The sequence below is a fragment of the Eptatretus burgeri genome, chromosome 15 (genome assembly GCF_056783735.1).
Source record: "Eptatretus burgeri isolate ZD-2024b chromosome 15, Ebu_testis_v1, whole genome shotgun sequence".
Taxonomy (NCBI): domain Eukaryota; kingdom Metazoa; phylum Chordata; class Myxini; order Myxiniformes; family Myxinidae; genus Eptatretus; species Eptatretus burgeri.
The window spans coordinates 6,100,771-6,172,837 of NC_140975.1; the positions used below are offsets into that span (position 1 = coordinate 6,100,771).

Consider the following 72,067-nt stretch of genomic DNA (forward strand, 5'->3'; position numbering starts at 1 on the left):
TAAGAGACAGACCAATAAATAAGTATGCAGCACGTGACTTGATTCTGCTTGGCTCATCAGTTAAGATCTGTCATGAAAATAATAAGAAAAAAATTACCCCCGTGTGGGGGTGACGGTCATCTCTATAATACCACAAGTTCTCAATGTTCAGTTATGACCGAAGACTACTGCGCAGCTCGAACTGCGCAGTTTGGTTAAAGATGACTCGGCATTTTGGCGCACGCGCACGGAATAATATTTTGAAAATAAATGCTGACGTTTACATTTCGGGTTTTGAAACTTTTGCACCTTTGGTGGAAAATGTATAAATATAAAAGGCTAAAAATGTGTTTTATATTTATATTTCATTTCTCCTTCCTTCCTTCTTTGCGAATCGCATCGGCGTTTTTGGCCATCTTCCAGATCACGCGACGATCAAACGGGAAGGAAATTCAAAAATCTGTCCGGTTAGATACAAGATAATATTTTTTACTATCATAATCAATAAACAGTTGCCGAATATCTTGTAGAATAGCAGACTAGATAGATTTTGAAAATGGCGATTTTTATAACTTACGTGACCTCGTGACCTTGACCTTGAACCCGGAAAAAAGTTATATCGTTGTGCAAAACTCATCGACCTCTACCCACATACTAAGTTTCATCAAGATCGGAAAGAAAAATTGTTGACGGACGTACGGACATTTGGTCCGGCTTTATTACGTCATCTCGGAAGAGATGACCTAAAAAGAGATAGGATGGGAAGACAAAGAAAGGGAGGAATGGGGGAAGAGGTGGTAAAGAAATGAAGGGGAAGATAGGGGTGCAGAGGGGAGGAGGGGAGTAGGCAAGTATATCGAAGGGAGTGGGGGAGTGTATAAAAGGGAAGAGGGGAGTGTTTAGAAGGGAGTAACTCTGGGAAGTGGAGGAACTCTGGGAAGTGTTTGAAACATCAAAGCACTTTCCTTCTGTAGGCCTTCTTGGGTTTCTTTTTGCAGTTTCTTTGGCGACAGATGTGTAGGAGGTGTCAATTATTTGTAAAATCCGAGCCACCTGCGTTTAGTTGATTAGGTGAGAGATGATTGGCTATTCCCACCATTCACAGGTGAGAGATGCTGGTGGATCTTTCTTTATTATTTATATATTGACTTCTTTTGACGTTTGCACATGGTACATGCTTGGGAGCCTCATTGGTATGAATTGCTGTCTGCACTGTCGCTGTTCATTCGCGATAACTGATGAAACCAGTCCGGCTGCTGAGGGTGTGTGTAGTATTGGGATTCTCACGTGTGTACTATTTGTGAATGTCTTTATAGCTGTGGAAGAACTCTGTTAGGGTTTGAAACAGCAAAGCACTTTCCTTATGTCGGCCTTCTTGGATTGCTTTATGCAGCTTCTTTTGCTCGAGGAGTGCGGGAGGTGTCAATGATATATATATATATATATATGTAAAAATTTACATATTCCTTTATTGCCCAAATAATTGTCCCTGTACATGGTCAATTTATCTTGTCCTTGTACACGGCAAATTAAAATTCTGCATCATAAATTTCAAGTTCATCTTTTGCATAAGCAGTCCTCATAATTCCTTGCCTGTTTCAATCCTGCAACAATTGTGGAGGTCATCACTCTCCAGGGCTTAACCATGTGACGACATCACACTTAATTGCTTTTGAAAGTTCCACTCTGTTATTGTGGAGACAGGGTGGAGAGTGGGTCTGGTCATTTACACCAGGTCTGTGATGTGTTAACACATAAAATGGAATGAAATTAAAAAATAAATAACTTCCTTCATTTTGGAGTCGTGTGTATAATATCAAGAGAACTTGGATTTTCATCCCCACGCGTTTTGCAAAAAAACTGGGGAGATTGTAAGGGGCTCCGTCCGTCCATCCATCACCCGAACTCTGAAATGGTTGTACAGAAATTTACCAAACTGTGTAGCTATGATCAACACATGGCGAGAAGTTGTGAGAGCAGTGCCATTTTAGCCCTTCCCACTGGGCTCTGTGGAATTACAGGCACATTTTACAAAAAAATTAAATCAAACTTTGAATATGCAATGAAAATTGTGGGATGTATGAAATACGTAATGATCTTTTTGGATTTGACCCCCTGTTCATGCCCCCAGAAGGTGGGGATTTAGGGTCACAGGTGTCAAAACAGAAGACTTTTTCACTGAAAATTTGATATTGGGTAATTCCTGGTGGAAACACTTGCCATCTTTCAACTCTGCTTGAGATGGGAAGTATGGGAGATTGTGATGGCACACCATCGACTTCGCTCTAGTTTGCTTTGAAAGACAACATTCCTTTGAGGGACATCTGTCGTCTTTTCAAAGCAGTCACTTGTTTTTATCAATGTCTGGACAGGAAAGACCCTCATGTCTCCTGTGGAGTTGGGCCAACCTTTTAAAAAGAAGACGAATCGTTGTGCCAATTCTCACACAAGCTGTACTTTACGCCCATTTCCTTTTAGTAGTTTAATTTCAGCAGAGGCTACTTGAAGGGATCCTGTGCTCGGTTCTATCTGCCTCAGGGTAACTTTGTACTTGTTTTTAATTGCTGGGTGAAACACTTGTGCTACAAACACAATCTCGGGAATGCTCTGTCGCTATGGAAATATGTCCTTGCTCTGTTGCTTTCTCTTGTTTGTATAATTATTTTGAGTGAACAACAGATTTAGGATTGTGCCAAAATTAACCAGCTTCGTTGAGCTGTATGGTTTAATGCATTCACTGCTTGACGTCGCACCCTGCCCCCGAGAGGGACTGGTTTTCCATAGCATCGGCCAGATCTGTGTATATATTTTCAGAGGTTTCATGAGGTGCTCTACAGGGAATCAATGCAAATCTGGTGACAAACAGACGTTTTAAAATAAAGTTATAACGTTTGCGTGGACCACAGACTGATGTACCATGTGATGCATGCACAGACGAACAGGCAATGTGGTGGATTATCTGAAATGTTTATTTCATGGGCAATTAAACTTTGCAATATCTTCAGGCTTGTTCTATGTTAAACAGTAACTCTTTTGTGGATAAAGTCATTATTTGAATGAATTCAGTTCATTTCTTTTACTGCTGCGGGAACAGTGAAGACTGGCTTTAAAGTCATAGGAATCCAATATTGCTCTCTGTTCCATCCTTGCTCCACCCTCACCTAATTCAGAGTAGCACCCTCCCACACATCTATCTCTCCCTCTCTCCGGACATGCCCAGGCAGTGATTATATCCGGACATGTCTGGACAGAACATTCATTGTCTCTGGGTGTTATTTCGAGTATGACTGGTAGAAAATGGATTTCAGATGTTATTTTGTTTCCATCTTCACTGTTATTCCATGCAGATGAATTTTGACAAGACAGTATTAATCGTAATTCAGGCACCATTGCACCTCTTTCTGCCTTCCCTTCCCCCATTCCTACTCACTCCCCCACCCCACTCAGTCTTCCCAGCAGTAAAGCGAAGGGTGGTATTTACTAGTTGAACATAAGGATTATCCACAGGTTGCAAAGGTGCTGCTCCATGGTCCGCAATCTTTGCTCCATTGGAGCTAAAAGCTTATGGATCGAGATTCACTCGATAATGTAAAACACACCTTTGTCTCATGGAGCCTCTAACAATAAATAAGGTGCAGTCAAAGAATCCTATAAAAGAACCTTTACCGTCCTACGTGAGCTGCAGCCAAGTTTAACATTGTTCGGGTTGAGCAACAGAATATGAAGGTAAGACATAACACCTCCACCAATGAGGATGGACAGTGGTGCTTCTTCACAGGTCCATTGGTCATGAAGATCTACTTGCTGGCTCAGGAGTGAAGGAGTGCTTGAGACTTAGAAAGTCTCATCCTTGACATGTGACAATGTCGTGATTGAACTGCATGGATGGACACGATTAATAAGTGTATGCATCAACAGAAACTTCGAAATGCTTTGCCTGTGGTGTTTGGTCACGTCAAACGATTTTGTCTTCAAACTGCATCCCCCTTCAGTTGAGGAATGCACCCCTCCAGCTAATACGGTTCCACCCATTAGCATCGATCAACCTGCTACAGTTACTGTCTCTGGTAATGTAATGTCAATCCCAAAGTTCATACATGACAGTACCTCAAGTGGTTGGGATGGGTTTACGCTTGTTTCCTAATCGAGGAAGAGCAAAACGGCTCAGGAGGAACCTGCCCCTCATAAAGGGAAGAATGGGGTTTTGGTTGCTGGTAAAATATTAACATTGAACACAACTCCAGGTTTATTTGATACTGCATCCATGATTAATCGGCATGAGTCACTCTCAAGTGAATATGTCGGACCCCCGTGCCGGTACATAAGGTAAATGCGACTTGCTCTTAGAGATTATTAAAGAAAGCACAGTCTTGATTCCTTCTGGCGGTATTAAGAATAAGAATGAGCCACGTAAGGACCCCACTGTAAAAGAGCCAAAAACTGTCCCCATCCTACCCCAACAGTAGCGTGATTTAACCATCAATGAATCTTAAATTGCGGAAATACCCGCACCGACTTCGACTGAAGATGTGCCCGGGTGTAGTGACAAGGTGGAACAACAAGAACCTCATGTTCACAAACCTGTAGTGGACTCTGATCCCCCTGCCCCTCTTCCTTCCACATTACCTGAGGTCGTATCAGAGCCTCACCCCCTCTCTACTTCGTCCAAAAAAAAAAAAAAAAAAAATCAAGCAGGCTGAAACCTGCACCTCACAGAACACAAACATAGCTTGTGAACCACAAATTGAAAATTTTCCATATCGCGCTTCTGGTATGTCAGAGGAGGAATCGTATGACATTGAAGAAATTCCCCACAAAATGTTTCAACCGTCTTGCCATCTCAAATCCTCAATTCCTGAACCAAACTCTGTTTTCCGATTTGCACAAGTTCAGTGAAACGGCAAGAAGTATTATTCGCCAACCTACTGACCACCATTTTACTGAACCACAATGCTGTTGGCTTAAAAAAACAAAAAAAAACATATTGTTAAAGCCAAAGAGGAACTAAAAGGTTGATCTGCCTCTTTTTATTTGCTTGCCACCTTCACATCACCATGATGACCTCTGGGAGCCTCAATATAAATGGCAGCAGGAATCAGTCGAGGATGCTTCAAGTCGTCAACCTTGAAAGGCAGATATCGTTTTCTTGCAGAAAACCTATTGTACTCCAGTGTCACACGAGGTGGAACCGTATGACAGAGAACTGGACTGGCTATTTTAGCGATTTAAACTCTCGCACAGAAGGAGTTGCCTCTCGTTAATCCACATTTTACGGCCACTCAAACTTTCAATATAGTAAATAATCCCAGGTCACTTAGCTTCTGTCTTTCCTTTTGGAGACCCTAAAACACTTTCGCCCCCTGAGATCTGTTAGACCTTTAAAGACACTTCAGACCTTTTAAAAACGAATAAAAAAATCCTCCTAAAAACGACCCTTTCTGTACGTACACCATTCACGTTCCATCAAAACCGATGGCACTGAATCAATGGATCATCAAATTAAAAACCAGAATTAAATGCTCTGTTCTCTTCTGTTTCTTGTGTATGGCAGCCTGGCTGCCAGGAAGCTATCATTTCTTGGAACACAGCTGTGCCACTGATGCTGTGCCCCTCTACCAGTACACTACAACTCATTTCACTAACCTCAGAAGGATGACAGGCTGAGTCAATCCCACCCGGTGCTAATTCAGTATATATATATATATATATATATATATATATATATATATATATATATATATATATATATATATATATATATATATATATATATATATATATATATATATATATATATTTCATCTTTCGGCTGCTCCCGTTCGGGGTTGCCACAGCGGATCATCCGTTATGATCCGCATAGGTTTTACGCCGGATGCCCTTCCTGACGAGACCCTGGTCACCTCTTACGACACAGGGATAAGGATTGGGCTTCGCCATATTCCAGGCTGCCCTACACCCTCTCATAGCGCGGCCAGTGCAGAGTCCCGTCCTCAAGCGATCCTCCAACCCAAGCCTCTGAGTAGCCGGATTACAGGCGCACGCCACTATATACATATATACATATATACATATATATACATATATACATACACATATATATATATATATACATATACATATACATACACATACACACACACAAAGTTGTCAAAGTTTTCATACAAAGGGAAAATTAACACTTTGTTAGCAAAATATAACTTTAGTTACAAAACGTTCTCCACATAATTGCCATTTCTTTGTAAACACAAACGAAGTCGTATCTCCCACTCATGGTGAACTCGTGTCAACACATCTGGTGTTGTGCAAGTAATTCCACTTCGAAGGTGTTCCTTTAAATGATCATGTTCTGAATCTTGTCGTGTGTGATGTGCTTACCAAGTTCCTGTTAAAGTCGATATCAACCTTGCCACAGCTTCCCGAACCAGCCATGAGAATGGTTTCAATACGTTCTTCTTTTGACAAAGGCATTATTGAAGGGAATCTGAAAAAAAATAAGATAGAAGCAATAAATGAAGAATTTCGGGAGACATTTTGCTGAAAGTGTTAAGTTTCCCCTTTGTATGGAGACTTTTGGGGCACCTTGTATATATTAGAAACATATTGTTACGAATTCTGGCCCGCCTGGCGTGCGATGGGCCGCGTACCTCTAATGGCAGCCGCGTCACCCACCGGACGGACAATTCAGTCGTGACCCTCCTGGAACTACCAGTCACGGGTGGGGGTTTAACCTCACCACAACCCAGTCCGCATTCCACCCGCACGAAGTAGGGTGAATCGCCGAATGTCAATATACCTAAATACCCGCGCGGGTAACCTACCGAGGGGTTGCACCACGCCGCAGGTCAGCTTAGACCACGAACCGCTTAAGCGGTTCGTTCCGTGCTGCAGGGATAACCAAGCGGTTTATCGCCGACCTCGACGGTTCCGATTCTTCCTTACCGGGTGTTTGAAACACTACTAATTTATTCCGAGATTCAAGATGGCACTTTCAAAAGGGAAAAAGACGACGAACGGGATACATTTCACACAAGGACATTTATTATAAAGCACATATTGCACACACAACACAAGGAATCATGCACGTATTTACAAGCAAGGCAAATAAAAACAATACAACCGACTACAATGAGAATGTACATGCACTTCACAGGACACGGCGCCACAGCATGCGTACAAAAACAGGAAACCCTCCCCATAGGCAGGGAGGTAGATGGGGTTCGTAAACCTTTATGGTAGTGGGCCGTGGATGACCGAAAAGGCCCGCGAGACCGTGCTGGTTACCTGTCCCCTCGAGGTGTGATGGTGGGCAGGTCGCGACGCCTTGTTCCCACGGCAGCTAGCGTAGCTGCGCCCGCTCTCGGGCCTTTGCGATGACGTGGTCGGTGAGTTCTCTCCGGCGTCCCTCGCCAGACGCGCAGATTCGCACCTCACAACCGGCAGGGCTGCTCCTCCCGTCTGCGTCTCCGAGGCGTCGCCCGGAATTGCCACCAGCCCGCGCCTTCAACGACAGGTCACCCAACGCCAAGACGAGAGAGCCCGACCTCGACCACCAAGAGAGAGCTCGAAGATGAAGCGAGAGGATGACGTCCACAAAGAGAGCGAGTAGAATCCAACACGACCCTGACAGAGAGAGAGGGCGAGCCCTGCGTGCGGTCCGCCTTATATAACGCGGGGCTCCGCCCTTCGCTCCTCCCCGTTTTCGGCTCCACCTTCCTTCGAGAAGGTTCCCGAAAAGGGCCGTTCCCTCACCCCGACCGCGTCACGCCGTTCATCCACCAATCGGCGGCGAGCTGCCCTCCCCCTTTCCTTCACACCAAGCGTGGGGAAAAATGGTGGGAAAAAACCCCACAGGCTTCACAAGTGCTTTTGTTCCGCCAATCCTTCTCGGACGGTTTCTGTGTTGCAGAAACCGTCCTACCGTGGTCCGCGGAGGATGGCGTTCGTTCGCGGGCGTAGTGGTGAAGATGGTGGTGATTGTTGTGGGGGTGGTGTGAGCGTGGAGGTTTGTTGCAATGGTGGCTCAAAATAACGATAGATAAAGAAAAACGGCTATCTCAAAGGGTCGCAGCCCTTTAAACAACGGTGGGGACCTATCTGCACATAAACTTAGCGTCATTACTGATCTAAGGACCCTTTATGGTGTATTGCGAATTTCCACAGCCGTAACAATATATTTTTTATACATACATCTATATATATATATATATATATATATATATATATATATATATATATATATATATATATATATATATATATATATATATATATATTACATATAAATATATACTTACATATAAATATATACTTATATACAAATATATATGTATCAGTTTATCCCTCTCTCTCTCAATGGTGAAGAATCACTTTAAGAAATATCGGATCTGGATTCGGATCTTCAGCAAAATTGAATCAATTCTTCCTTGTCACATGCCCAGCATGCCCACCAAGTTTCGTCCAATTCCATCCATAACTTTTTGAGATATCCTGCACACAAACAGACAAAAAGACATGAAAACATGACCTCCTTCCACCTTCGGTGGAGGAGGTAAAATGTAGCCGTTCAATGCTGTTACTTCCAGTGTAATCATTACACTATAAGTAACTGCATGCATTGAAGCATCATTACACTGTAATGCTTTTACACCAAACCTATCATGATACGTTTTGTCTGCACACAATACAATCATTTGTCTCAAGTTACTTCAAGAGGTTCAACAATACATTGAGTTTCAGCTTACCTATATCCTTGGGTCGGGTGGATTTGGCATGAAGAAAGAACAGAATTGGAAGAATGTGATAACAACGCCCCCAAGTGGCACACGAAGTCATACCTTGCACAAATAACTGTTGCATTTCTTCCCTAATATGACATCTCAAATTATCCTTAATCAATAAACCCAAATCTACATGTTAACATGATAGAGCAAATTAAATATACCACAACTAGGGTAATCAAAGATTGATTATTATCATCGTCTGAAAACAAGAAAACAGAGAAACGCTGAAATCATAAATCAAGAAAACCCAACATGAGTCCACATTGTTCAACAAGAAGTCCATAAGTGGGTTGGCTCCTCGTCGTGGGATCCTTGGTCCAACAACAACACAATATTGTGGATGTGTCTCTCGAAGACAGATTTTCCAAGTTGGAGCTTGATCTTTCGGTTTAATGTCCATCGAGTACAGGTTGAGCCTCGATTTCACAGCCAGTGGCCATTGGCATCTTGGCAGTGAATCACGCAGCATCATGACATCATCATCATCTCGAATGAGGCTCTCGTTTTTGTTGTTTTTTTTGCCCACTTTTTCAGTTTTTCTTTACTGGTACCACAGTAAGTGATGCAGTTCTGCTGATTGTACTTTATAAAAGTTCTTTGGCTTGCAGCATCGGTGAATCTCAAGTGAAGACAAGTGCAGAATGCCACATGTCCATTTCTCCCACTTAGCTTTGGTGCTTTCAGAGAATGGAGTATCCCAGTCACATCTATCATGACATGACTCTTGGAGAATGCATTTTCCCACCAGCAGGAAAGGGGCAATAAGACCAAGGGGATCAAATATAGCGCTGACTGAAGACAGAATTCCAGGGAGAATGAGTGCTTTTTTCTGGAGTTCAACTTGATACTTGAAAGTGTCGGATTGAACAAACCACTGTTCTCCGAGAGTACACTCCAAAAGGAAATCTTCTCAAAACATGTCAATATTCTGAATGTCCTTGGCATGCTCAGAAAAGGGGACTGCATTGAGAATGATTTGTCATTTGAGACGTACTTGTGGTGGATGGAATCATCCATTCTCACATAGCCGCCTACTGTCCTCAGCCAGTTGTTGGGTCTCAATACGAGTTGTGACTGACTTCAACGAGTCATCAACACAGAAGTCCTTCCTGCCAAAAATCTACAGCTTTATTGCCACAACTCTCCTCATATGCATCGGCAGCAGGCGTGAGTGCAAATTTTGCACATCCTGGCAAGGTGGTTGCAACAAAGAGGTGCACAGTCAGACAATACTCCACTGGTAGATTGTCCAGTTGGCTATCCTCTCACCACAAGAACCTCAGGAAATTGTGGTCCTTCTCATCAACACCAACTTGATGAAACGTGTATTAATATCACAAGTGAAAGCCAAATTTTCCTTGCAGAAGCGCCAAAAAACAGCAACGAGATTGTTGGTCATTTCAGGGTCTTGCAGTAGGTGGCTGTTGAGCACTTCTCCTTCATACTCTGCACTGCAATCAAAGACGAATCTTATCCATCCAGGTTTCTTCTGGTGATTATATACCATGGAGGAGTATGTACCACACAAATTCGTTGCCAAGAGAAAGTTCAATCTCTGGGACCCTCTCACCATAGCCCTTGTTAACTATGTCCTCCACAAAGACAATGTAGTCATCCCAGTAAACAGGGCAGCTGATAATTTTAGCCTGCAACTTGAATCATCTCACAGGTCAGGTCAGGTCAGGTATGGGAGTACACGCCAGAGCAGCACGTCGCTGCGTCCACTTTTCGCAGATACTCCAGGGGCCACGGTCTGGCCATCTGCCAGGCAGATTCCTGGCCCATCCCCTTCTCCTTCAGATGCTGATCAACCTGTTGCAACCACGAGGCAAGTGGTCGGCCCATTTGTTTCCTCCACTCACGAGTCTCCCTCACCAAGGGAATCTGGCGAGCAGGATTAGCATCAGGAAAACGAGCACCATGTCCATACAGCCACATCTGACGCTAACAGATTATGCAGGTAACAAATCTCATTTGAGTCTCTCTCTCAGCAGCCGCTCATTGGACACAAAATCCGACCAGCAATACCCAAGGATTCTCCGAAGAGACCTGGTCCCAAAGGAATTAAGTCTCAGTCTCAGATCCCTGGTCAGAGTCCAAGTCTCGCATCCACAGAGCAAGACTGGAAGCACCAAGGACCTGAAGACTCGGACTTTCGTCCTCCTGCACAGGTACTGGCAGCACCACACCCCATGATCCAGTGAATCCATAACTCCCCAGGCCCGACCCAGATGTCTGTTGACCTCTGACTCACAGCCAGCAGAGACATGAATATCACACAGGTCAGGTCAGGTATGGGAGCATGTGCCAGGACACAGTTTCAGCTGTTTCTACAAGATTTGTTTGTACCATCTGTTAGGGTAAGCCATAAGCCACAGGACTAATAATATATTACAGTAATACATAATACCAGGAGTAGTAATGAAATATTACAGTAATGCCACAATGATAATACCTCCTTTGATATCGAGTACATATGATTGTTTTTTTCAGAGATCTGAGAATGGATGTTTAAATGTTTTGAATTCCCAAATCACTACTTTTTAGTTGTTTGCTGTGCTTGCTGTTGTGTGCACTTCCAGTTTAAAAGCCTTTTTCCCCAAAGATGAAGATTTGATTTTCACCGTGCTGGCTTTCCACAATGCTCCTCGAAGTCTTCTTGCACCTGTTTCATCGTCTTGGTTGTGTTTCTCCTCTCGTGGTACCACACCACTGCCACCAGCCTCTCTTCTACTGTAAATGAACTGGTGTCTGCCATCTTTGGTTTAATGTCTTATGAGCTCCCATTGGACTTATTCCAAAATGGGGGCTTACGGATTGGGTCTCCTTCGTCCATCCGTCTGCACATCCGTCTGCAGCCATATCTCGGATATGGATGGACCAATTTTGTTCAAACTTGGCGCAATGACAATGCATGAGGGTATACATTTGGTTGTCATTGTGTTTTGCGATTCGATCAAACATTGCCGACTGGTGGCCATTTTAGTTGAAAAACCCGATGTTAAACACATCCTCAACCATTTCTCAGACATGCATTTACCAATTTTGTTCAAAATGGGCACACAGAAAAGGAATGATGGCTTACATATGCACGTCATTTTTTTCTGGATAAGATCCACAATGGCCAACTGGCAGCCATTTTGTTACTTAAAAGTTTCCCCAACTATTTATCCGACATGCATGGTCCGATATTGTTCAAACTTGGCACAAGCACAGTACATGAAGGCATACATGTGCACCTCACTTTATTTGGCGATCTGATCAAAGATGGCTGATCAAAGATGGCTGACAGGTCGACTGGCGGCCATTTCAGTTGTAAAATCACCTGGGATTGAACACGTCCTCAACAATTTATCGGACATGCATTTACCGATCTTGTTCAACCTTGGCACGCAGGTAACGAATTATGGTTTACATGTGCACGCCATTTTTGTTTGAGATCAGATGCAACATGGCCGACTGGCGGCCATTTTGTTACTTTGACGTGGCCCCAACCATTTATTGAACATGCCTTGTCCGATTTTGTTCAAACTTGGCACAAGCATTCCCAATCGAAAGCGTCATACATGTCACATGACCAACTATCTTACACAATATAACTACGTGACCCACATCATTAATATTCATGACCGAATAACCCAATCATCCTGTCGTGTCCATGCCGGTTAAGACCGACCGAGATGGATTGCCAAACGGTTCTACCTTGGAGGCGAATACGTGATCCTTGGAGATTATAGCGCGCACAGTATGGGAGGGCGGCAAGGGCATGCACCAGAGGCGTTCACCAGGACGGAGGACTTGGGTTTATACTCAAACCCACAATGAATGGACAGACACAAGCAATCTTAGTAAATAGGGATTTAATGAACATAAATCAAGTATTCATCAGAGGAATAAAAGAAAGTGTAATAATGAAAATAAATCAAAGCATGAGGGAATGAAACGTAAGGTAATTTACAGCCTAAAGTGGAGGCGCCTCCACACACAGTTACAAAAATGGACAAGGGGGAAAGATAAAACAAAAGAAAAATCCCTCCTTTATTCTGCCACTTAGCTTCATCCAGAGATGATCCTTTTTTGCACCCGGCATCATTGAAACTGCGTAGTTACTGCATGGGAAACCGCACCTGAAAATGGTGCCAAGCTGCTCTCTGGGTGGAAACGTACGTGAGGGATCCGTGTGGCAGTATACAAAGCCAGGGCTCATAACCCGCCATGCAGCTTCTTTTCACAAGCGAATATGCCGACCGTTCCACTCTTGCACCAGGTTCGTTCACCACGATCGCCCACCTTCCTCCTTGATCATACGATGGGACGATTTCTGAGGCCCCGTGATAAGGCCACAAGGCACGCTCTTCTTCCCTCCTCAAAAACGTGCATGCTTCATGACTCAGCCAAACAGTCAATGGCCGGCGTTTTGCTCCAGCGCGTGAACACATTCGCCCCAGCATGAACACGAGAATCGTGCAGCCTTCTTCACCATGTCAAGGGGAAGCCAGCGAGCTCGATCCTCTGCCTCCAATCGCATAGCTCACACAACCCTCGTCTCCTCCGAACCTCCTGACATCAAGCCCATCCATCATCCACGGCTGGAGTGTGGTTCGCTTGTTGTCATTCCTGGAGCCAGGGTTTTTAGGTGCTTGGAACATTCGGCTCGGTTGTTGTTGTTGTTGTTGTTGTTGTTGTTGTTGTTGTTGTTATTGTGGTTTTAAGGACGTCATTCCTTTTTATCACCGGTCTTGTAAATGCAAAAACATAGGAAAAGGTCACAGGGGGCAATCACATACTGGGAGAAATTATCCTTAAACCCTGCTTAATTAACACAGCACTGCCCCCTGTGCATTGACAAGTAACAATCTTAAGCTGACAGTTTTCCCCCACTTAAATTACATCGAGACGTCTCCTGCTCATCCACGGACCATGCCACTCTATTCCATCCGACCTTTACTATGAAGTTCCTACATCTACCCCACAAACATAACAATACACAATCTTCCATGTCACATGACCACCCAAGTCAGTTGTGCATACACCTAAATCTTATAAATATGAGCCAGCCCTTTAACTTCGTACAACAAAATGATTGAAACCACAGGGGCTATGACATTTTATGTCTTTTTCTCCTTGTTTGTGTTAGCTGGAAAAAAAAAACCAGCATAAATACATTGTATAAACAAACGTTGTATAATCAGCTAAAACAGTGTACTACTTATGACTTACCCTGTAGATGAAAAGACTTCTGCAATTAAAACAATGTTTTATTTGTATAAGAAGCAAAACATTCAAGGCTATCCTGTTCCACCTTATGCTCTCATCATTTTGTTTCCTCTTCGAAGTGCAGGAAGATTGGGATCGTGGTGCAGTGTGTACGTGTTGGGCCAAATGACCATAACATGTGTGCTTTTTTTTTGTTTCTCCCTGTGGTTGGTATACAAGACTCAGTATATGCATGCTGAATACCAAGCTGTCGAAGACTGATTCAACAGATACATGAAAAAAAAAACTAGCCGTTGCCAATGTACAAAAGTTCTTCAACAAGAAATGGTAAACAGAGTTTGTTATGAAACTTCACCGAGCTTTGAGGCAGTTTATATAAAGTGTAACAAAATCTGAGCACTCTTTCCAGGCTGTAAGAAAGCTTGGAAATGAAATGTTTGCTCTCAGGATCAGGAGAATTCCTGAAATCATTTTTGTTCCTCCTTCAGAGGCTTCCCAGATATCAACACATGGAGAGTTGTTACATCACAAAACACTTTTACAATTATAATTGTAAAATTATTATAAAAGATTGATAATTATCAATCAGGAATCACTGTGGTCCCCTTCCAAGGCATGAAAACACGTCAAAACATTTAAATGAAGTCTTCACAACATGGCTCCCAACTCTCAGCGGATGTTTGTAGTTCATGAGAAAAACACTTCAAAACTTCCACTATCCACAGAACTATCCACAGAAATTCTCAAATCCAAATTTCCATTTTTTATGTGAACGTGGTTACTTATTTTAAACACTTGAGAAAAATTCTTGTTTGAGTTATTTTTATGATGATAAGGCATCTACAATGAAAAAAACTTTCATTACCAAGACAGTTCAAGGAAGAGAGAAGTACAAAAGCAGATTTGAGCTCGATTATTCCACAAAATAAAGAGAAAAAATGTGATTTCTCTCCCGCTTCACGTTCCTTTGGGTATGAAGATAGCGTTGAAGAGGTTCTGTAAAAGTGTTTAACCTCATTCTGTAATATCATTATCAACCCCATGATCCTTATGCTGATATTTATTATTACAAGGTGTTGTAAAGATGAAGTATTTGAAGATATATAGAACAAAGGTAGCTCTTCTATTACTCGATGGTTTTAATAGATTTTTTTTAGTGTGTTGTCTTATCCCATGATGGTTAATCTGATAACATGTTTCCCTTTTCTTTTAGTGCTCGGGATGCAAATATGAGTAATGAAGATTAGAAGACGAAGGTAAACCTTTACCAGTGTGATTACGAATTCCTCAGTGTTCTCCAACTGTTATCTGAACACCTGAATGGAGAGGATGAACAGACAGGGTTTACAAACCACGGTGATAGAGGGGAGCAAGTGCTTATGAACCATGGTGAAAGAGGGCAACAAGAGCTTACACACCACGATGATAGAGAGGGAGACGTATGGAAGTAGTACAAGTAGGATGGTGCAAGGTCGACTGCTTTGCACTCCCATTAATATCCTGTGTAGTTCTGTGGTTGTCCAGTCAGTAATGATTCTTCCATTAGACTTCTCAAGGTTTCATGTCAAGATAATGATGTTTTTTTTTCCAAGATTGATTTGTATTTCTAAAATATTTACAACCTGCTTTTGTTTTGTAATGTTGGTCTTTGAATTCTCTCCATCAGGCTGAGACAATACAACACTTTGAGATGTTTTTTTTATATTTGCTGTCTTCATCGGTGGTCTTTCATCATGTACTGATTGTCCCATTTGAGGCCACTTGTGTTTCTCTCCAAAACATGGTATTTTTAAGATAAATCAGAATTTACCATTGTATCCTTCACCACCGGCCCTCCTCACCCTCAATGCAGATATACCTTTATCGGGTCTGCCAAAAGTCATGCCTGTATTTCAAACAGCAATGTAAGAAATAAGATGTTATACTGAAAATATAACATGGAAATGAAAGAACACACTGGAGATTTTCACAATTTATTTCCTGAAAATCACATCCAGTAAGTGACCACCATGGGTATCCACACAAAATTGTACCCGCTGCACAACACACTCCAGCACTGATTACAGTATTTCCAATTGAATGTTAAGGAATTGTCCTTTAGTTCCTGTAAAGTCCTGGATTTTGTACAGTATACCCTGTCCTTCAGGTATCCCCAAAGAAAAAAGCCTTGCGCTATTAAATATGGAGATAGTGGAGGAAACGGAAAGTCTCCAAACTGAAAAATCAGCCAGCTGTGGAATAGTTGTCTGAAGTTTTCCTCCAAGACCTCCAGATTTAACAGCCCCAGACTTTTTTCTCTAGGGCTACGTAAAGGACAGGGTATACTATACAAACCCACAACCTTACAGGAACTAATGGACAATATTCGTCGAGAAATCCTTAACATTCAATTGGAAACACTGACATCGGTGATGGAGTGTGTTGTGCAGCGGGCACAATTTTGTGTGGGTGCCTGTGGCGGTCACTTAATGGATGTGATTTCACAAAATAAATTGTGAACATTCTCCAAAGTGTATTCTTTCATTTCCATCTTATATATTCAGTCCAGCATACTTCTTATTTCTTACATTAGTTTTTGAAATACATGCATGACTTTTGGTGGACACTGTAGAACAACACTCGGAAGATAGCATATCCCCGCCAGCCTAAACAGTTTATGTTTTGTTTAAAAATGAAAAACCATGTTGGGATGGAATCCCCAAAAAACAACCAAACAAGTTAGGAAGGAATATCAAGAAAGGAATGACACCAGACTACAACACCACAATCTTTTTACGAATTGCCATCACAACATCTTTTGACATTTTCGTTATCGGTAGAAATAGTAACAAATGTATGAAAATGTCTGTAACAGTAGTTGTAGATTTGTAGTTTTTTTGTATTGTTTTTTTACTAGCAGGGTGCCTGTCGCTGACTGGTTCTTAGACATCTCACCTTAAATGATTGGCAGAAATGGGAATTCAGTGTAAATATTCAGTGTGCAGATATCACAGTAGGTGGATCTGGTAACCTTGGCAACATCTATCCATTCCACCTGCGGAGATTTCCAATCCGTGCTTGTTGTACCTCCGAAGTACTGCTTATTTACTGACCTCATCCCTTTTTTGCTAACCGATTGCTCTGAAACCCGATACAGCCCTTCTACTCGATGGTCCGCAGAGTTGCTCGGTCTTACGTTTTTCTATTTTGGATCAGGGAAGTTCCCAGCGGGGTTCCCACAAATCTCGCTGAATCCCACAAATCTCGTTGAACTACAACCTCAAGAGATGACCGTCAGCCCACTTGGAGCTATTTATTTTTCTTTACTTTAGAGGCTGAATTGGAGGATTATGGGAATTTTGAAATTGGAAATCGTTTTGCTGTCATGACTTGACTGAACCTGAAAATATGCAAAACTGAAAAGTTCAAACACTTAGAGTGTTCACTTGTGGTTTTCTTCTCAATAAACACAAATTTAGACTATACCCGCCTGCTTTTTGGATATTGGTTTTGTGATAGGTGGGTTCGTCGGCTCTCCGTCGAAGCTGGCGAGGCCTGATGCAAAACATTCTGATACTTGTGTCGGACTGCGATACCAGACCCATGTGGTTCCGGAAAGTTCTTCCATATTGACTTCAATGGCAAAAGCCGCAGTCCTGGGTGGGTTATATCTTAAGTCCCGAGCTTTGTGATGTACTGTCTATCATTCCATATTTTCTTCTACAATCTTCATTTCAGCTTTCACGTTGCTTTTCTCCCTTGATTGGTCTTGAATAATCTCTTCCCAATTTTTTTCCCAAATTGGTGATAGAAAGCATCAGAAAGGATCAGGGAAAGGAAAGGATTAAATGGGAGTAAAAGGATTATGGATATGTCCTTGATATTGCTTCCTTTGCTCTCTCTCAGTCCTCCAACACTCCCTATCCAGGCTGTCTGCACACCTCAACTCGACTCCTTCTTTATCCCATTTGTGGATCACTATTATGTTTCACTCTTCTTTCCAGGGTTTCAAGCAAGTCGTGCACTGCCATCTCTTGGGTTCCCCAAATCTCACCCATGATCTTTATTACTTCCATGAACCTTTCCTAAACCAACCATATTCCCTGATAGTTCCAGTGTTCCCTCTCCACCTCCCTTTACTCTTATCTTTTTCATTCATTCCCTTGATATTTGTTCCAATGTAAAATGTACTTAACTGTTATATAAGCCTCACTCCTGTGAAGAAAACGGTTTGGGAGGAAGAGTGGTGTATATCTCAGAAGGTGGTTCCACAGGCATGAAAAGGGAGGAACAAAAAAATTGAAGTGTTCATTCAGCCTGGATTTTTGGAGTTTAGCAAGGAGGAGGTTGCTGGCAGAGGTTGTGGAGGAGCTTGGTAGAGTCACAGGAATGAGAGACAGAGGGAGAGAGTGAGAGAGTGAGAGAGAGAGAGAGAGAGAGAGAGAGAGAGAGAGAGAGAGAGAGAGAGAGAGAGACAGAGACAGAGACAGAGACAGAGACAGAGAGAGAGAGAGAGAGAGACAGAGACAGAGACAGAGAGAGAGAGAGAGAGAGAGAGAGAGAGAGAGAGAGAGAGAGAGAGAGAGAGAGAGAGAGAGAGAGAGAGAGAGAGAGAGAGAGACCCAATGAGAGACATTTAAAAGCAAAGATGTGTTTATGATGTGAGATCAACAAATCTTGTACATGGGATGTTTTGGGGAGGATTGCTAAATTGGTCACCAAGTCTAGTCACTGTCAACTGATCAACGAGAAGTAGCCCTGTTGGAAATCTGGCACAGCCTCCAACAAGCAGTGTTACCACTCCTAAAAAAATTCCAAGATGAACACCTGAAATTTTCCAGGATTTTTAAAGCTGATGTAGATCATTAAACATCCATTCTTAACTCAATCATTCGCATCATATTATCAAGAAATCTAGCCGTCTTGTTAAATGGTCTCAATTTTCCAAGATCTTGGTAAATTTCTCAAACCATGGTAACACTGGCGCCAAGTCATTGATCGGGCGTTTTCAAGATCTTGGTAAATTTCTCAAACCATGGTAACACTGTCGACAAGTCATGGATCGGGCGTTTTCAAGATCTTGGTAAACTTCTCAAACCATGATAACACTACCGACAAGTCATAGATCGGGCGTTTTCAAGATCTTGGTAAATTTCTCAAACCATGATAACACTGCCGACAAGTCATGGATCGGGCGTTTTCAAGATCTTGGTAAATTTCTCAAACCATGGTAACACTGCCGACAAGTCAGGGATCGGGCGTTTTCAAGATCTTGGTAAATTTCTCAAACCATGGTAACACTGCCGACAAGTCAGGGATCGGGCGTTTTCAAGATCTTGGTAAACTTCTCAAACCATGATAACACTGCCGACAAGTCATGGATCGGGCGTTTTCAAGATCTTGGTAAATTTCTCAAACCATGGTAACACTGCCGACAAGTCATGGATCGGGCGTTTTCAAGATCTTGGTAAATTTCTCAAACCATGGTAACACTGCCGACAAGTCATGGATCGGGTGTTTTCAAGATCTTGGTGAATTTCTCAAACCATGGTAACACTGCCGACAAGTCATGGATCGGGCGTTTTCAAGATCTTGGTGAATTTCTCAAACCATGGTAACACTGCCGACAAGTCATAGATCGGGCGTTTTCAAGATCTTGGTAAATTTCTCAAACCATGGTAACACTGCCGACAAGTCATGGATCGGGAGTTTTCAAGATCTTGGTAAACTTCTCAAACCATGATAACACTGCCGACAAGTCATGGATCGGGCGTTTTCAAGATCTTGGTAAACTTCTCAAACCATGATAACACTGCCGACAAGTCATGGATCGGGCGTTTTCAAGATCTTGGTAAATTTCTCAAACCATGGTAACACTGCCGACAAGTCATGGATCGGGCGTTTTCAAGATCTTGGTAAATTTCTCAAACCATGGTAACACTGCCGACAAGTCATGGATCGGGTGTTTTCAAGATCTTGGTGAATTTCTCAAACCATGGTAACACTGCCGACAAGTCATAGATCGGGCGTTTTCAAGATCTTGGTAAATTTCTCAAACCATGGTAACACTGCCGACAAGTCATAGATCGGGCGTTTTCAAGATCTTGGTAAATTTCTCAAACCATGGTAACACTGCCGACAAGTCATGGATCGTGCCTCGCACATTCTAAAACAACAATTTCTGCCTATTTGTAAACTCGTCAGTGATCATTTGTCGACTGAGATCGTTAATCTGCATGCTTATTTCAAGCATCCATTTTTTAAATTTCCACACAACTAAACTTTGGCTTCCACTGACATCATGTTTGTTCATCGATTGTCCAGATCAATGTGCTGGTCCTCTTGTCATCATTCACAGGGGTGCTACGACTGGTTTCAGAATTTTTATTGCTTCCTCTTTCATGAAGAGTATACAACCATTTAATGTAAAACAAGTATTCCGGTAACTGACACCCTTGATTAATTGAGTCAATATATAATTTCCTCTAAAGCACAGCTTTGAGAATTAAAAGTCCTGCTGTTAGAATGTAGAGGAATAAAGTGCATGCAATAAGTTTATGACCAATTCCATCTCGGGGTCCACAAGAGGGACCTTCTTACTCCGACGAAGTTCCCTCGTTGTCACTTTCCCTTCCCACGGTGGTTAACAAGTCTTTTTTTAAACTCTTAATTGATTAAGAAGTTTTCTTTGAATTGTCCACTAATGCAGACTGTCACAGGCCTTGACAAAGATTCATATTCCTCTCCTGGGTGTGAGTAGAAACATTGGCGAAGGGGCGAGGATGTGCCACCGATGCACTGCCAACTGTAGATTTGAGCATGAATTTGTAATTTGTTCAGGGTGCCGGCAATATCTCGCCTACTCTTTGTGAAGGACTCCGTGGGATCTTTAACGTCCACCAACTATTGCTGACAGATGGGACGCCCAGTTTAAGGTTCATCGGAGGGACGGCACACACATTCATGCCTCATCCTGCCTGTGAAACAACACGATGAGAGTTTATAGCTGGGTCGGGATTCAAACACAGACTCGACAGCTCAGAGGCATGTGTGTATACCTCTCAACAATCTTGTCATCCCTGGTATTCTGCTGTCCATTAAAGGGTCATCCAAGTGAACCCAGTCTTTTAATTCCACCAAATTGCCGAAACAGAATTCCAATTCATTGTGTAGATTATCACAAAACAATAAAACAATTCCCTTGCACTATAATTATAATTAATGGAGTGATTTACAGCCCTGCATTTGAGTTTCAGAATTCAGAACCATGTCATATTTTATACACCGATTTTACGAATCCTCGAAGAGCTCCAACGACCAAGCCTTTTGCTGGGGAGAACACACTGAAGGCAGCACAAGCACCATCCAGGATTTGTGAGAATATGGAGCTTGTTTCTGCATTTTCTCTCTCCAGCTTCTGCTGCAATTGCTGTTCCATTGTCTGGATTTTCATTTCAAATAACTCATTTGACGCCTTTAACAACACAGAGAAAAAACAAACAAACAGTCAGTATCTGATGGCTTTATCACTAGTATGATACAGATGACACGACTGAGGACATCTCTGTCATTACTCCAGTGGTTTCTCATTTTCCGACAAACGTTTCCCGATAGTAACATGACCGAAAATGTCACCATTGCAATTAATTCCTCATAGTAAGGCCCGATTGGTAGAAAGGAAATGCGTGCAAGTTCCAATTCCTTATTCCCAATCTCTAAATTCCCATTTATCCAAGTGATGTTTCAGGTAGTTTACAGCTACATGTTTACAAACCTTGAACGTTGGAATAAAAGACGATTGTCAATTGATGTTTTTTTTTTTTTTCCAAACAAACCTTAAACTGACTTTTCATGGCCTCCATCAAGATGTGATTCTGATTAACTTGTGTCTGGAATGCATTTTCAGTCTGTTTCTTCAGCCTCTCCTCTTCTTGCATTGCTTCAATAACAGGAAAATAGCTTCAATCAGAATCCACATCATTATTACTCATTAACTGTTACAATTATCATAGTTTTCCAAACAAAATTCCAAAGTGTAAAAGCGAAGTTACATCCGCGTAGTACTGCAGTCGAGTTCCACATCTTGGCATTTGAACATCTTCTTGTAAATAGTTGCAAATAACAAGTACCCTCCCAGGATGTAAAAATAAAAATAAAAAACAGAGAACCAATGGTCCTGCAGCTCACCTGACTGGTCGCCAAAGAGTGGAGTAACAGATGGATCAGGGTAAAAATAAGAGCTGGATTTAGAATATACATTTTCGGTCAGGTACTATTGAGATAATGTTCATAGTAGTGCAACTCCCTGTTGTCTATGTTCCTTTTACGGATATACCACACAGTAGATGAACTGTTTCAGGTGAACAAAAAATAACAATAATTCTGTAACAAACTCACCAAACTTTTTTCTTTCTGTTTCTTTCAACAAAGTGTCCAGGCTGGAAATATTTCGAGTTTCTGAAGATATATTCTCCATAAAACATTTCATTTCCTCGTGTTGCTGAAAAATATATGATGTGTAATTAATCACAAACTCACACAGTGTAACGTGCATCTCATAATTAATTAACATAATTCATCCACCAAGAAGACCTGGAAGTGGATAATCACAAACAAAAGTGAAATTTCAAAAACTGAAAATCACTAGATCTGATCGTTGGACAATTATTTGTAATCTTACAACTTTTGGATGAAAATATGAATAATAAAGCAGAAAATGCAACTCCAGTGAATATTTGTGGAGGCCATCATGTTTTTGCCTTTGTCGACTGCTGATTGGCTGTGAATTACATTCGGTGTTTCGTAATGAAAACCGTGCTGTGATCGTTTGGTACTTACCCACGGACCCAGATTTGTGATATTGTTGTATTTCAAAATGACCTCATCAATTCTCTCCCTGTACTGGGCGTATCCACCAGGACATTTGAATTTTCCTGCTTTCACATCTTGTTGTATCGGGTCGTACAAATTCTGCAAACACTTCTTGCTTTCCTCCTTGGACCGCAGGTAGTTTTGTTCCATCCAGAACTCCTCTTGATCGACAAAAAATAGCTGGATAAAACGTCAAAAAGAAAGAAAGAAAGAATGAAAGGGGATTAAAACATAGGAGAATGAAGGAAGACGTGGTGAAAGGTACTTTAGAAACTTTGCCTCACAGATTGATATCTTTTTCAACATCTCCCACCGTTTCAGCTTTGTTGCCCTTTATTCACATTATTCCCTCTTGTACAAAATCAATTCATCAGCCACATATATTTATCCACATCTTTCCTCCTCTTTAAGAGATTAAATCATCTTAAATGCCCCCAATGCTGCCCAGCAGGTAGAAGCAAAGCCCATCACTCTCACATGGAGATCTTTTTCATGCTCGTGATCTTGATCCAACACACAATAATTCATGAACAACTTCAAGGCATCGTTCACAGCCTTCTTATGATGTTCCATGAGATCTTTCACGCTCGTGGGAAACTGTCCTTCTGCACCGGCCATTGATGTGTTGTACAGGTCCATGCTGTCTTGTTTGGCCTTCGCGTTGGCCTGTTTCACGGCCAGATGAGTGATGCTCTCAATGCAAGGGATTGCGCCGCTGCTGAATGCCTTCACGTACTCAGTCGCCATTATTGCAAAACCTGTCGTTTACATTGCACAAGTTAATACATTTAATGCTGCAAAAAACGTGCCACTGTATCTGACGCTGCTTCCTGTTTTACCCTCCATTACCCTCCATTTTACCCTCCATTTTACTGATGGAGGAGGGTTTTACCCTCCTCCATCAGTCAGTTTATGGACCCATTTCCAACAATGTACTAAAAAGGGCCCATGTGTACCATGCATGACAAGTATTTAGCAGTAGAATGGAGAGGCCTATTCTCTTTGGAGCTCATGCTGTCAACATTAAGGCTGCACATGCTATTCCATTAACCTGCTATTTGTCCGTTCACCAAGTCCTTCCCTTTCACTATCTGTAACTGCTTCACATGTCCAGTCTTGGCAATCCTTTTATTCATATAAGGAACAGCTCGTCGACGTTCTAACATGTAATCATGATATTGTAATCTCTCACTAATCTTGTCTGATTCCCCCACTATGCCAACCTGTCCTCTTTCATACCTTCTCCTGTTTATCTCACGTTCACCTGTTCAAATCTATCCTTTGTCCATGCGTTTACCTTTCACCCTCTGTTGCACACCCTCAATGAGCCTAATCATTTTATGAACAAAATCACATTTTCCCCCACAAACGTCATTATGTGTACTCACAGTCTCCATTGAGAACAAGGTTCCCTGATGATTTCACTTTCCCCTTTTCGTAAATCATTCTCTGGAAATCTTCCACAGTCTTCAGAAACTCTTCATTCAACTTTCCATCACTCAGTTTGTCGAGCTGGACCATTTCCTCTTGGCTTGTGGGCATGGGGAAAGCGAAACACTTCCTGTCCTGGGACGAGGAAAACGTTTCGTTTGAGATTTCAAAAAATAAAAAATAAAACACAAAAGGAATATAGTTATTGGGGTATTTATAGTTGTTCGGTGACATCATGTCATTCATACAGTTTCTGCCATGGAATGATGCAGAAATTATTCAAACTTAGAATTCTATAGGTCAAGGTAAGTAAATAGGATAGGACAAGCTTTCTTTCAAAAACTGCAGGATGGGTACTACTGGGGAGTTCATCTGGGGGAACTGGAGATAATAATAAGGTGTATTAATTAATTATTTAATCAGTAATCATGAATAAAGCGAGATATCTGTGATTACAGAGTGATCGCCAAGGTGAGTCTCCTCCAGCTTCCCCTTGGTGATCACCTGCAGCTTACCCTTGGTCCACGATCCAATGATAGCCACATGTTTGTTTGTTTTTCGGACCGCCATATGACTGATCATCAACATTTAGGGAAAGAGGGTAAATTAAGAAAATGTGTCGCCATCTGCAAACCATTGATAAAACTCAACATCATGAAAATTGGAGGAACGTTATTCAAGTCATGATCAAAAAAGGTGTTTTTATAGTGAACTAGGTCACGATCCCCAAAAAAGTAGGTCAAGGCCACCAATGACATATGAGGTGCACAACTTCAGAGCAGATCCACTATTATGATGCAAAAACATCTTGAAAACCAAGCAGTCTTTGAGATTCTGCAGTGGAAAAACTATCAAGTTGTCTGTGCCCGCACAGGATTCTAAACGTGGTCGGGATGAAGGGGGGGGGGAATGAAAATGGCGTCTTCTGTCATCGAGCCGGCAAGTTGGGAGCAACAATTCACATTTATTGCCACATCTGATACATTTGAAATGCTCTCATGGTGGTGAGGTGCTCCGTTTGAAACTTTGTTCAATGTATGGAGCTTTTTGATGCCTCGGGTCCATAATTAAAATTTGTGTTGGTGTCAAAGCCAGTAAAACAGTTGCAAAATATTAATAGGATTGAGCAATGACAAAAAAGATGAGTCTTGGTTTTTTCAGACCACCATTTGACCTTGACCTTTAACTTGGAGTATGATTTAATTAAGTCATGACCTTAAAATTAGGTTAAGGTCAAAAATTATGTCATCCCCACATATTTTATATTCGAATTATTGATGCAAAATTTCATTCTGGAAGTCCCAGTTGGCTCCGAGATTTACTGTAGTTCGAAAATTGGGAGTGCAGGAAAAAATAGAAACCTAAACGATGCTTTAGTACTCATAGGATGGGCTAAGATGACCTAGAGGTATGCACAACCACCTCTAACTAAGCTATCCAGCCGAAAGACGAGTGTGTTGACCCAGCTCTAAACTGTCATCCCGGTGTTCCACAGGCAGGGTGATTAATCACTGTGTGTGCCATCCATCGGATGGACGTTAAACGTGTCTCCTACCTGCCAGCATTCGTTGGTGGATTTTAAAGACCCAACGGTACCTTCGCGAAAAGTAGGTGAGCTATCCCAGACACCATGAACAAATTCCAAATTCTTTCCCTGACCATCAGAGGGCATCAGCTACACAGCCGTGCACTCAGCCAATGATGTTACCCTGCGGCCTTGTGCTGCGTAAAAACGAAGAAAACAACCTCAAGTTGAAGTGTGGGAGATGTACCACGAATTGAGCAAGATCACTGCAGGGAAAGCCATTGGCCCTGATGATGTTCCAAACAGACTTCTCAAGGATTTTGCACGTGAACTCAGTATTCCCATCACTGATTTCTTCAATTCATCGTTGAGAGAAGGCGAACTTCCACAAATCTGGAGAGACGCTGATGTGGTTCCTGTACCGAAGGAAAAGCCGGCTGTTCTCAAAGAGTTGAGATCAGTATCCATAACTTCCCAGTGTGCGAAGGTTTGCGAGGGATTTGTTGCCAGATGGATGCAGGAAGACATGATACCCAATATTGATAGACATCAGTATGGGAGTCTTAAAGAGTCTTCAAGCACACACTGTTTGGTTGAAATGCTGCCTGAATTCACCAAACTATTAGGAGTATGGCTCCAGGATGATCTAAAATGGGACAAGCAAGTGAAGGAAATGGTAACCAAGAGCAAGAAGAGAGTGTATTTGCTGCGTAGACTGAAAAATTTCAATATCCCACCACACGATCTTATCGACATCTACAAGTCATACGTCTGACCATCACTCGAATATGCTGTATCCTGGACGAATAGAAGGGCAAACTAAAAACCTAGTCAAAATCCAAAAAAGAGCAATGAGGATTGTTCTCGGTAACCAATGTGACTCCTACTTGGATGCACTGAGTGACTGGGATGGGTTGAAATTTTTCTCTAACCCTAACAAATTGAACATGGACTCATTTTTCATGCGATGCAGCTTCGTGGTACCCGCTAGTACAAAATCGACCAGTGCCGAACAGCAAGATATCAAAATAGCACGGTTCCATTTCTTGTAAAATATCTCAATGAAGAAGGGGGGTAATGGGATCGATTAAGTTAAATAGGTTCAATGTTAGATGGCCCAGTGGAATTAAAAAAAAAAAAATTTCGATACTTTTCACCGACATGACTTTTGTGTACTATTTATCTTTGAATTATAACTTGCTGTATTAATTTTGTTAAAATTATCCATTGTAAAAGTTACCTCAATTTGGCCCTTGGCCACGATGGAAGTTGAATTGAAATAAAGAAAGATAAATAAATAAAAATAAAGAAGAAGTGGTACCCCAAAGGCTCAAGGAAACTCTGGGGTACATTTAAAATTGGGGGCACTAATTGTCTAAACAATCCCGACAACAGCTTTAAGCTTACCCCGATCCCACAGGGGGGGGGGGCTTAACTATTGGACAGACACTTTTAACACCTTCGTTTGGTTCATTCTGATGTTCCACAAGGAATCCGAATGGAACCCAAACACCTCCTAATCTATATGTTATGACTATTGTCTCAAATTCCAGTTTCCATTTCCTAAATTCAACACTCTGTCACAGTCTACAACAACCTCAACTAGAACGGCACTCTGTAGAGTACATATGTCCACCGAGAGGAACAGTTCACGTGGTTTTTTTATCCCATTGATAGGCCGGATCTGCATCTGGACCTGAACCGAAATGAAATTGGCTTGTTCTCGTCACCTATCCAACTCATCCACCGAGTTTTTTGTCATAATCCACCAACAACTTTTTGAGATATTATGCAATATTCTGTTTTTGGACCTATCTCTCATTTATGAAGAATCACTTGTAAATGAAATAATTCTCGTATACAGATCCGGATTCGGATCTTCACCAAAATCGAATCAATTTGTCCTTGTTAGATACCCAACCTGTCCACCGGGTTTCGTTTGAATCTGCCCATAACTTTTTGAGTTATACTGCTTACGGACGGACAGAGAGACAAGGACAGGAACAAGGATAAGAACAACAATGACAGGAAGATCAAGGATACAAACTACAGGAAAAAGGACAAGACAAGAACTATCCTTGGAGAGGGTTAACTCAAGCTTTTCTCCTTCTGGTTTGGCTTTCATCCAACCCCACTCTTCCTGGTCTTGCTTTTCTTTGCTCATTATCAAACCTCTCAACCATTCTCATCCCAAATTCCAACTGAACCAACCATCTCCACTTCATCATATCCATATTATCTCACTTGTGCAACTTAATTACATCTTTCATTGTCTTCCCCACCCTTTTCTCCTTTAAAATTCATCTAATTACCTCTTCTTATTCATTCTTCCTGTCTACCCTCAATAACATCTCCTCCACGATGCTACTTCCTCCTAGTCTTCTCTATTCCTCAATCTCCTTTCTCATGAGCATCGTCTTCCTGTTTAGAAAAAGAAAAGATCATTCTGAGAACTCACCTGGAAATACAGAGACAAACATTCCCTCTGGTCATTGAAGTCCCTGCAGGATCTCGATTTTCCTTTTTTCCGAATGCTCAAACAGTGTTCCAAGTACTCATCAGGAGTGCACGTATTTCCATCGATCTCCAGCACCAGGGTGAAGTCCCTCAAGCACACCACAAAGGTGGGAAAGTACTGGTGGAAGTCCATGCCTCTCTCATCATCCCTTTGGTGTATCTTGGTATTTACATGGTCCGCAAGATTGAGCACCATGCTGGAGCGTGGAGTTAAGAACAAAAGGAATCTCAAGACGACAATGAAATTGAAGTCTGTATTTTTGGCCAAAGGGGAACTGCAAATCAAACCATACAAGGTGAAATATAGAATATTTTATTACTTTATTATCTTTGGATGATTAACACCTTTTACTTTTTTGGAGGGAATGGGAGGGAGACTCTCAGACCAATCTACAAAGCAGTTACTCCCGAGCCTCAAAAGCAGGAACAGGTACCAATTATATCTATGTTTTAAAGAGACTACTTTACTTGCACTGACAACATTGTTGTGTGTGCAAGCACAGTATTCAGCAAGGCAAGAGAGTAAATTTAAGACCTTCGTTTACGGAGTTTGTCATGTTTTCACGAGAGACAGTCGTGCAAAGTACTTACAAACCAGGTGGTTCGTTGATTACAATGCAGGTTAACAGTAAATCCACATTCGTGCAGAAAAGTGTACAAATCTGAAGCATTTGTTTTTAAAAAGCTAAAACTAAATTAACCATTTGAAATATGATATATCTGAGGATTGTAGATACTTTTGTCTTTCCTTAAAAAAAGTCAGCAGAACATCAAAACTGGATGTCATTGTCCTCAATGAAAGGATACTTCAATTGGTCAAATCCATCACTGCTGAGGACGTTCGACGTGTTGTAAATGAGGACAGAACTCAGGAGAAGAGTGAGCGTAAACAGGTGGATGTCATGTGACTCGCTGTCCTGTAGGAGTACACACAATGCCGAAGCACAGGGTCATCACAATCAGAATGGGAAAACCTGTTAATCTCACTGTAACCCCAAACAGGTAAAAATCTATCAAGTAATCTCCCAGAGAGTCATTGACTAAAGATTCCTGGCACTGCTCCAGATGCAACCGAAAAGTTTCTACCAGAATGTATATATTTCTATGAGAGGGCAGAATCACCTCAAATCATCATATAGACTTTAGTTGATTGCTGACTTTTGACTTTTGAGCTCAGGACTTTGTGCTCCGTAAATATGAGGGAGTGGCATTTCCCTTGGAGGGTATGGGGCATGACCTTCCATGGAAACTATCGCTTCCTGACAGTTACCTATCGCTCCCCACAGGCCCTCCAGTTTGGATCGAATAATGTATGTAGGCTATTCCGACTGGGGTGGAGTTTCACATTCACCTCCGATGTCCATGTAAATTTTAACCACTTTCCCAATCAAAGACTACGGCCAGTCTTCGGTGAGACATGCAGGAGAAGCGACTCATGATTGTATTTGAGTGCAGCCAATCAGCATATTCCACAACACTGATTGATACACCTTACTCATCAGTCTTCCCAAACCCCTTTGGGGTTTGGTTTTTTTTTCCACTACAATAGCAAGGCTCGTGGAAGAGCGAGGTTGGATTGATATTGGGGGTAGTGTGGAAACAAGTGAGGTAAGCAAGGGTTAATGGGCGGAATGAAAGATAGTGGGTCGGGATTGGGGATGACACGAGGTGGTGATGCAGTGCCTGCTTGAAGCCTTGGAGGGAAGAGTGGTAAAGAAAAGACTCTGTAAGGTTGTTCCATGGAATGGAGAAGTGAGAAATAAAAGTTGACGTGTGCAGTCAGCCTGGATTATCGAAGCTTAACCAGGAAGAGGGTGCATCCTGATGAGAAATGAGAGAGCAGAGGGAGGTGTACCGGATAAGAGGCAGCAAAAAACAGACATCACCTACTTTCCAGATTCATAAGAGAAACAGACCTCACCGATTATTGTTGGCCTCACTTATCAAGAAGTCTTTATTAACGGCCATAGATCAGCACCAAAAAATACAGCAGAAACACAGAAACCACAAGAATGAGAGCTAGGAATATGCAATTCCTCAAAAAGGTTCAGCTCTTCCATTAAATTCAAACTCCATCACACGCAGAGCATTCAGGGTCGCAACTACAAAAAGATTGGACAAGAGAGAGATAAGAGAAAAAGAAGAGACTCGTATGTGTGTATCCTGCGTGTTCATCAGCAAAACCCGATCGAGACAATGAGTCCAGAAATGGGTTGAAAAGTACATGCCGCCCGTATCATGCACAACGTGGCGTGGTTGTCGTTTTACTGTTATCGGCCTCGATTGAGGGATCGCTTGAGGACAGGAGCTCTGTGCTGTCGATGCTCATGTGGTGTTTGAGCGCCATTTCTAAGGGCCCTGTCACACCTTGACGTTTTAGCCAGCGTATGGCAACATATCAAAATGTATGTAAAACGCTGGCGTACGCTGAACTATTGATGTTTTTTTCAGTTTTGGACGTATTCATACCGAGTTGGATGTATGCATAACGTATTAGTAACGTACACAGAACGTTTCAATAACTTATAGATAACTTATACCAACGAATGCTTAGCGTGTTGTCGGCGTTCACAACCTATGCCCAACGATAGTCTAACTTATGCAAAGCGCGCGGCAGCGTATCGCCGACGATCACGTGGCGTAGCCTATTAATAGGCTGCCACTCAACGATTTTAATCATAACCAAGCTAGACATCGAAGTGTCAACATCACCGTCATGCCGAAGAAAACTTCGAAGAATGCTGCCAAGAAGTCTCCTAGCCGTGGCCGTGGACGAGGACGCAAGGAGGATCCATCATCACCCACACCATCCCCATCACGCTCACCTACTACTACTGACATGGACCTACTACTACTACTACAACTGACACGCTCACCTACTACTACTACTGATACTACTGACATGGACATCTACTCACCATGGAGTCTGAAACACTGACGGGTTCCCCTTGTGAACCCCATTTTTATATACCAATTCCCCTAAACGCTGCCAATACACCATTATACGGTAGCTGTAAGTTATAAACACGTTCAGTAAGTTCTGTGGTCGTCCAGAAGACGTCAAATACGTCCACATACGTCAATATGCGTTGGAGATACATTACACATAGGTTCAAAGCACGTTACTCATAGGTTAGAAATAACGTTCGGGTACGCTAGACATTACCTCGACGTATTTCGACTTATGAGTAACTTACAAGTAACGTGTGTCGACGTGTGTCAACGATCGCATAACGTGCCTACAACTTATGGCTAGCGCATGTGGAACGTGTGAGTCATACGCAGAGCACGTCGGAAAATTTTGAGCATGCTTAAAATTTGTCGACGAGCTCGGCATACTACTACATATGCCAGCGTGCTTCAGCGTGCTCTTAACGTATACAAAACTTACCCATAACGTATTCGACATGTGCCAGCATTTTAGAACAATTTTTCATACGTCGGCATACGCTGGCTAAAACGTCAAGGTGTGACGGGGCCTTAAGGTGCTGTTTCTTCCGTCGCACGTTAGCAGACTCTCGGATAAGTGCGAAAGGTCACGGGTCCCTTAGCGGACCATGGTCGCCAATATTTAGATGGCGTGGGGTAGGGTTAATTGCCTAATTTTAATATACTGAAGTACCCACATCGTCTAACTACCTGGGAAAACCACACCCTCGACGGACCTGCACGTGTTCCGTGCAGCGTGGGCATCGTGTTGGGTGTGTTTCCGGTCCATTGGGTGGAAATTACCACTGCGAGTGCGTTTGGCAGGTTGTGTTTTCTACGGAGAGGTGTCCAGCGTAATGCCTGCTTGACCTTTTCTGAGGACCCATCTCACAGCGAAGGGCTTACGTGGCTCAGATTTACCTCAGGAATAATCAGAAAAGAAGAGAAGGAATGAAGTCAGAATGAATGATGTAAGCAAAGCGAGCTATGAGATCCTCGCAACGCATGCCCCTGTTGTCCCGCTAGACAAAAGGGAGGGGACTATCTACACATATATTAATGGAATAATTGTCTTGGGACCAAGATATGTTGGATGCATGCGGTTCCTAGAACCGCAACAATATGTTTTAAATGTCAACCTGATCCGACACATGGTCTGACAGCCATAATTATTTAATTTTTTTGAATCTGGGTTCTTCTTTAATTTATAGGTTTTTTTTGAATGCGGCTCACTTGGCGGCACCTGGATGGGTTTGAGTGTAGAGCAGTGGCAGTTGAAACCCGAGGCCCAGTGGCATAAAGCATTCTAAAGGAAATATTTCCTCACGTTTCCCTTAAGGATATCCTTAATTTGAGGATTATTGTGATGTGTACTGGAATATTCAGGATTGACGTCACCAAGGGATGAAGCATGCACATGCACAATAAAGCACTTCGGTTATGGCTTTCCCACGTCTGAGTCGTGTGCATATTTCCTCAACTTCGAAGACTGGAATACTCGGCATATTTGCTTATCCGGGATACAAAACGTTGCATATTCAAATATTTCTCCCCATTACTTCGTGCTCAGGTTACTTGGATATCACTTCAATTGATACTGACGATGACCCCAGAAAAAAGGGTCAACTGCGTATGTAATAAATAGATTGAACACATTATGTTACTCGGTCCATAACTCGTCAATCCTGTGTCGTACAGAGATGTGTGGGACCTCATTCTACTTGGGGAGTCTGGGTTTATCCTGTCGACCATGTCGTACCCAAATTGAGGGATTCTTAACAATTATACACTACTTACAGTTATAGTGTTGTATTTAAACATAAAAGTACTTCCACAACGTACATCATACAACTGTACAACGTATTGTCTCTCTTGTGCTTGAGAAAAGCCTCCACTAGTGCTTCAGTCTCTTCCTGAAGCGAGTTTGGAGATTGCTTTGCTGCCATCCTGCTTTCCGACACCTCTTCCTATCCCTAATCCGATTGGTTGCCTGGCATAGCAAGGGCTCCGAAGGATTTCCTCACCCTTGAGGAAGTCCTTACTCGAGGATTTCCGAAAGGTTGTTTAAACAACAGCCCTCAAGGAAATCCTTCGCTAAGGGATCACAGTGTACCTTCAAGAGAATCTTTCCTTCAGGATGAGGGAATTGTATTCAACCGGGCCCGAATCCTATCCAGGTTCCTCCTGATGACTCCATCTTTGATTTTTTTTTTTGCTTCTTTGGGTTTCTTCTGATAATTCCAATGTAATGTTTCGTCTTCAATTTGGTTTGAATCAATTTTTTTTAAATCCCATTCTGAATTTAGTTTAATAAAGAGGAGGTCATTGTTCACATGTCTGATCAAAGCAGAGTTGTATTAAAGTGGGGGGGGGCATGTATAGTTCCACCCCCCCTCCCCGACCCCAATAACTCTCACCAGGGTTGTGTCAAAGCAGGACGCCTTGGTACTCGGTCATCACTGCCAGCAGTTATAAAGTTGCAGTTCCGGTTATTTTTGTTGCACTCAATGAATTTACACTTTGGGAAAAGCAGAACAGTAGAAAAAAATTAAGTTTAATGCTTTGACAATTTTACATTTTCTTGTGTAAATATGAAGAAGGAGGGTGCTAACAGCCTTGCTTAAAGCTCATAAGACATACACTTAGTTATGAGAATTAGTAGTTTCTTTACATTTCCACATTTCACTCCAGATTTCGACGCTTATTTAGTCCACGACATCTGATCCTCAAATCCTAAATCATATTTCCATGATATACTTTAATCAGTCCATGAGAGTAGATTGTGTTTCCAAGGCAAGGCATTTTTAGTAGGCCAAATCAAAATGGTGGTGAAGACCCCTGTGAGGTGAAGTGGAGCTGACCAAACATCAGCCTTTCATGAAGGAAAGCCGTTAATTATCTTAAAAAAGGGGTGTTTAAATTTACCGAAATATCCAGTTATCATTCATGCATTTGAGTGTAGTTCCCTTGGTATGCATGCAAAGTTTGGGGCCGCTCGGTTGCATGGTTTTGGAGTTATGGAGGAGACACACACTGATATTTATTATACATAGGCCTGTGAAATTTTATAACCCTGGTTCATCATCAGTGTGATTTTATACCCTATCAGATTCTTTACAAATTACCCTTACAAATATACTTACAAAATAAGGACAAATCTTTGCAAATACACTGCACATTATGAAGAAGAATCTACAGGTCTGTGATGTCAATGTACCTTCTCTGCATCACCCAAGCCTTCTGTATCCAAAAGTAGCAAAACTCTCTTGGGATCGTGAGGGTGAGGCCTTGGCCAAACCCAAATGCCTTTGGTACAAGACTGCACAGCATGTCCCAACATGAACCCTATAGGGATAAAAGGAAATTATTTAGGATTTGATTACTTATACTGCAGGCCTGAGTTACAGTCGAACCAGAAACACATCAGCACTTCGCTCTTTAACTGAAAAAAAACAAAAGCCAACAAGTTGAGGTATATTCAATGTACACCACCCCCATGCCAAATAAAGAAAAAAATATCAAATCCTCCGATGCAATATATTGCCGGGGCACCTTCGGCGCCCAGCGATTCTGCTGTGCAGCGCATGGAGTCAGAATTTGGAGGGAGCGGTGCACTTCCGAGATGAATGTGTACAAATTATACTTACTCGCCATGTCGCGCATGGAGACGGAATTGGGAGGGAGCGGTGTATAATAAATTGATTGATTAATTGCAGAATTAAAATATCCAAATAATAATTGTAAAATAATTTCTAAATCAATTGGTGAATAGCAAACCAAAACCACCAATGTTTCATCCGAATCTGTAACTTTTTGAAAATTGAGTCATTCATCGAAAAATGAATAACTAATCGATTAATTGATTAATCAATACAAAATACCCTTTATAGCCATATCGCTTGTTCACTGTCGTTTCCAAATACCAGCTTCCTAGGTCAAAAGGTGCCTGAGATATTGCCCAGATGAGAAAGAAAATAAATTGATAATAATTAAGGAATTAAGTAATTAATTGATTAATAAAAAAAATTTAAACATCGTTTTTGCCAAAGCACATCTACACTTTTGTCCCCAAATTTCAGCTTCCAAGCTCAAAGGATGGCTGAGATATTGCCCAGAAAAACAAACAAGAAAAAGACATCATGCAGAGCACAATACTCCCAAAATCCACCACACTCTCCAAAGGTTGCCATGGATACATCAAATTGTCCATTTCATTAAGATTAAAATTGACAATCTTAATCAAAGCTCAGGTCAATCAGATGAAAATAGATTATTTTTCAGATTGAAATTGATGATTTTAGAAGTTTGACATTGAGTCGTCCTTTGACCTTTTGACCTCAAAAATAGTTTGGTTTCCAAATTCAGTAATGCACGTTGCAAATCCTGTTCAATTTTCAAGTTAATAGGATGTAAAATGACGACTTTTCAATTGAAACTCGATGATTTTAGAAATTTGACCTTGAGTTCACCTTTGACCTTTTACCTTTTGATCTCAAAAAAAATAAATAGTTGATTTCCCAATTCAGTGAAGCAATATGCAAATCCTGTTCAAATTTCAAGTCAATCAGATACAAAAATGACGATTTTAGAAATTTGACCTCAAGATGACCTTTGACATCAAAATCAATGGGCTTCTCAGTTGAGACTACCTCTACAACTTGGTGAAGTTTTGTGAAGATTGGTTTTAAATTGTGACCTGTAGGCGATTGACAGACGAACAAACAAGAGGACGTCGTGCAGACGGAGCACGATACTTGCAAAATCCATTAAACATATTTGATATCAAAAATATTTGGCTAGTTGAATTCAATGACATAATATGCAACTCCTCTTCAAATTTCAAGTCAATTGGATGAAAATTGAGTGTTTTAGAAATACCACCTTATATTAGTTGTTGACCTTTGGCCGATGTTGACCTCAAAAATAATTAGTGGTTGAATTCAGTTACGTGATTTGCAAATCCTCTTCATATTTTATGTCAATGGGATGAAAATTGAGTATTTTAGAAATAACACCTTCGCTGCTGACCTTGGGTCTATGTTGACCTCAAAAATATTCAGTGAAAATATACTGGTTGAATTCAGTGACCTGAGATATAAATCATCTTCAAATGTCACGTCAATAGGATGAAAATTGAGGATTTTAGGAATACCACCTTAGTTGTTGACCTAGGATCTATGCTGACCTCGTGGACTTTTGTGTCATCTGGGTCTATGTTGACCTCAAAAGTAATTGGCTAGTTGAATTCAGTGACCTGAAATATAAATCATCTTCAAATCTCAAGTCAATCGGATAAAAATTGAGGATTTTAGAAATCTCACTGAAGTTGTTGACCTTTGGCCTATGTTGACGTGTTGGTGTACGTTCACCTCAAAAATAATTGCCTCGTTGAATTCAGTGACCTGAAATATAAATCCTCTTCAAATTTCACGTCAATCGGATGAAAAATGAGGATTTTAGAAATCTCACCTTAGTTGTTGACCTAGGGTCTCTGTTGACCTTTTGACCTCAAACAATGGGCTTCTTACTTATGACAAACTCTACCATGTGGTGCATTCTCGTGAAGATCGGTTTAAAATTGTGACCTGTAGGCGATTGGCAGACAAGCAAACAAACAGACAGACAGACAGACAGACACAGTCATAGACAGACGGAATAACAAAATTGACTGACAAATATACTTGAAAATGTTCGATTTTGCAAGTAACAAACAAACAGACGGAGTAAAAACTGAGTACTCCCTTCCTTCGTGCCCGACGATGATGTCATGCATTGCCTGGATGTGGAATTCGCAAGGAGCGGAGTACAAAAATTACGGTGGGTCAACTTGTTTATAAAATGGGATTTCTAATGGATTTTTTGTCGTTAGTTAGCGTAACCAACTCAGGAGGTCATGATGATCATTTTGGTGTGTCACATTCCACATCAGAACGCTCTCATAAAACTCAACAAAAACATGCCTCCCACACTCTCAAATACACACACACACACACACACACACACACACACACACACACACACACACACACACACACACACACACACACACACACACACACACACACACACACACAGAAAAACACACCTCATCCATTTATCGTGGTCTTAAATGGTCTTCGGGGTCTTATGGGTCTTTGGGGTCCTTTCCATCCTTGGGAACTTTTGGGTCTTCTGGATCCTCATAGAGTTTTGAATCTTTTGAGTTCTTTGGGTCATCTGCATCTTCAAGGTATTTTGTGTCTTTTGGGTCCTCTGGGTCTTTTGGGTCCTCAAGGACTTTTGGGTCACCTGGGTCTTTTGCTTATTCAGGGCCTTTTGGATATTTTGGATATTTGGGGTCTTTTGGGTCCTCTGGGTCTTTTCTGGTCATTGGGAACTTTTGGGTTATCGCCGTCTTTTGGGTCTTTTAGGTCCTCAGGGTTTATCTGGGTGTTTTGAGTCCTCAGGAACCTTTGGGTCATTTGGGTCCTCGTGGACTTTTGTGTCATCTGGGTCTTTTGGGTCGTCGGGGACTTTTGGGTATTTTGGGTTATTTGGGACTTTTGGGTATTTGAGTCCTCAGGGACTATTGGGTCATGTGAGTCTTTGGGGTATTTGGAGACTTTTGGGTCCTGTCGGTCTTTTGGATCTTCTGGGTCTTTTGGGTCCTTGAGGACTTTTAGGTCATCTGGGTCTTTTTCTTATTCAGAGTCTTTTGGATCTTTTGGATATTTGGGGTATTTTGGGTCATCTGAGTCTTTTTGGTCATCTGGGTATTTTGTGTCCTCAGGGACTTTGGGGTCTTTTTGGTCCTCGGTGTTTATCTGGGTCTTTTGAGTCCTCAGGAATTTTGGGGTCTTTTGGGTCCTTGGGGTCTTTTGGGTCATCTGGGTCTTTTGGGTCCTCATGGACTCTTGCATCATCTGGGTCTTTTGGGTCGTCTGGGATTTTGGGGTATTTTGGATAATCTGGTTATTTTGGGTCCACGTGGACTTTTGGGGCTTTGAGGTATTTTGGCTCCTCAAGGTCTTTTGGGTCTTCGGGGTCTTCTGGATGTTTTGGGTCTTTTGGGTCATATTGGTGTTTGGGGTATTTTGGGTCCTCAGGGTCTTTGGGGTCCTCAGGGTCTTAGGGGTCTTCAAATGTCGAAGGGGTCTCAGGAATCTCAAAGGTCAAAAGGTACATTCCAGTAATGTGTAATTAATAAATAGATGTATATAATTAATGGATACAAAAAGTATGATATGCACGCGCACACACACACCATCCATTTGCAGTATATATATATATATATATATATATATATATATATATATATATATATATATATATATATATATATATATATATATATATATATATATACATTGTATGCATTCGCGCCTGCCGGCGTGCGAGCGGCCACGTAACTCGAATCGCGGCACGTCGCCCACCGGACGGACAATTCCGTCGTGACCCTCTCGGACTAACGCCGGGAACTAGTCACGGGTGGGCCTTTCAGCCTCACCACGATCGTGCCAATCGGCCCCCCGCGTGGGATAGGGTTGTTCGCCAAATTCGACCTACCTAAGTACCCACACGGAGGGTAGACCGGGCGATCGCACCTCGCCACAGGTCGACTTCGGACACGGGCCACTTTAAGCGACCCATTCCGTACTATCGGGATAACCGAGCGGTGTTATCGTCAACCTCGACGGTTCCGATTAATTGTCGGGCGTATTTAGCCCACGACCAACCCTTTACGTGAAGTAAGATGGAGATTCAATTAAAGAAAAGACGAAGCGAAACGGGAAAAACAGTTCAACATAATTCACATTTATTCCGCGGCAAACGGAAAGCACACATATACAATTACAACAATTATGCACCAAAAGCAAATGTAACAAAAACACAACAATTATGCACCAAAAGCAATTGCAACAAAACAAACACAATGCAGATCTACTACCGACTACGTGAGCACGCGGCAACACTTACACAGTTTTACTTTACAGACGGCGCCGACAACACATATACTCCAAAGCAAAAGAAAAAGGGCCACCCTCTACGACAAGGGGGCAGACGGGCCTGTGGGCCGAGACCGCGTCGAGCCTACCCGTCTTGTGATGAGCCCCAAAATGGCGGCGGTGCCCCGACTCCGCGCTCCTCCGCGCTCCTCCGCGGGCCTCGCTGGCACTGCCTGGAATGGGATGGGAACGGGGCCCCCCTTTTCGCACTATCTCAGCGCGGGGGGAAACAGGGGGGGTTGTTGATGCTCTGGGGAAAGAGGATAGCTGGCTTGCTTGGGTCCCGCGACGAGCGACTCCACTGCGCCCTCGACCGCGTTCCCGGCTTCTCCTCTCTGCAGCTCCCCGACAGACTCCGAACCCCGACAGACCGACTCTCCTCCAGACCCGTCTTGGCTGCTGCTGCCACACTTCGCCGCCGCCACAAATCGCCCGAGCCCGAAACAGAAACTCTTCTCCAACTCGAGCCCGAAACAGAAACTCTTCTCTCACTCGAGCCCGAAACAGAAACTCTTCTCTCCCTCGAGCCCGAAACAGAAACTCTTCTCTCTGCCGCTGCCGCTGCCGTTTCCGCTGCCGCTGCCGCTGCCACACCTCTCCAACTCGCCCGAGCCCGAAATAGAAACTCTCAATTCGACCCAATTCACTCCGCGCTCGGCGCTTTATAGTGCGACAGGAGAAACCATATGCAGATTTTTGGATCAGGATCGGCTCGGGGGCGGAGCCACGCTCCCCCATTGGACGGAGGAAAAGTGGGCGTGAATCATTCCTGATCCTCGAATCTGCATATATCGATTATACTCCGACGCGCCTGGAGGCGGGCCCAAATCGCCCCGCGCTCGCTGATAGGACGGAACAGAAGTGGGCGTGAATCATTCCTGATCCGACTTCCCCGGAAAGGCCGCTTTTTGCACCCGCTGCTTGGCGCGCGCCCTGTACGAGTCCAGGATCGGTGCCCACAAGCGGTGCGGGAATGGCGGCAGAAGGAGGAGAGGTGAAGGTGGTGGAGGGTTTATTGTGGTGGTCCCTGGCCACGGTGACGCTTGGCATGGCGGTGATGCGATGATTGCGAGAGCGAGTTGTGACGGTAAAGGTCGTGGCTGTTGGCGTTGTTGTTGTTGTTGTTGTTGTGAAGCGGAGTTGCGGTTGGTGGTTGTTGTGTGATGGCGGTTGAGACGTGGTTGGTTCAAAATAAAGATAGAACAGAAAAACGGCTATCTTAAAGGGTCGCAGCCCGAATGAATGACATTTATTCCCTCTAAACAATGGGTTTGGGCTAACTACACATATACTTACAGAGATATCTCACCTATGGGACCTGAATGGTGGTTTGCGAATTTCCTCAACCACAACACTACCCCCTCCCCTTTTTACAGACTCGTCCCGAGTCGTCAAATTTTCGTGTGCCATCATGTGCAGTTCTCCCCTAGTACGTTTTACCTACAGATCCCTGAGTGCGACATTCATGGTATTCGTGTCCCCAAAATAAATAACCTAAGGGCTGAGTAACTAACTAAACAAACCCACTCACACGGACGACTTAAATAAAATTGCCGGCGCTAAGACAGACATGCCGGGGGCGCACTCATATTTACAGTACATCTTACCTTAACTTACAAATTTTACACTAAACCATGGCCCAGGATCATTGAACTCTGCAAAAAGAAAGCAGTTAGCAGGGAGCCAGGCTGACCGCATGCAGTCTCTGGCTCAAACAATGCAGGTGACAGGGAACGTGACCGGCTGCTCACACGCAGTCCAAGGCCTTCCCTTTTGAACTGAACCCAGTGAACCACAACGGTGCATGGGCTGCACAAACGCAGTCTCCGTGCCAGCTCAAGTGGCACACGCAATGAGTACAACGGATGGATGGATGGATGAATGGATGAATGGATGGACGCAAACACGGTGCACGGGCCGCCACTACAGGCCCGTGTTGTAGCTGCAAACAGGACAGTTCTCGCAGCTTGCAAACTGTTGCCTTGATCCTGGCGCACATGGAAATGAACGGGGGGGGGGGGGGGCAAAGCAATATTGAACGGGGCTGGTGAACATGGGCAGTGGGCATGGCATGGCAAAGGCAGCAGGCAAACACAGCCTGCAGAACCAGGCCGCTGCAGGCAAACACAGCCGGCCGATGAACTGGCCGGCACAGGCCTTGCAGAAAACAGCTGCAGACGATCCGGCCGGTACAGGCCTTGCAACACAGCAGCTGCAGACGATCCAGCCGGCACAGGCCTTGCAGCAAAACAACAGCTGCCGATGAAGCTGGCCAGCCTTCGCCGTTCAGTGGAGGTTGGTGGAGGGAGTGCGGTGGTGCTGGCCACTCGGAAGGTGGGCTCGGACCTACTCTACGGTCTCCCTCCCAACCTATCACCTTTGCCTGTCACTGTTGAAACCCACTCCCTTCATTTGTCAAACCCCAATTTATTTTTATTTTTACTTCCCCACTATAAATCGTCCCCTAACCCCCTTTATCGTCCTTGTTTGGCTAACCTATCCTGTCACCTAGCCTACTCCCAACCCCTACGTTCCCTTCCCGGAGGGGAATAAGGGAGAGCTAGTGTCCTGTGTCGAGGCCCAACTCAAGCCTCAGAATGTCCTCCCCAGATTTCAGCGATCTATAACACAAAGTGGGTCCAGCGGCCCACAACGAGAGCGAGGGGATGGATGGTGCGGAGGGGTACACTTCATATTCTACCCTATCCATTTAACTGTTAAACTACCCCGGGGCTTTCAACAAGCGCCTCTCGCTCAAACTATTGGTTCTATAAACCCAGATTCCCGTCGCCTGTGTTAGTGTCCTTACAATTTCGGGCCTCGCCCCCCAATTTTCTCTCCGTGCCCTCACACGGTCTCATGGCTGTGACACGTGGCTCCCCTTGGCAGGCACTACCCTCCGCCGATTCTCCAGCTATGGCACCCCCGGGCACTACACTGCCTCCGAGCCTACCAGCTCCCTAACACCGGGGAGTGCCCCCCATGGCACCTCCCCTGAAACGCACACGTGGCAGGCTGGCTTCCCGGGCCCCTTTCCGAGGGTCATCCGTGCCCACAACACTGCCCATGCAGCTAATGGCGCCCCGGGCCCCCGCACCAAGCAGACGCACCCGTGCCCACTACGCTATTCCGGCCCCCCATGGGCCCTTGGCCTACTACGGCCGACTAGCCTGGTGCCCGGGGTACCCACTCAGCGATACTCACCTTTCGCAGCCACGCTCCCAGCCCGTCAACAGGGCTCCTGCACCCCTCCAAATGGGTATCGAGCCTACTTTCCCACCAACAACAAAACGACCTCCATTTTTCAATTTGACTAACCCCCTAACTCAATCTACACTGACCCCGGGGTCCCTTGGGCGGGAGTCACTCCTCCCCCCAATCACTCATCGCACCATGCATTCCCCATTCGCTCCACTCACACAGACCCGCTGGCCTCACTCACTCAACATGTCTCCACACAACTCACCAACTCTTCAACACACACACCGCTGAACTCTGCCATCCTTCTAACTACTTCCCCTAACTAACTCGTGCTCCCACGTCGTCCCTTAAACTACACCACGTTCCATTTAACACTACGTCGCTAAACTACATCCCCACTACACATTCACAAGTCTGTCACTGTCCTAAAATAATCCCATAAATCCATTTCCCAACCTAAATCTCGCTAAAATCCCTCTAACTAATCCATTCCACGGGCCCCATGAGGACTTACCCCTGCCCCATGGAGCCGGTCTCACTAAGCTAACCCTTCCCCTAACTAGTTTCATCCTGTGCCCAGGTAAGGGGGTCTTCCACCCCTTGCCCGGGAATCCTGTTCACCCGAAAGCGAGGCTTGCTGTTTTTTTTTTTTTTTCTAATTGCGCAGCACCAACGCGGTAACTCACAGCTCGCGCATTTTGCACCTGCCCGTGACGTCATGCAGCTGCACGTGTACCTCGTCCCTCCTTGGACGGTACCATCCGCCAGGGATACCCCTCCTGCCGGATTCCAACCCCACGTGCAACCATGACGTCACCGTGCGCATGAAAAAAACACAAGCCCCACGTCTCGAGGGGTTCCCCACGCGAACACATGTGCTCTGCCCGTTGGAGCGCAACACACACGCCCGCGTGGAGAACCCGTCCGGTGCAAATCCGAAATCCTGCCTAAACTTTGTCCGTCGCGGGATCGGCAACATTCACCGCGCTCGTTTCCGGACCGGGACTTCACTCTCGTAAGCGAGCACGTGGGGGCCTCGTGCGTTGCACAGCACGGACCTCGCGCTCGCTGCTGGGTGAACCCGGCACGGTGCACAAAACATCTACAGCCGCTACTCGGCTTTTGTCCCTCTGTCGCCGTCTCCGTCTCCCTTCCACCCACGCACACCTGCGTGTAACGACGCTCACAGTCCATTCCATCACATTCACACCGGGAGACGCGGCTGCGTGCTCCCGCATGGCAACCGACATCTCCCTCACATACCGCTCTCTCACACACACAGTCTCCCTTGCACTCAGCCGTTCACTCACTCGTGCCATTTCCCTCACACAAACCATACCACTCACACACGCGGGGGCACTCGCCCGCGGTGTCTTATCCACACACGGCATGCTGGGGAGCACGCCCTTCGGCACACTTGCCACCACACCACTCACACACGGGGTCGCACTCACACCTTGCACCATACACACTGGGACAACCACACTGGGGATTCGTGTCCCCACAAGGGTCTCCAGGGCCTCTATACCCCCCCAAGCTCTCCGTGCACCTGTCCACAGCACTCCTTCCCTCGACCTCGCAAAGCACGACCGAACCCACCTGGTCATGACTCGCCTCAAGGGGGCATACTCCCTCCCCTCGTTCCTGGAGGAGGCTATCCCGCTGCTCGCACTGGGTCTCTACCCAGTCCGCCAGCTCACCCCCATTATCCTCCACCACCTCCGTGTGTGTGTTCGTCTTTAGTTTCTTCCACCCCGTTTTCATCGTGTAGTCTTTCCTCTATCGTTCCCATCTCCCGTGTCTCTGCCAACTCAGTCACCTCTTCCCTTGTTATCTCCCTTGTCTCAACTATTATTTCCGTCTCTTCCCTTGTTATCTCCCTCGTGCACGTCTCCGTCACCCCAATTAGTTTTTCCCTCTCGGTCACCGTCACTTTTTCCGTCACGACCCTCGCCCAACACGTCTCCCGAATTACTTTGTCACCCGCCTCCACCGCGGGCCTGACAGCCATTGCACTCCCTCCCAGCTCGTTCGCTCCCACACGTGGCGTCGCCATTTTAAGCTCCCTGGTCACTGCCTTCATGCCCGCCTGCAGGCTTCGGCCCATGTTCTGCGTCTCACCCCGCAGCTCTTTAAAATTTCTTCCTTCATTTTGAGTGCGTTTGTTTCCATATTCACCTTCACTTCGTTCATTTGCTTGTTCATGCCTTTTATTTCGTTTGTGTTTGTATCCATCATTTCGTTCATGCCTTTTATTTCGTTTTTCATTTGTTGTGTATTCGCATCCATTTTCCTCATCAATGCCTTAAACATTTCCATCGTCCGATCCGTGGGCGAATTCGCACGTGAGGGCCGTCTGTCCGCCACCCCAGCCACTGCGCCCATTTCGAACTCTGGGTTCAGTTGGGGGAGTTCATGTTCCTGCACAACCAACATTTCCTGCACGGGGTTTTCATCCTGGACCATGGATTCTACACATTCTAAATCCATTTCTAATACCCCCGGCTCCCGCTCGCCTTGAGACGCCATCTTATTTCTCGTAAAGGGTTAATTTAAATCGCTCGTAATTTGGAGGGAATCGGGGGTCGCTCCTCTCACCCCTGGACCGATTCCCGTGAATTTAGCTGGAGATAGGAGAGCCCGTTTTCCCGCTATCTGACACCAGTGTCGCGAGGAGGGGGATGAGTTTGTATCCCACTCCTGACACCAGTGTTGCGGATTCGCGCCCGCTGGCATGCGAGCGGCCACGTAACTCGAATCGCGGCACGTCGCCCACCGGACGGACAATTCCGTCGTGACCCTCTCGGACTAACGCTGGGAACTAGTCACGAGTGGGCCTTTCGGCCTCACCACGATCGTGCCAATCGGCCCCCCGCGTGGGATAAGGTTGTTCGCCAAATTCGACCTACCTAAGTACCCACACGGAGGGTAGACCGGGCGATCGCACCTCGCTGCAGGTCGACTTCGGACACGGGCCACTTTAAGCGACCCGTTCCGTACTATCGGGATAACCGAGCAGTGTTATTGTCAACCTCGACGGTTCCGATTAATTGTCGGGTGTATTTAGCCCACGACCAACCCTTTACGTGAAGTAAGATGGAGATTCAATTAAAGAAAAGACGAAGCGAAACGGGAAAAACAGTTCAACATAATTCACATTTATTCCGCGGCAAACGGAAAGCACACAAATACAATTACAACAATTATGCACCAAAAGCAAATGTAACAAAAACACAACAATTATGCACCAAAAGCAATTGCAACAAAACAAACACAATGCAGATCTACTACCGACTACGTGAGCACGCGGCAACACTTACACAGTTTTACTTTACAGACGGCACCGACAACACATATACTCCAAAGCAAAAGAAAAAGGGCCACCCTCTACGACAAGGGGGCAGACGGGCCTGGGGCCGAGACCGCATCGAGCCTACCCGTCTTGTGATGAGCCCCAAAATGGCGGCGGTGCCCCGACTCCGCGCTCCTCCGCGGGCCTCGCTGGCACTGCCTGGAATGTTGTGGGAATGGGGCCCCCCTTTTCGCACTATCTCAGCGCGGGGGAAACAGGGGGGGGTTGTTGATGCTCTGGGGAAAGAGGATCGCTGGCTTGCTTGGGTCCCGCGACGAGCGACTCCACTGCGCCCTCGACCGCGTTCCCGGCTTCTCCTCTCTGCAGCTCCCCGACAGATTCCAAACCCCGACAGACCGACTCTCCTCCAGACCCGTCTTGGCTGCTGCTGCCACACTTCGCCGCCGCCACAAATCGCCTGAGCCCGAAACAGAAACTCTTCTCTCCCTCGAGCCCGAAACAGAAACTCTTCTCTCCCTCGAGCCCGAAACAGAAACTCTTCTCTCTGCCGCTGCCGCTGCCGCTGCCACACCTCTCCAACTCGCCCGAGCCCGAAATAGAAACTCTCAACTCGACCCAATTCGCTCCACGCTCGGCGCTTTATAGTGCGACAGGAGAAACCATATGCAGATTTTTGGATCAGGATCGGCTCGGGGGCGGAGCCACGCTCCCCCATTGGATGGAGGAAAAGTGGGCGTGAATCATTCCTGATCCTCGAATCTGCATATATCGATTATACTCCGACGCGCCTGGAGGCGGGCCCAAATCGCCCCGCGCTCGCTGATAGGACGGAACAGAAGTGGGCGTGAATCATTCCTGATCCGACTTCCCAGGAAAGGCCGCTTTTTGCACCCGCTGCTTGGCGCGCGGCCTGTACGAGTCCAGGATCGGTGCCCACAAGCGGTGCGGGAATGGCGGCAGAAGGAGGAGAGGCGAAGGTGGTGGAGGGTTTATTGTGGTGGTCCCTGGCCACGGTGACGATTGGCATGGCGGTGATGCGATGATTGCGAGAGCGAGTTGTGACGGTAAAGGTCGTGGCTGTTGGCGTTGTTGTTGTTGTGAAGCGGCGTTGCGGTTGGTGGTTGTTGTGTGATGGCGGTTGAGACGTGGTTGGTTCAAAATAAAGATAGAACTGAAAAACGGCTATCTTAAAGGGTCGCAGCCCGAATGAATGACATTTATTCCCTCTAAACAATGGGTTTGGGCTAACTACACATATACTTACAGAGATATCTCACCTATGGGACCTGAATGGTGGTTTGCGAATTTCCTCAACCACAACAATATGTACATACTGTATGAACTCATAAACGTCCTACTTCAATAATTACTGCACAGTCCAGGTGAGTGTTATTGATATCCTATTGAAATGAACGGTTTAACGGCTTGTTGATACGTTTGGTGAAGGGCTTTACCTGCGCGTTTCCCAGCCAACTTGTTCATCAGGTAGGATTTTCCACTCCGATACCTTCCAATGATGGACACGACAACGACCGACTGCTTGATCTCGGAGAGGTACCTGAGTGTGTCCTTGATCATGTGAAATTTCCCCTCCTTGTCCATTCGGATGAACTCGAGAGGTCGATCATTCCTGGGATCCATAGCTGGTTCGTCCACAGACTGACACCAAACTAGAGAGGGAGAGCAAATGTGTTGTTGGGAGTAAGTTTTGGTTTCACTTCCCTATTGTAACAAAACTGGTGAAACACGTTCTTCCACCAAACACGAAACGTGTTCGAGGAAAACCCCTTGATAACCTTACATTTTGATGAAGCTCTCTGCCTTATTGGAAGGGGGATTGTTAATGTTAACCATTACATCTTGTACCTTGTGATGATGAACTCTGACGAGTCTGGGCCAACATTTTCAAACATTTAAGCTTCGCCTTTTCGAGGATGTGAAAAAGTACGAAAGTCATCCAATTGAAATCTGAACCCATGGCGATAGCAAAGGGTCCGCCACAGATCTATAATTGGTGATCGAGATAGTCCACATGAAGACTACTCTGTCCATGGATGGAAAAATAATAATAACGAGTTTCCATAATCACATGTTGAGGATTTGCTAATTGTCGTGGGATTGAGGGTGAGGTGGTGTTTGGAACGTGAGCCCCTCTTCAAAGCGATAGGTCTCAGCCCCCACCGTGTTGGACATCCATCTGAACCGGGTAAGAACTCATCGATCATCTCATTTAACCAAAAGTGAACTATCGATTGCAGTTTAACCAAAAGAGTCCACAAAAGTAACGATGACGTCATAAAAGATCCACATGTAACAAAATACTGTTCCAACTCTGAAATTACAGCCACAAAAAGCAGATGACCACAGTGGATCGACAATCCAAATTTAAAAAATTGTTTAACCAGCAGTCCGGAGGTTCTTTAATCACTCAAAGTGACTTAGACAAGACGAGTTAATTCGCGTTTTCCTCACCTGACAAGCGATGCTTCGTTGTGGCTTCTTGTTCACCTCCTTCGTCGTTTCAAAAAACCCTGGGACTTTCCGAGAAGTGACGTAAACAGCTGATGTGACCCAATATACCATGTGTGTTTCATCAAATCAGTTTCACCATTGTCGTTTGTAAACACAAATAAAACAGTTCAAGTACAGCAGTTGTACATTATTTATAAAACCATGCAAGTACAACTCAGATATAGTTTACGTATATGAAACAGTACAACAACTGTCATAGTTTATATATAAAATGGTTCAAATACAACTGTTAGAGTTTTTATATAAAATGGTACAAATACAACTGTTATAGTTTATATATAAAACGGTACAAGTACAACTGTCATAGTTTATATCTAAAATGGTACCAGTACAACTGTTATAGTTTATATATAAAATGGTACAAGTACAACTGTTATAGTTTATATATAATATGGTGCAAGTACAACTGTTATAGTTGATATATAAAATGGTACAAATACAACTGTTATAGTTTATACATAAAACGGTACAAGTACAACTGTCATAGTTTATATATAAAATGGTACAAGTACAACTCCGATATAGTTTACATATATGAAACAGTACAAGAACTGTCATAGTTTATAGATAAAATGGTAAAAGTACAACTGTTATAGTTTATATATAATATGGTGCAAGTACAACTGTTATAGTTGATATATAAAATGGTACAAATACAACTGTTATAGTTTATACATAAAACGGTACAAGTACAACTGTCATAGTTTATATATAAAATGGTACAAGTACAACTCCGATATAGTTTACATATATGAAACAGTACAAGAACTGTCATAGTTTATAGATAAAATGGTAAAAGTACAACTGTTATAGTTTATATATAAAATGGTACAAGTACAACTGTTATAGTTGATATATAAAATGGTACAAATACAATTGTTATAGTTTATATATAAAACGGTACAAGTACAACTGTCATAGTTTATATCTAAAATGGTACCAGTACAACTGTTATAGTTTATATATAAAATGGTACAAGTACAACTGTTATAGTTTATATATAATATGGTGCAAGTACAACTGTTATAGTTGATATATAAAATGGTACAAATACAACTGTTATAGTTTATACATAAAACGGTACAAGTACAACTGTCATAGTTTATATATAAAATGGTACAAGTACAACTCCGATATAGTTTACATATATGAAACAGTACAAGAACTGTCATAGATTATAGATAAAATGGTAAAAGTACAACTGTTATAGTTTATATATAATATGGTGCAAGTACAACTGTTATAGTTGATATATAAAATGGTACAAATACAACTGTTATAGTTTATACATAAAACGGTACAAGTACAACTGTCATAGTTTATATATAAAATGGTACAAGTACAACTCCGATATAGTTTACATATATGAAACAGTACAAGAACTGTCATAGTTTATAGATAAAATGGTAAAAGTACAACTGTTATAGTTTATATATAAAATGGTACAAGTACAACTGTTATAGTTGATATATAAAATGGTACAAATACAACTGTTAGCGTTAATATATAAAATGGCACAAGTACAACTGTTAGCGTTAATATATAAAATGGTACAAGTACAACTGTTATAGTTTATATATAAAATGGTACAAGTATAACTGTTATAGTTTATATATAAAATGGTACAAGTACAACTGTTATAGTTTATATATAAAATGGTACAATTACAACTGTTATAGTTTATATATAATATGGTGCAAGTACAACTGTTATAGTTTATATATAAAATGGTACAAATACAACTGTTAGCGTTTATATATAAAATGGTACAAGTACAACTGTTATAGTTTATATATAAAATGGTACAAGAATAACTGTTATAGTTTATATATAAAATGGTACAAGTACAACTGTTATAGTTTATACATAAAATGGTACAATTACAACTGTTAGAGTTTATATATAATATGGTGCAAGTACAACTGTTATAGTTTATATATAAAATGGTACAAATACAACTGTTAGAGTTTATATATAAAATGGTACAAATACAACTGTTATAGTTGACATATAAAATGGTACAAATACAACTGTTATAGTTGATATATAAAATGGTACAAATACAACTGTTCGAGTTTATATATAAAATGGTACAAGTACAACTGTCATAGTTTATATCTAAAATGGTACCAGTACAACTGTTATAGTTGATATATAAAATGGTACAAGTACAACTGTTATAGTATATATATATATATATATATATATATATATATATATATATATATATATATATATATATATATATATATATATATATATATATATATATATATATATATATATATATATTGGGACAAATACAACTGTTATAGTTGATATATAAAATGGTACAAATACAACTGTTATAGTTTATACATAAAACGGTACAAGTACAACTGTCATAGTTTATATCTAAAATGGTACCAGTACAACTGTTATAGTTTATATATAAAATGGTACAAGTACAACTGTTATAGTTTATGTATAATATGGTGCAAGTACAACTGTTATAGTTGATATATAAAATGGTACAAATACAACTGTTATAGTTTATACATAAAACGGTACAAGTACAACTGTCATAGTTTATATATAAAATGGTACAAGTACAACTCCGATATAGTTTACATATATGAAACAGTACAAGAACTGTCATAGTTTATAGATAAAATGGTAAAAGTACAACTGTTATAGTTGATATATAAAATGGTACAAATACAACTGTTAGCGTTAATATATAAAATGGTACAAGTACAACTGTTAGCGTTAATATATAAAATGGTACAAGTACAACTGTTATAGTTTATATATAAAATGGTACAAGTATAACTGTTATAGTTTATATATAAAATGGTACAAGTACAACTGTTATAGTTTATATATAAAATGGTACAATTACAACTGTTATAGTTTATATATAATATGGTGCAAGTACAACTGTTATAGTTTATATATAAAATGGTACAAATACAACTGTTAGCGTTTATATATAAAATGGTACAAGTACAACTGTTATAGTTTATATATAAAATGGTACAAGTACAACTGTTATAGTTTATACATAAAATGGTACAATTACAACTGTTAGAGTTTATATATAATATGGTGTAAGTACAACTGTTATAGTTTATATATAAAATGGTACAAATACAACTGTTAGAGTTTATATATAAAATGGTACAAATACAACTGTTATAGTTGACATATAAAATGGTACAAATACAACTGTTATAGTTTATTTATAAAATGGTACAAATACAACTGTTCGAGTTTATATATAAAATGGTACAAATACAACTGTTAGAGTTCATACATAAAACGGTACAAGTACAACTGTCATAGTTTATATCTAAAATGGTACCAGTACAACTGTTATAGTTGATATATAAAATGGTACAAGTACAACTGTTATAGTTTATATATAATATGGTGCAAGTACAACTGTTATAGTTTATATATAAAATGGTACAAATACAACTGTTAGAGTTCATACATAAAACGGTACAAGTACAACTGTCATAGTTTATATCTAAAATGGTACCAGTACAACTGTTATAGTTTATATATAATATGGTGCAAGTACAACTGTTATAGTTGATATATAAAATGGTACAAATACAACTGTTATAGTTTATACATAAAACGGTACAAGTACAACTGTCATAGTTTATATCTAAAATGGTACCAGTACAACTGTTATAGTTTATATATAAAATTGTACAAGTACAACTGTTATAGTTTATATATAATATGGTGCAAGTACAACTGTTATAGTTTATATATAAAATGGTACAAATACAACTGTTAGAGTTCATACATAAAACGGTACAAGTACAACTGTCATAGTTTATATCTAAAATGGTACCAGTACAACTGTTATAGTTTATATATAATATGGTGCAAGTACAACTGTTATAGTTTATATATAAAATGGTACAAATACAACTGTTATAGTTGATATATAAAATGGTACAAATCCAACTGTTATAGTTTATACATAAAACGGTACAAGGACAACTGTCATAGTTTAGATATAAAATGGTACAAGTACAACTCTGATATAGTTTACATATATGAAACAGTACAAGAACTGTCATAGTTTATAGATAAAATGGTAAAAGTACAACTGTTATAGTTTATATATAAAATGGTACAAGTACAACCGTTATAGTTGATATATAAAATGGTACAAATACAACTGTTAGCGTTTATATATAAAATGGTACAAATACAACTGTTAGCGTTTATATATAAAATGGTACAAATACAACTGTTCGCGTTTATATATAAAATGGTACAAGTACAACTGTTATAGTTTATATATAAAATGGTACAAGTACACCTGTTATAGTTTATATTTAAAATGGTACAAGTATAACTGTTATAGTTTATAAATAAAATGGTACAAATACAACTGTTATAGTTTATATATAAAATGGTACAAGTACAACTGTTATAGTTTATATATAAAATGGTACAAATACAACTGTTATAGTTTATATATAAAATGGTACAAATACAACTGTTAGCGTTTATATATAAAATGGTACAAATACAACTGTTCGCGTTTATATATAAAATGGTACAAGTACAACTGTTATAGTTTATATATAAAATGGTACAAATACAACTGTTATAGTTTATATATAAAATTGGTACAAGTACACCTGTTATAGTTTATATTTAAAATGGTACAAGTATAACTGTTATAGTTTATAAATAAAATGGTACAAATACAACTGTTATAGTTTATATATAAAATGGTACAAGTACAACTGTTATAGTTTATATATAAAATGGTACAAATACAACTGTTATAGTTTATATATAAAATGGTACAAATACAACTGTTAGAGTTTATATATAAAATGGTACAAATACAACTGTTATAGTTTATATATAAAATGGTACAAATACAACTGTTATAGTTTATATATAAAATGGTACAAATACAACTGTTATAGTTTATATATAAAATGGTCCAATTACAACTGTTATAGTTTATACTATCAGGGGTATCTTGAGTTGCTCGGCAGATGATAACGCCGGCAGACATTAAAGATTCCACGGTGTCCTTCATGAAGCGTCAGCAAGCTATCGCCACCACCCTACCAAATCCTAAAATCATTCCATAACCAGCAGGGGCACTGCATCAGCGGCACAGCCACATTCCCAGTAATGATGTGAAACAGCAGCCATCGGCTGCACTCAAACTGAATGCATTACAAAAACACCAAGAATGAATATACATGAATAAATAATTATCTTGTAATGTTTTTGAAGTGGCCAAAAACCATTGATGATGTGGTGGTGGTCGTATGGCAGCTTAGCTGCCGGGGTCGCTATCATTTGTTGAAGCACGACTGTGTCGCTGATACAGTGCCCCTCTACCAGTACACACACTGGAATTGGTACTCATTTCACCGACCTCAGAAGGATGACAAGCTGGGTCAACCCCCTGGTGTATTAATTCAGCGGTCGACGGGGCTTGAACTCAGGACCCTGGGATCCCAAACCGCCACCCTAGCCGCCACCCGCTGAGCCAACACCAGGCTTGACCCCTTGATGATGATATCACCTTTAAATGAAATTGTTTGTGATGGACTGTGAATGGGGGTATTTTTTTATTTATAAGTAGCAAATACAACCGGTATCTTTGCTGATGGGAATATTATGATTGGTGGAGGGGGGGTGGGAGAGGAGAAGAAGGGATGAGGAAAGAGGAGCTAGGAGGGGGGGAGGGTTTGGAGAGAAGAAGAAGGGATGAGGAAAGAGGAGCTCGGTAGTGAGGGAGAGCGACGAAGGGGGGAAGAGCAAGGAAGGGAGGGATAGCGAGAAATGAGGAGAGAGCGAGACCTCACCCCACATTTCTATCTACTCCGGGAGGAGGGAGAGAGCAAGGATGAGGGAGAGAGAGAGGTAGTGTGGAGGGGAAGGGGGTGTTCTGGACAGGCGTTTTATAGGGGGAATTGAGGTAAAGTGGGAGATGGGGGGGAATAGTCCCGTTATGCTGGTATTAGTATAGGATTGAACGAAATTGGGTAAGTAAAAACGGCACATTCAAACGGGTCATACTAAACAATGCCAGGGCACCGCCCAAAGACATCCATTTGGGGTGGAGGGGCTTTGGGAGGAGGTAAGCGTGAGGGAAGGGGTAGGGAAGGAAGGGCATTTTCCTTCAATCATTGAAAAAGCCACACCAGTGTTCGTGCCTTTTTTAATTTCGACACAAATGATAAGCTATAGAATCTCTTAACTTGAGATGAATTGCGGAATTCTTACTGCCAGCAGCAGTTTTCACTGCAAAGAATAAAAACATTTCATTTGTCCAATTCACACATTTTTTGACACACCTTCCTTTCCTCGACCTCCAGAAAGTTGGATGGTGGTGGAGGGGGTTTTGGAGGAGGATAGCAGGAGCAGGGGTGGGGGAGGGGGGGAGACAGCAATAAGGGAGGGAAGGGAAGGCAGCGAGAGGAGATGGAAGGGAAGACAGCGAGAAGGGAGGGGAAAGCAGCATGAGGGGAGGGGAAGGCAGCACAAGGGGAGGATAGGCAGCATATCAGGGTTTTACTGGGGTGATAAAACGTGTCCAAAAAGCAATGTTTTCTTTTTAACTGCAGTGTTCTCTATAAAACCAGGTGGCACATCTAAAAAATGTCCCCCCCCCTACCACCCCCACACTATACAGTGGCACATCCCGCGTGGCTTCGATGCCACAACACATCTGCTCCCCACGTGCAGGAGCACATGGTTCATGAAACGGCCGCATAACCTCCTCCACAGCACCACACACCACCAGCCCGGATACAAGTTCGAGGTAAGATTGCGCGCCCGCGAAACGTGCGCACCGCCCACACATACCCCACGGAGAATCATTTGTACCCATTTGTACCACGCCCATGTTTGCTGTCTGTGTACTTCTTCGTTTTCAGCAACTGCGGACTATTATTATATTGCAACAATTGTTAGTACATTGAAATTCATATTTCGTCATAAAAGCTGATCACACAAAATGGTGGGAAGCAAAAAAAAAACCCTCTTCAATTGCAGCAACAAAAACGTACCTCTTCATTTTCAGAGACTACCGACTATTAATATATTGCAGCAACTATTAGTATATATTGTTACGAATTCGTGCACGCCGGCGTGCGATCAGCCAATTTCCACTAATAGCAACCGCGTCACCCACCGGACGGACAATTCAGTCGTGATCCTCCTGGAACTATCGCCAGAAACCAGTCACGGGTGGGGTTTAACCTCACCACAGCCCAGTCCGCATTCTACCCGCGCGAAATAGGGTCACTCGCCGAATGTCGATATATCTAAGTACTCGCGCAGGTAATCTACTGATGGGCCGTACCTCACCGCAGGTCGGCTTGGGACACGAACCGCTTAAGTGGTCCGTTCCGTTCTAGAGCGATAACCGAGCGGGTATTATCGCCGACCTCGACGGATCCGATTCTCCTTACCGGGTGTTTAAAACCCAACTAATTATTCCATGATGCAAGATGGCACTTTCAAGAGGGGAAAGAGGACGCAACGAACGGGATTCATTTCGCAAGCAAGGACATTTATTATTCACACACAACACAAGCAAGGAATCATGCACGTATGTACAAGCAAGGCAAATAGAAAACAATACAACCGAATATGTGCAAGGATCATGTGCAGTTACTTATACAGTCGTTACTTAACAGGACACGGTGCCACAGCATGCATACAAAAACAAAAGGAAAGACCTCCCCATAGGCAGGGAGGTAGACGGGGTCCGTGGACCTTTATGTCCGTGAGCCTTGGCTGACCGAATTGGCCCACGAGACTGATGCAGGTTACCTGCCCCCCCCCTCTCGGTGGTCGGCGAGTCGTGACGATCTGTCCCCCGGCAGTTAGCGTGGCCGCGCCTGATTCCGGGCCTCCCGCGTGGCCAGCAAGCTCTCTCCGGCGCTCCTCGCCCGGACGAGCAGGTTCGCACTACACAGCGGGCAGAGCTGCACCTTCAGTCCACGTCTCCGATGCACAGGTCGCTCCACCAGACCAAGAGCGCATGAACCACAGGACCAAGAGCCAGGAGAGCGATGAACCACCCAACGGCGAAACCACCAAAGACTTGACGACCACCACACGAAACACAAGACCTCGCGTCTCGTGCTGCCTTATATAACTCAGGGCTCCGCCCTTCGCCCCTCCCCGTTTTTGGCTCCACCCTCCATCGAGGGAGATGGAGTACACACCATTTGCTGATTTTGGATAATTTCAGTGTCGTTCGACCTGCCGGCTCAATCCAGCTCAGGCCGTACTTGCGATCTACAGTCGCTTTGCCTGATTAGAAAGGTCATGAGCCAATCAGCGCTTCACCCGGTTAATTCCGCAGTCCCAACGAGTATTGTAATGTGACAAACAGGTCCGGGAACTTGCACAAGGCTGTAGACTTAGCTGGCAGTTGCAGTCACTTTGAAACAATCTGCAGAACTCGAACTGGGTAACTGGAATGGGCCGCGGTTGAAACAATATTTTAAAAGGAAATATCCTGTCTGTCTGTCTGTCTCTGTATCAGCCAGCCAGCCTGTATCAAATGTCTCGAAAGGGTAGGGACATGGACATTGTGTGTTCCGTAATTAATGAGACATAACTAGAACTGCTACTTTATAACTGCCGGCAGTGATGGCCGGATAACAAGACGTGCCGCTTTGATGCAACCCCGTTTTCATCAGACACCTGACCCTGACCGATAACGTTTTAAAATTATTATTCACTTGAATTTAGAATGGGATTAAAATAAATTCAAATCTAATGGAAGACCAAATCGGAACAGTCCTGCAGAGTAATTAGAAAGAACCCAAGCAAAAAGCAAAAATGAAGTCATCAGGAGGAACCTGGATAGGATTCACATTTCAGCTGCTACTCCTCTACCCACAAACCCATCCAGACACACACAGCCAAGTGAGCCTTTTTCAAAAAAAAATTAAAAAAACAGAACCCACATGAAAAAAATAAATAATTCTGGCTGCCAGACCATGTGTCCCATCAAGTTTAAATTTAAAACCTGTATTCCACATCACTACTAGATCATAATTTTGAAGTTTCACTTCGATTGATTAAGTGGTTCCAGAGAAAAGATTGTTTAATATTTTTCTTCAATCTAATATGGCTGCCAAACCATGTGACCTATCAATTACTCCTAAACAAACTTGCACATACGTCTCTCGGAACATTTCTGTGAAGTTTCCCCTCGATCTCTCCAGCCGTTCTGAAGAAGATTAAAAAAAAATAACTCTTAGGGTAAATCCAATGTGGCCGCCAAACTACGTGACCCATGACATCATATTATGTGTGATCCATTTATTCCTCATGGAGAAGCGGTCATATGTGTAAAGTTTTGCCTCAATCTGTTCAGCTACTTTTAGAGAAGAAGATTTTGGAAGGTTTTTAAAAGAAAAACAATATGGCTGCCAAATCACGTGACCAATGACGTCATCAAATTTCCCCCTGGGGACCATTTTATCCCTAAATCTTCTTCTTCTTCTTTCGGCTGCTCCCGTTAGGGGTCGCCACAGCGGATCATCCGTATGATCCGCATAGTGATTTGGCACATGTTTTACGCCGGATGCTCTTCCTGACGCAACCCTGGTCGCCTCTTACGACACAGGGATATGGTACACCTATTTTAACTGGGGAATACACCGGCCCAGTATACTGGTACTCATTTCACCGACCTCGGAAGAATGACAGGCTGAGTCAACCCCCTGGTGTATTAATTCAGTGGCCCAACGGGGCTTGAACTCAGGACCTTTTGGATCCCAAGCCGCTGCCCTAACCACTGCGCCAACACCAGGCTACCATTTTATCCCTAAATGACCCTCAAAAATTTTTTATACTGATCAGATGTAGCAATTATGCAGTTATGCCGTCATAACGAAGGCACTTATGACATCAGCAAAACATCACACTCATTCCCCATGAGGAGTACTTGCCATGTGTCAAGTTTCAACTTTTTCCATGATGCTGTTTCAGAGACACAGAGGTCCAAATTTTTTTTCCGTTTATCCAACATGGCTGCCACACCACGTGACCTTTGGCGTTTCGCCGTACCGGCAGTCAGATGTGACCGAGCGACATTAACATCCTACTGCTGATGCCATTTCACACACCCCACTCAACAACACACAGTATTGTACGCAAATCCAACAAAGAGGAATATTTACAATTGTTTTAATCAGGATAAAGAAACACAGAGTATACCACAAAGCAATGAATCAACCATGTTACAAAACAAAGGAATGAAATAAAATCTATCCAGTGGTAATAATGAAGAAATTAAAGGACAGACAGGCGCCAAGACAAAATGGACAAGACAATTCCGCGGCCCACTAGGTATCCCTATCTCAAAGGTGGGGGAGGGGGGGAACAAAATAATAAAATAACATTTTCCAAGATATAAAGAAAATAATGTGGAAAGTGGAAAGTGGGGAGAAGTGGGGGTGGGGCGAAGAAGAAGAATAATTCAGGCCTATTTGAGTTGACGTTCAAACAGCCTCGCCCCAGCCACAGGCCACAAGGCTGACACTTCACCACCACCCTTCCCTCTCTCTGGAAGAGTTCTCAAACTTCACCAACGAACGAACCGGAGCAATTTCTGCAACACCTTGAAGCCACACGTTCCTTCAGGTTGGCTCAAGTGACACTCAATAGGAGGAAACGCTTCTGCTCCCCCTCTGATCAACGTGTCCCAGTGAGGCTGTCCTCTGCCTCAGTGCCTTCAACACAGATGGTTCCTCCAACAGGCGGCCCTTGGAGGGATCATTCCAATCCTCAACGAGGTCTTGCCGGCCAGGTCTCTCGTCTCACAGGCCAGACGTGCGTCCAACTACGGTGAGATTTCTAAAATCCTCAATTTGCATCCGATTGACTTGAAATTTGAAGAGAATTTATATTTCAGGTCACTGAATTCAACAAGCCAATTATGTTTGACGTCAACATGGATTAAAAGGTCAACATAGGCCCAAGGTCAACAACTAAGGTGGTATTTCTGAGATCCTCAATATATATTCCATTGACTTGAAATTTGAAAAGATTTTGTATATCAGGTAACTGAATTCAAACACCAATTATTTTTGAGGTCAACATTGACCAAAAGGTTACCAAAGGCCGCATTTCTAAAACATCTGCATTTCATTGATTGACATCTGCATTGATTGTCAGGGTTTCCCAGAATGTGATAAAAGCTACTGTAAACTACTTTTCCTCAAATCTAAAACAATAAATATCAGTGTGTGTCAGTGTGTCAGTGTGTCTCCTCCATAACTCCAAAACCATTAAACCTAGCAGCCTGAAACTTTGCATGCATATGAAGGGAACTCCAAGGGGGTGTTAGAATGAAAATTGGGTGTTTGAGTTCATTTAAACACCCATTTTGAAGAAAATTAACTGCCTTATTTAATTATATCCTTTATCAAGCGCATCCTCGGACACCTCGCTTCCCCCTCAATTTTCAGAGCTCTTTTCAGAGCTAATACATGGTGTAAACTGTAAACCTTTTAATTTCTTGTTATTCCACCATGGAAACACACACAATGGCAGGTCTGAGTCAGACAAGTGTAAGTTTTGCAAGGTAGAAACAAAAAGCATGAGTCACCTCTTATCGAGATGTAAAAAAAAAAACTCATGTCAGAACAGCTATACACACAAAGGCACAACAAGGTATGGAGAGTAATCCACCGCCGACACATCTGCAGAAATTTCAATATTCCAGTTCCACAAAACTCATAGAAACATGAATCAAAAGCAATCATTGAAAATAAGGACATCATGCTCACTTACGACCTGATGATCCCGCCCAGCATGAACATAGAAAACAAAGCACAGCGATTGGACGTCATTCTCAGATACATAAATCAAAAGAGGGCAGCTAAATAAGGTTTGAGTGCCCAGAGATTTTGGTCTAAATAACATAGAAATCAAGAAAATGACCAAATATCAAGACCTCAAGAAGGAAGTGAAAAGATCCTGGAAGCTGAAGAGTGCCAAAATTGTACCAGTGATCATTGGAGCAACGGGAATGAAAAAGAAGAACCTCATAAAGATCCTACAAACCATCCCTCGGAATATTGTCACTAACGAACTACAGATGGAGGCTGTCCTTCTGTGTGAACTGGAGATAATAATATGGTGTATTAATTCATTATTTAATCAGTCATCATGAATTAAATGATTCCACAGATGCATTTCTCACCTTCATTTGATTTATTCTGATATTCCAAATGGAACCCCTACACCTCCTGGTCTCTATGTAATGACTCTTGTCTTAAATTAAAAACTCTGTCACAGTCCACAACAACCTGAATAAAGTCTCCTTGAAGGTTCCTCTCAACAAAGCATTTATTCTCTTTTTTAACAGAATATGGATCCTCACTCTGACCTTGTGCCCCAGCAGCTCACCCGTCCTTGTGAAATGCTGGTGCACCATGGATCCTCAAGATCCCGTATGAACCACCAAAGGTAGAGACATCCTTTTATCTCACCATTGCCTTGTTATCAGCACTATCAACTATCATTTATTGGATCGTTCACTCAGGAGGTTTTTCTCCTTCTGCTTTGGCCTTCATTCATCCCCAGTCTGCATGATCCTGCCTTCTTTGCTCATCATCAAACCTCTCTTCCATTCTCATCCCAAATTCCAAATGAACCAACCATCTCTACTCCTTCATATCCCTGCTCTCTCACTTGTGGAAATTACTTTGTTCTTCTATTGCGTCCTCCCCTATCCACTACTTCTTTAAAATCCACCTTCTTACCTCATATCTTCTCCATCCTTATTCACTCCCTTTCCCTCAAAAACATCTCCTCCACGATGCTACTTCCTCCCTTTCTTCGCCATTCCTCAATCTACTTTCTCATGAGCATCATCTTTCTGTTTAGAAAAAAAAAAGATCATTTTGAGTACTCACCTAGAAATACAGAGGCATTTGTGGTGAAGAGGTCAGGAGGAGGTGGTTGTGGGGAATTTTAGTAGGCGATTGTAGTGATCATAGTGAGCATTGTAGCGTAGTGGTAAGGGTCAGAGATGAGGCATCGGTTGGTTTATGGCCGTTTGAACAGGAAATGTCGTACGGTTTGAACGGGGATTATACAGCATATCCTCATGACGTCACAATCTGGCCCGAGGTGTTCTTGCATGCATGGGGGGTGAAATAAAGGGATTACGTGGAAGAATAGGGGGTTGAAGACCGAACTAAAAGCCCTATGCAATGCATCTTGTCCCATGTATCCACCAGACATGTGGCAAGGACGAACGAAGGTACTCAGTGGAGCGCATACCTCTACCACGTAATGCCTGATACACGAGAACATTTGTGACCCGATACAATTTTGAGATATCATGCTATATATCGTTTTTGAGTTCAATCTCTCAATGGTGAAGAATCACTTCGTAGTCGGATCCGGATCCAGATCTTCACAAAACCTAATCAGTTCGTCCTTGTCACACACCCAACGTGTCCACCAAATTTCATCCAGATCCATCCACTTTTTGAGATATTCTGCACACAGACAAACAGATATGGAGGGGGTGAAAACATAATCTCCTTCATCTTCAGTGGCGGAGGTAATAACTATATGTTGGTCACTATATGTTGGGTGCCATTGGCTCGGACGAGTGCTGGCTTCTCAGAGCCGCAACAATAGATTTAATTATTTATTTGCAAGAGCATGTGTGCATGATTGAGTGAGATTTTTACTCCACGGGGTCTTCCACCCCACCGGGTGTTCCACCCCACGGGTCTTCCACCCCACGGGGTCTTCCACCCCACGGGATCTAAGCACCGCTTGCGTTCTCTCTTTTCTTGTGTACAGTCCATTTGAACGTCTATTTCTCCATTATTCGTGAACAGTATTCGATGAAAATTGACAGGTATATACTAGACACATGCGCAGTCATTAACTGAACCCAAAGTGCGATTGCGGCCCTTCGGGCCGAGGAACGGCCCATTTTGGCCCATTTTCTTTAAATTGTTATTTCGCGGTTATTCGTGGACGGAACCAAACCAAACTTGACAGGTATATTCTAGAAAGCATTCCCCAGGCATTAACTGAGCCCATTCCCCAGACATTAACTGAGCCCATTCCCCAGACATTAACTGAGCCCACTCCCCAGGCATTAACTGAGCCCACTCCCCAGACATTAACTGAGCCCACTCCCCAGACATTAACTGAGCCCATTCCCCAGGCATTAACTGAGCCCATTCCCCAGGCATTAACTGAGCCCACTCCCCAGACATTAACTGAGCCCATTCCCCAGGCATTAACTGAGCCCATTCCCCAGACATTAACTGAGCCCATTCCCCAGACATTAACTGAGCCCATTCCCCAGGCATTAACTGAGCCCACTCCACAGACATTAACTGAGCCCACTCCCCAGGCATTAACTGAGCCCATTCCCCAGACATTAACTGAGCCCATTCCCCAGACATTAACTGAGCCCATTCCCCAGACATTAACTGAGCCCATTCCCCAGGCATTAACTGAGCCCATTCCCCAGGCATTAACTGAGCCCATTCCCCAGACATTAACTGAGCCCACTCCCCAGACATTAACTGAGCCCACTCCCCAGACATTAACTGAGCCCATTCCCCAGGCATTAACTGAGCCCATTCCCCAGACATTAACTGAGCCCACTCCCCAGACATTAACTGAGCCCACTCCCCAGACATTAACTGAGCCCACTCCCCAGACATTAACTGAGCCCACTCCCCAGACATTAACTGAGCCCATTCCCCAGACATTAACTGAGCCCATTCCCCAGGCATTAACTGAGCCCACTCCCCAGACATTAACTGAGCCCATTCCCCAGACATTAACTGAGCCCATTCCCCAGACATTAACTGAGCCCACTCCCCAGGCATTAACTGAGCCCACTCCCCAGGCATTAACTGAGCCCACTCCCCAGACATTAACTGAGCCCATTCCCCAGGCATTAACTGAGCCCATTCCCCAGGCATTAACTGAGCCCACTCCCCAGACATTAACTGAGCCCATTCCCCAGGCATTAACTGAGCCCACTCCCCAGACATTAACTGAGCCCACTCCCCAGACATTAACTGAGCCCACTCCCCAGACATTAACTGAGCCCACTCCCCAGACATTAACTGAGCCCACTCCCCAGACATTAACTGAGCCCATTCCCCAGACATTAACTGAGCCCATTCCCCAGGCATTAACTGAGCCCACTCCCCAGACATTAACTGAGCCCATTCCCCAGACATTAACTGAGCCCACTCCCCAGGCATTAACTGAGCCCACTCCCCAGGCATTAACTGAGCCCACTCCCCAGACATTAACTGAGCCCATTCCCCAGGCATTAACTGAGCCCATTCCCCAGGCATTAACTGAGCCCACTCCCCAGACATTAACTGAGCCCATTCCCCAGGCATTAACTGAGCCCACTCCCCAGACATTAACTGAGCCCACTCCCCAGACATTAACTGAGCCCACTCCCCAGACATTAACTGAGCCCACTCCCCAGACATTAACTGAGCCCACTCCCCAGACATTAACTGAGCCCATTCCCCAGACATTAACTGAGCCCATTCCCCAGGCATTAACTGAGCCCACTCCCCAGACATTAACTGAGCCCATTCCCCAGGCATTAACTGAGCCCATTCCCCAGGCATTAACTGAGCCCACTCCCCAGACATTAACTGAGCCCATTCCCCAGGCATTAACTGAGCCCATTCCCCAGGCATTAACTGAGCCCACTCCCCAGACATTAACTGAGCCCATTCCCCAGACATTAACTGAGCCCATTCCCCAGACATTAACTGAGCCCATTCCCCAGACATTAACTGAGCCCATTCCCCAGGCATTAACTGAGCCCACTCCCCAGACATTAACTGAGCCCACTCCCCAGACATTAACTGAGCCCATTCCCCAGGCATTAACTGAGCCCATTCCCCAGACATTAACTGAGCCCATTCCCCAGACATTAACTGAGCCCATTCCCCAGACATTAACTGAGCCCATTCCCCAGACATTAACTGAGCCCATTCCCCAGGCATTAACTGAGCCCACTCCCCAGACATTAACTGAGCCCATTCCCCAGGCATTAACTGAGCCCACTCCCCAGACATTAACTGAGCCCATTCCCCAGGCATTAACTGAGCCCATTCCCCAGGCATTAACTGAGCCCACTCCCCAGACATTAACTGAGCCCATTCCCCAGACATTAACTGAGCCCATTCCCCAGACATTAACTGAGCCCATTCCCCAGACATTAACTGAGCCCATTCCCCAGGCATTAACTGAGCCCATTCCCCAGGCATTAACTGAGCCCATTCCCCAGGCATTAACTGAGCCCACTCCCCAGACATTAACTGAGCCCATTCCCCAGACATTAACTGAGCCCACTCCCCAGACATTAACTGAGCCCATTCCCCAGACATTAACTGAGCCCATTCCCCAGGCATTAACTGAGCCCATTCCCCAGGCATTAACTGAGCCCATTCCCCAGACATTAACTGAGCCCACTCCCCAGACATTAACTGATCCCACTCCCCAGACATTAACTGATCCCACTCCCCAGACATTAACTGAGCCCATTCCCCAGACATTAACTGAGCCCATTCCCCAGACATTAACTGAGCCCATTCCCCAGGCATTAACTGAGCCCATTCCCCAGGCATTAACTGAGCCCATTCCCCAGGCATTAACTGAGCCCACTCCCCAGACATTAACTGAGCTCATTCCCCAGGCATTAACTGAGCCCATTCCCCAGGCATTAACTGAGCCCACTCCCCAGACATTAACTGAGCCCATTCCCCAGACATTAACTGAGCCCACTCCCCAGACATTAACTGAGCCCATTCCCCAGACATTAACTGAGCCCATTCCCCAGACATTAACTGAGCCCATTCCCCAGGCATTAACTGAGCCCATTCCCCAGACATTAACTGAGCCCATTCCCCAGACATTAACTGAGCCCATTCCCCAGACATTAACTGAGCCCACTCCCCAGACATTAACTGATCCCACTCCCCAGACATTAACTGATCCCACTCCCCAGACATTAACTGAGCCCATTCCCCAGACATTAACTGAGCCCATTCCCCAGACATTAACTGAGCCCATTCCCCAGACATTAACTGAGCCCATTCCCCAGGCATTAACTGAGCCCATTCCTCAGACATTAACTGAGCCCATTCCCCAGACATTAACTGAGCCCACTCCCCAGACATTAACTGAGCCCATTCCCCAGACATTAACTGAGCCCACTCCCCAGACATTAACTGAGCCCATTCCCCAGACATTAACTGAGCCCACTCCCCAGACATTAACTGAGCCCACTCCCCAGACATTAACTGAGCCCACTCCCCAGACATTAACTGAGCCCATTCCCCAGGCATTAACTGAGCCCATTCCCCAGACATTAACTGAGCCCACTCCCCAGACATTAACTGAGCCCACTCCCCAGACATTAACTGAGCCCATTCCCCAGGCATTAACTGAGCCCATTCCCCAGGCATTAACTGAGCCCACTCCCCAGACATTAACTGAGCCCATTCCCCAGACATTAACTGAGCCCATTCCCCAGGCATTAACTGAGCCCATTCCCCAGGCATTAACTGAGCCCATTCCCCAGACATTAACTGAGCCCACTCCCCAGACATTAACTGAGCCCATTCCCCAGACATTAACTGAGCCCATTCCCCAGGCATTAACTGAGCCCATTCCCCAGGCATTAACTGAGCCCATTCCCCAGGCATTAACTGAGCCCATTCCCCAGACATTAACTGAGCCCACTCCCCAGACATTAACTGATCCCACTCCCCAGACATTAACTGATCCCACTCCCCAGACATTAACTGAGCCCATTCCCCAGACATTAACTGAGCCCATTCCCCAGGCATTAACTGAGCCCACTCCCCAGGCATTAACTGAGCCCATTCCCCAGACATTAACTGAGCCCACTCCCCAGACATTAACTGAGCCCATTCCCCAGACATTAACTGAGCCCATTCCCCAGACATTAACTGAGCCCATTCCCCAGGCATTAACTGAGCCCATTCCCCAGACATTAACTGAGCCCATTCCCCAGACATTAACTGAGCCCATTCCCCAGACATTAACTGAGCCCACTCCCCAGACATTAACTGATCCCACTCCCCAGACATTAACTGATCCCACTCCCCAGACATTAACTGAGCCCATTCCCCAGACATTAACTGAGCCCATTCCCCAGACATTAACTGAGCCCATTCCCCAGGCATTAACTGAGCCCATTCCCCAGACATTAACTGAGCCCACTCCCCAGACATTAACTGAGCCCATTCCCCAGACATTAACTGAGCCCATTCCCCAGACATTAACTGAGCCCATTCCCCAGGCATTAACTGAGCCCATTCCCCAGACATTAACTGAGCCCATTCCCCAGACATTAACTGAGCCCATTCCCCAGACATTAACTGAGCCCATTCCCCAGACATTAACTGAGCCCACTCCCCAGACATTAACTGATCCCACTCCCCAGACATTAACTGATCCCACTCCCCAGACATTAACTGAGCCCATTCCCCAGACATTAACTGAGCCCATTCCCCAGACATTAACTGAGCCCATTCCCCAGACATTAACTGAGCCCATTCCCCAGACATTAACTGAGCCCATTCCCCAGACATTAACTGAGCCCACTCCCCAGACATTAACTGAGCCCACTCCCCAGACATTAACTGAGCCCATTCCCCAGACATTAACTGAGCCCACTCCCCAGACATTAACTGAGCCCATTCCCCAGACATTAACTGAGCCCACTCCCCAGACATTAACTGAGCCCATTCCCCAGGCATTAACTGAGCCCACTCCCCAGACATTAACTGATCCCACTCCCCAGACATTAACTGAGCCCATTCCCCAGACATTAACTGAGCCCACTCCCCAGACATTAACTGAGCCCACTCCCCAGACATTAACTGAGCCCATTCCCCAGACATTAACTGAGCCCACTCCCCAGACATTAACTGAGCCCATTCCCCAGACATTAACTGAGCCCACTCCCCAGACATTAACTGAGCCCATTCCCCAGGCATTAACTGAGCCCACTCCCCAGACATTAACTGATCCCACTCCCCAGACATTAACTGAGCCCATTCCCCAGACATTAACTGAGCCCACTCCCCAGACATTAACTGAGCCCAATGTGGGATTCTGGCCCTTTGGGCCGAGAAATGTCCCTTTCGGCCCATTTTCTTAAAATTGTTATGAGAAAAAAAAGTAATTAAATGTGCTCGGCAATGCCCAACGCAAAATTAAGTCACAAATGATGATATGATACTCGGCTCACTCTTGTGAGGAGTTCTGGTTTCTTTTTCTGATGCGATGAAAATCTTAACAAATATCAAAACTACCTGTGGTCGGTGTGCTGTCGTTCACCTGAGAGTTGTACGAATGAACTCCCACGGGGTATGTTCACAATTCGAACTTGTTATCCCAAACATTGAAACGTCTTTCAAATGCACCTTGTAGTCCATAAATAAACAATGTTGGTTTTTACTGGATGTCGGATATTATATCTACATATATATATATATATATATATATATATATATATATATATATATATATATATATATATATATATATATATATCTTCTGTACAAATAAAAGGAAGTGTGTGTGTGTGTGTGTGTGTGTGTGTGTGTGTGTGTGTGTGTGTGTGTGTGTGTGTGTGTGTGTGTGTGTGTGTGTGTGTGTGTGTGTGTGTGTGTGTGTGTGTGTGTGTGTGTGTGTGTGTGTGTGTGTTTCACAATGTCGAATAGAGTCCTCCCAGAGCAGCAGGCTCGTTAAGAAACTATTAGCGATGGAAATTTTTTGCCACTTCCACAGCTTTATGGCTTTTGAATGATTTCACCAATTTTCCTTCTTTTCCTCTTTCAGACTCATTTCACCATTCTTCCTTCTTCCTCTTCAATATTCCTTTGATCTCATCGATCATCTTTGTATGCCTGGTGATGGCTTCATGGTTAGGGTGGTGGCTTGAGATCCTGGGGTCCTGAGTTCAAATGCTGCTCAGCTGTTGAATGAATACCAGGTGGGTTGACTCAACCTGTCATCCTTCTGAGGTTGGCAAAATGAGTTCCAACTTGTTTGAAAGAATGAGCCATTTGAGCATTCTGCGTTGATGTGGTGACCTATCCAGGATTGTGCCCAATAGCCCAGGAGACTGCTTCAGCAGCACTGACGCTCTGTGCAGAGTATGGTCCCAATGTATGGATAGATGGAATCATCTTTTGATCACAAGCCTTTGGATCGCATTAGAGAGGGCATTCCGATTCACTGAACTGAACGTTTTGCAGAGACCAACATAGCTGCAAGCAGCAACAACCTCAGACCAACATACCAACAACCAACACAGCTGCAAGCAGCCCCTGCCGAAACTCTCATCTGCGTTTGGTGAGGACCCAAAGGGTAAGGATACGGTCAATCATCCACCTCTTTGGTGTAAAGCCTGACTGCTCTGGACGCTGATGCTCAAGTCGATGGTGGCCAACCCTATCAAGAATTATCTGAGAAAAGACCTTGCCCGGCACTGAGAGCAGCGTCACCCCTCAGAAGTTGTTGCAGTCTTGGCGATCACCCTTCCCTTTCCAGAAAAGGACAACAAGGCCCCTCTTCCAGTCAGTTGGGATGATGCCTGTGTTCCAGGCAGAGCACAGAACTGCATGCAACGACACGAGTGCAGCATTTCCACCAGCCTTGAGAAGTTCAACATGGATGCCACAGATCCCGAGAGGTTTACCCCATTTCGACCGGTTCACCGCAGTCTCTTTTTCCACAAATTAAGGTCAATCACAGTTGATTGGAGAGTCAACAATACGGAGAGTAACACCCCTCACATCCAACTCAACAGCTGGTGGATCAGCCTGGTACAACCGCTCAAAGTAATCAGCCCAGTGGGCCTTCACTTCGGACTCCTCTGTCAAGACCCCACCACACTCTGCTCTAGCTGCAGTACAATGAGGGACGGGCTTGGATGAACGCAATGTGTGAATTCTCCTGTAAGCAGGATGAGAATCACTTGACCACAGGTGATGCTCTATCCCCTCACAGATTCCTCGCACATAGGCCTCCTTGTCCACCCTCGATGCACGAACAGTTTTACGCCTCAGCTCCCTGAACAGCTCAACTCTGCCATTCAGCCTGACTCTGTGACTATGGTCAATGGTATCCAGTGTCCCTTGAGAGACAAAATTCTTCTTTGCCCTGCGGTGAGTTCCAAGACATCCACCGGCAACATCAAGGACATTGGTCTTGAAGGCACTCCACAACTCCTCAGGATCTCCCAAAGCACCCAGACCCCCCAAGTGTCCACTCAGCCCGTTCGCAAACTCCTTAGTTACCCTGTCATCCTTGAGCTTGCCATCATCCAGCCTAGGCTGGGATGGTACCATTCTCCTGGATTTAAGCTGCAACTTCAGAGTTGCTGCAACATGCCTGTGCTCAGTATTGATGAACTAAGTGCTCCGGTAGACCCTGCAGTTCTGGATCATCTTCCAATGAGCACATGGTCAATCTCTTTTGCCACACCACCAGTGTTGGAATACCAAGTCCAGCGATGAGCTTGTTGGCGCTGAAACCATGAACCAGCCACTCAAAGTGCAGGACTTCTTGCAAAGTCAAGGAACTTAGTGCTATTTTGGTTCACAGTTCCAGACCTATGGGGACCAACACACGTCCCATAACCATCCCTATCAGTTCCAGTTGATGCGTTGAAATCCCCCAAGACTTGAAGAGTATCTCATCTGGGGCACTGATCAACCACAGACTCGAGCATGGCATAGATTGCGTCCTTTACGGTGAGATCCCTCACCTCAGTCGGAGCATATACAGAGACCAGGGAAATGACACCCAAGGAGTGATGAATCCTTCGTCTCATCATACACTCGTTGACTGGTGTCAATTATTGGAGTCAATTATCAATTATCATTGGAGTCAGCCTATTGGACAAAGCTACAGAAACTCCTTGGCTCTCGTAACTATCAGAGCAACCAGACCAATAGTAGGTGCAACCACCCACCATGATGTCGTCACAATCCGGTCTCCAAACCTCAGAGAGTGCTGCAATACTCATGTCTAAACGCTTGAGCTCAGATGATAACAGAGACATGTGATCATCCTCTCTTCGGGATGGGGCATTCCAGGCAACCACCTGAAGGGACTGCCTCAGGTTAACCAAAGGAGACCGCCGTCTGGTAGACGACACCTCAGCACCACCCTGATACACACTACCGAAATCTGACCGGGGAAGGTTACCCCGTGGTTTCCCTCCTCTGATAAAAGTTTCGGGGTCCTGAAATCTTTGCCCCAAACCCATCATCTGCACAGGAGGTACTTCCACAGAGTTGGTTTTCAGGTATTTTTTTGTGCTTTTCGTATGTTTTGCAGAATGAAGGGTTGTATGGTAGCCGGAGTGCAAATCCTGCCATCAACGTACTAGAAAAGGGTAACTCAACTCCAGGAGGACGTCCACGGACACAGTTGGGCACCAGATATGGATGGTGGTTGACTCACAAGGAGCTCCTCCACCCTGTGACAGGTTTTTCTTTTTAATCCTGCTGGATGTCCATATCCATACACTCTCCTCACCAGAAAACCTCGTGGGGGAGATGGTTTAGTCGCCAACAACCCAACCATGAAACAGGTTAGTACAGGTTTACATGGTACCTGTAGCAAGTCTCAGATCTAATCGGATCTGACCTGACAATCGTGCCGGGTGGGACGCGATCCCTACTTCAAGCATAAAGAAGCATTCTTAGGACTTTAGAGCATTGTATTATTAAAGGAGAGAGGGAAGGAGCAAGGAGTGAAGTGAAGGTAAAGAGGGAAGGGTAGGGGGAAGGAAAGAGGGGATTTTGAGAAGGGGAATGAAAAGAAGAAACAGAAAGAAAGGCCATGAAGAGGGAGAGAGGAGTAGAGGGGAAGAGGAGGAGAAGGAGGAGAAGGAAAAAGAAGGAAGACTGGAGGGTGGAGTCATCCACGTGAGGAGTGTATAATAAGCTAGTACATATATGTATTATACACATTTATGTTGCACATACTGCGGCCCCTTCATCCATGACATTGTGTCGAATGTCATATCGGATAATTATAACCATGAGGCACGTCCAGTGGTCTATTCTGGGTATGAGGGCCACAGTCCTAAACCGGGACTTCTAGCCACACACAGAGGTACATCGGAATCGTGCTTGTAAATTTGAATGAGTAAACGTTATACAAGGTTCCTTTCGTTTTAATGTGTTCTGATGGATTACCAGATTGGGAGGAGGAGATGCCTGGGAAGATGTCCTTGTATTATGTAGTTTTGCGGTTTAATTGTGTTCACATCACATTATGGAGTCGATGGTGTGTTACTATTAGTGAAAAAACATATCAACTATTATGACGAGTTATATTATTATTTTTATTAAGATTTCACCATGATTTGCTGATGGCTCTTGAAAATCCAACTACTCACCGTAGCTTCATTTCAGTGGGCCATGAAGCTGGTACCATCACCAAAACTCTTGAAATCTTCCCTCTAAAGTCTAAATAATGCTTTATGTGGTTAAAAACCACTCAACCTCAGAATTGTAGTGGTTACCTTCATCGATTTCAGGTTAATGGCACAACAAAACAATACAGGTGCTTGTTTTTTTACTTAGTATAAGGGATGCAGACATGGTGTACAGGAGAATGAAATGCAGACCAAACAAGTTAAACTGTATTTGGGAATGAAGACCATGTCAAACTGCAGTAGGGAATGCAATACATACCATACTGTTGTAGGGAATGCAATACATAC

General features: G+C 43.7%; 1 protein-coding gene and 2 long non-coding RNA genes across 8 annotated transcripts in view; 1 reads left to right on the plus strand and 2 right to left on the minus strand.

The window, feature by feature from the left end:
- Positions 1-8,160, minus strand: part of LOC147011402 (uncharacterized) — a 189,865-nt gene extending 181,705 nt beyond the window's left edge. For all 4 annotated transcript variants that reach the window (XR_015051766.1, XR_015051765.1, XR_015051763.1 and 1 more), the window contains exons 1-2: positions 7,261-8,160; positions 6,355-6,460 (exon numbers count right to left, since the gene is read on the minus strand). This is a non-coding gene — a long non-coding RNA (uncharacterized LOC147011402). The remainder of the gene's footprint in view (positions 1-6,354; positions 6,461-7,260) is intronic.
- A 12,163-nt stretch (positions 8,161-20,323) lies between these two features.
- Positions 20,324-48,263, minus strand: LOC147011406 (guanylate-binding protein 1-like). 3 transcript variants are annotated; one of them, XM_085857418.1, is made up of 11 exons: positions 48,199-48,263; positions 47,181-47,396; positions 34,445-34,572; positions 29,107-29,216; positions 28,241-28,496; positions 24,215-24,392; positions 23,304-23,584; positions 22,794-23,006; positions 22,353-22,455; positions 21,791-21,894; positions 20,324-21,429 (listed from the first exon to the last, which is right to left on the minus strand). In XM_085857418.1, the coding sequence occupies exons 2-11, from the start codon at positions 47,365-47,367 to the stop codon at positions 21,226-21,228; spliced, it is 1,764 nt and encodes a 587-aa protein (XP_085713544.1). In that variant the 5' UTR covers positions 47,368-47,396; positions 48,199-48,263; the 3' UTR covers positions 20,324-21,225. The 3 variants fall into 3 exon arrangements, with proteins under 3 accessions (XP_085713544.1, XP_085713545.1, XP_085713546.1); XM_085857419.1 differs by lacking the exon at positions 47,181-47,396 and having other exon boundaries at positions 48,199-48,256; XM_085857420.1 differs by lacking the exon at positions 21,791-21,894 and having other exon boundaries at positions 21,240-21,429.
- On the plus strand, positions 47,813-60,738 carry LOC147011407 (uncharacterized). Its single transcript, XR_015051767.1, has 3 exons — positions 47,813-47,932; positions 54,932-55,060; positions 60,674-60,738. It is a non-coding gene; the product is annotated as an uncharacterized LOC147011407 (long non-coding RNA).
- Positions 60,739-72,067: the final 11,329 nt, after the last annotated feature.

Excerpts from the sequence above, each read along its gene's own strand:
- LOC147011406 (XM_085857418.1), bottom strand. The coding sequence starts at position 47,367 with ATGGATCCCAGGAATGATCGACCTCTCGAGTTCATCCGAATGGACAAG. Across the intron at positions 29,217-34,444 it reads GCTTGGGTGATGCAGAGAAG|GACAGCGAGTCACATGACAT; the intron begins GTACATTGACAT and ends GTACTCCTACAG. Across the intron at positions 28,497-29,106 it reads GATGGATTTGACCAATTGAA|CATGGTGCTCAATCTTGCGG; the intron begins GTATCCTTTCAT and ends TCCACGCTCCAG.